At 40.3% G+C, this 59,798-nt stretch overlaps 4 protein-coding genes across 7 annotated transcripts; 2 read left to right on the top strand and 2 right to left on the bottom strand.

Annotated features, from left to right (window-relative positions):
• Window positions 1–926: 926 nt before the first annotated feature.
• Window positions 927–3,047, bottom strand: mipa (major intrinsic protein of lens fiber a). The gene is given in 4 exon segments (NM_001310008.1): window positions 927–1,144; window positions 1,236–1,316; window positions 2,264–2,428; window positions 2,627–3,047. Coding segments are annotated over 4 exon segments (792 nt in total). The 5' UTR covers window positions 2,987–3,047; the 3' UTR covers window positions 927–958.
• Window positions 3,048–10,171: 7,124 nt separating this feature from the next.
• ptges3a (prostaglandin E synthase 3a (cytosolic)) lies at window positions 10,172–14,961 on the bottom strand. The gene is made up of 8 exons (XM_012866514.3): window positions 14,786–14,961; window positions 13,903–14,016; window positions 13,664–13,733; window positions 13,466–13,564; window positions 12,494–12,583; window positions 12,354–12,407; window positions 12,169–12,196; window positions 10,172–10,797 (listed from the first exon to the last, which is right to left on the bottom strand). Coding segments are annotated over exons 1-8 (477 nt in total). The 5' UTR covers window positions 14,788–14,961; the 3' UTR covers window positions 10,172–10,777.
• A 7,792-nt stretch (window positions 14,962–22,753) lies between these two features.
• Window positions 22,754–35,085, top strand: dtx3 (deltex E3 ubiquitin ligase 3). Of its 4 annotated transcripts, none has more exons than XM_036137374.1 (6): window positions 22,788–22,828; window positions 23,223–23,290; window positions 23,479–23,519; window positions 24,822–25,624; window positions 32,799–33,016; window positions 33,179–35,085. In XM_036137374.1, the coding sequence occupies exons 3-6, from the start codon at window positions 23,507–23,509 to the stop codon at window positions 33,252–33,254; spliced, it is 1,110 nt and encodes a 369-aa protein (XP_035993267.1). In that variant the 5' UTR covers window positions 22,788–22,828; window positions 23,223–23,290; window positions 23,479–23,506; the 3' UTR covers window positions 33,255–35,085. The 4 variants fall into 4 exon arrangements, with proteins under 4 accessions (XP_012722027.1, XP_035993267.1, XP_035993270.1 ...); XM_036137377.1 differs by having other exon boundaries at window positions 22,791–22,828; window positions 23,223–23,295; XM_012866573.3 differs by having other exon boundaries at window positions 22,754–23,290.
• Window positions 35,086–35,390: 305 nt separating this feature from the next.
• On the top strand, window positions 35,391–39,499 carry LOC105928998 (probable E3 ubiquitin-protein ligase DTX3). The gene is made up of 3 exons (XM_012866592.3): window positions 35,391–35,774; window positions 36,497–36,714; window positions 38,280–39,499. Exons 1-3 carry the CDS (start codon window positions 35,475–35,477, stop codon window positions 38,356–38,358), a joined length of 597 nt encoding a protein of 198 aa, XP_012722046.1. The 5' UTR covers window positions 35,391–35,474; the 3' UTR covers window positions 38,359–39,499.
• Window positions 39,500–59,798: the final 20,299 nt, after the last annotated feature.

Genomic DNA, 59,798 nt, shown 5'->3' with positions numbered 1-59,798 from the left:
AATACTGTGCTACAATTTTAAACAGGCATTTAAAAACCTATCTAAAAGAAAAAAAACATTTTATTTTATTTGTGGATTTTTATTTTAAAACATAACTTATATGGGTCTCACCTACACGAGACACAGATTCCCAAGTGCTTAAAAGAGGCTTTCAGCCGTGATTGAGATCCAAATTAATCCCTCAGTTGGAAAGATACAATTACCCTAAACATAAAATTTCTTGGACTTGGGAAGTGAGTTTTACCTTTTCATTTAGGGCAAGAAAATTGGAGACACATCTCTAAATCAACGTGGCATTGTAAGTCACAATACAAACAGTTTTGGCAATGAAAATTCAGAAAAAAAAATCACTTAAAACAAGCATACACATGCAAACAGACATGCAGGCACACTCAGTCCGTCTTTCTCATCATCACTCTATCACACACGCGTATACACACACACACACACACACACACACACACACACACACACATACAGCTAAAAGAAAGTAAATAAGGCAAAAACAATACCAATACATATTTTAGCCAAAGTTCATGAAACAAAACAAAGAGCGAGATCACGCTGGATCAAAATGAAAATGCAGGCAGAGGTCCATTGTTCTACTTTAGCTTCACTCCTAGCAAAATAAAAGGCAGGGGAAAATAAAGTTTGTGGCAAGTCCTCCGCCAAACCCTCCACCTTTAGGAAGAGAAAGAAAGCTGGGTGGAGGTGAGATCAGGTAAGATAATCAGGGCTATGGGCCCCCTCTTTGTAGGTCCAGTAAGGAGCAGAACAAGGATATCGAAAGGGGGCTTTGGATCACTCCTAGCAAGTGTTGAGGAAGAGGGGGGAGGTATGTGTGCAAAAACGGTGTGTGGGCTGCGGATGGACCAGGAACCAAGGGTGCAGAGGGTGGCATGACCGGCGGAAGGTGTGTATGGAGGGGGTTGGAGGTCAGAAAGCAAATTCTCCAGATTTATAGGGCCTGCGTCTTCAGCTCAATGGACTCTCCCCTGGTCTCCTGCTGGGCCTCAGCCTCCGGGGTCCGGGTGCCCTTCAGTGTAGCAAGCCTCTCAGAGAGACCACGCATGCGGGGGAACAGCAGGAAGTCATAAAGCAGAGCACCTATGGCCCCGCCGATCATGGGTCCCACCCAGTACACCTGGAAACGATTGAAAATCAGCACAACCGCGCATAATAATTTAGAAATGGTTTGGACTTCTTTGTAGAGCTAATAGGCTTAAACATCTTACCCAGTGGTTAACAAAGTTCCTGACAAGGACAGCAGGGGCAAAGGACCTTGCTGGATTCATTCCTGCTCCTGTGTAGTACATCTGAGCAACAAACAGATGAAAGGGTTCAGGATCGGGCCTGCTTATCCGCCGCTTTAACACAGGGTGGTAATTACAGTGGACAGGAATTCAAATGCTGTTTTCTGACATATATAGGGGGTTCTGGTGATATACTTGCATACAATTTACTTTATTGGACTTGAATGGAAACTCTTTTCAATGCCACCTATTGGTCAAGACCTACATGTAAGTGGTCAGAAAACATGTCCGGACCAATTAGCTTAAGATATTAGCCAAATGGAGATTTTTTTTTTTTTTTAGCTAGTCCTACTGTGGGCCGTCTTTGTGTGAATTTATTTCTACCTTTATCTTAAAAATAATAAAACATTAGTGTTTATGCAATCACTCAGGTGTTAAATTAAGCTAAAACAATGTTAATTCAGCACACACAACATATTTAAAATTAGGTATTTAGTGTGCTAATTAGCTAAATCATTCACTAGTCGTTATAACATTGACACCTAACCGGCAGGGTGCCTGCAATGCATTCCTTTGTATGTCTTGAACATGCACCGACGGGTACAAGTGGGGATACCTGACTTGCCGCATGAAAACTGGCAGCAATTTAAAGCAAATTTGAAAGAAAAGTCTACAAGTAGACAACAGGAGACCCTTTTTGAATAAGAAAAAACAAATGTTGGTAACATCAATTAGCAAATGCTGGACAATATAAATGTTAAAATTTTGAGGTGTTGATTTTATGTTGGAAGGAAAAAGCAATCAGTAATCTGCCCTTTAAAGCGGACGTCATGCATCCCTGGGTATTTTTCTACCGAATTTTCTTTTCACGACCATATTACTCAACACAATTCACACTACAAAGGCTTAAAAATTGCGTAATTCATGCATCAAGAGGTAAGACTTTGGGAATCTCTTTGATTAACCTCAAAAGAAGTTTAAAATTTCAACAACCTGAGCTGGCTTCTTACCCCGAGAAGATGTCCCATGAGCACAGAAAAGCCGATAGCCAGGGCAGCCGAGCCCAGGCGTCCGTTGCGCCTCTCATCCGTCACAGCAAAGACGCAGACGACAAGCTGGAGGGTGAGGAAGATCTCGATGGTGGTGGCCATGCCAAGGCTGATGCCTGGCTGCAGCTGTGACAGTTTGGGAAAAATAAAAATGAGTGAGTTCATGTAGAAAGAAATTGGAAATAAAATTTTAGCACGCATGTCAGGTTTCAGCCAGCGAATACTGTAATTACGTAATTCTACAGTACAATGGAGATAATGGCGCACAAGCAGTACAAGCTAGCATTCTCACTTGAGCAATCTGGGACTTTATGGCGACTTTACCGTATTCAGGGCCAGGTTCCCCCTCATGTTGTTAGGCGTGACTCCATACAGCACAGCGGCACCAGCCAGCGCTCCAAGACACTGGGCCACGATGTAGAAGAATGCCCGGAACAGGGACATCTGGGATCCGATCAGGTAGGCGAAGGTGACAGCAGGGTTGATGTGTCCTCCGCTGATGTGGCCGATGGACTGGATGAAGGTGGCAGCAGCCAGCCCAAAGCAAAAGGCAACATGAAGAACGTTATGGGGCCCTGTGGTCCAGCGGAGGGCCGCACCCAGCCCAAAGAATACAAAGAACATGGTGCCATAGAACTCGGCGAAGACCGCCCGCCAAAAAGACATGGACCTGAACTCCCACATGATTGGACAGAGTCAAAAAGCAGCTTCTACACAGGCGAGTACCAACTAATCAACCAAAGGGAGAAAATGTCCGAAAGGTACAGAGCAAATAGCACTCAAACACAAGCTGTCTCTCTAAAGCTAAATGCAACAACACATAAAAGCCTTAACATGTAACTGTGAGTAACCTGCAGCTCTTCTTTCTTAAATCGGATTTTTGTCATAGAGAGCTCCTGAGTGGAGCAGAAAGCCAGTCTCTGTGCATCTATGTGCCAACCCTCGCTGGTGGTTAGAAGAGGAACATGGGTGGACAAACGTTAAGCATATCCTGCAGACATTAAGCCCCCTTATCAGAGCGGGGGGACCTCAGAGGCCTTTTTATAACCCGCCAATGCCAGAGCAGTGTCACCGAGCCAAGGGGAGGGGTCAGCGGACAATATCACAAATCAAAACAATGTCACTTAACCCCTCTCTTGCTAGTTGGTCATTTAGACGTACGGCTTGCAAGCTTGAGCCAGGAACAGCCCCGGGTTTAGTTGTTATTAGAGATGCTTTTAAAAAATGTATTGGTGATAAAAGTCACCCTCAGAAATAAAGCTTTTTTCGGCAGAACAAAAAGGATTTTTATTATTTTAAACAAATGTTTCTGGATCTTTTTAGGTTAGCTAGATTTCTATTTTTATTGGGTGTGGAGATGTTTAAGGTAAACAAAAAAAAATGTCCAACAGACTGGTGCACCCATAAATGAAACAATTGTGATGAAAAATCACCAATCCCATGAAAAAATATATTTCTTTCCAGATTCGACTCACAAGTTAAATGACTTGATACCCTTCTGGATCAAATCACTTAAAATTCAGGACTCTACTCAGACTTCAACACCAATGACTTGTGATTTCACTTGGACTTGAGACTTTTTACCTGAAAATACCAGACATCTTTGGCTTTATGCATTTGAATCCTCTTACACACACAGGGCTTAATTCAACCCAACAAGCATTACTAGCTTACAACAGTTTATATTCTGAATCCCTAAACCTTATGTAACATCCAGTGAGGAGAATAGTGTTAAAAATAAAGCGATGTTCCTGAGTGCCATTCAGAGGGAAAAAAATACAAGCAATTAAAACATCTGGGTCAAAACTACAAAGAGGTAACAACCTCCAGCTTCCTTTGATTTTCGAAATTACGCATATAACAAGGGATTTAGGAACCAATCTGTAGTTAATGTTACCTCAATGGCTACATTTAGTTGTTTTTTTTGGTTAAAATATAGAGACTGAAAAGTGGTCTTACACACATTCCTGGAAGTGTCGTATGTTCTGATTTGAAACCACACTTGTTTCAGCACATTTCAGTCTTTGCTGGATGTACTGGCATGTATGTGGACATGTTTTGGGTCACTGTCACAGGGTCCAATATTCTGCTTCACCGTTCATAATGTCACACGTGGTCTCGCATTTTCCTCAAGCCCCCTCTGATGCACAGTAGAATCCATGGTGGACCCTATAACTGCGAGCTGACCAGATCCTGCTGCAGCAAAGCATTATAAAACATGACATTTCTATCTCTACACTTCACAGCAGGCGTTATATATTTTCCTTGCAAGGCTGCATTGGATTTTTGCCAAACACATTCTCCTTTTCTCACCCCTCATGAAAGTTAAGCAGGTACAGCCTCATTCCTATCTATCCATCCATCCATCTGGAAAATCAACAATTTGCCATATGTGTGACAGGTAAGAATGAAAGAGCACGGCTAAATCTTTCTCATCAGGTGTTGAAGTTCTTGCACACAGGTCAAACGTCGAGCATGAAAACATGGCTACTTCTAGTGATTAAAGAAAGTTTAATCTGTTGAAAAACTGAAGAAGAATTTCTTTCAGAGCATGTTAAATGTGTAAGAATGCTACTGATGATTACATGAAAAAAATGGCAGCTTTTCCTTGTGCTTTTGGCCTTGTTTTTAATGCAGAGCTCTGCTGAACTCTAATCAGTGCCATGATCCATAAGGCTCCAGTAATTTCCTAACCTCGTACTCTAAATAAAAAATAAAAAAGCAGCTCTGTGGCAGAACTGATTAGGCAGAGTTTTGCATTGTGTGCAGTGGATTGGTTGGGAGGCTCAGGTCGGATAAAGCGGTGGAAAATCCACAGCCAAAGGAAGAGGGGAGAGCAGGCCTGGCATTGAGCTTCTGCACTGGAGCGTCATGCTGACCAGAGCAGCGACAGGGACGGCCGCAGCTCTCTGAAAGGTTTCTGCTGAGCTTACTGCTTTTGGTCCCATTCAAACATGGAATCAAAACGCTAGCGGCAACAGTTTTTGCTGGTTTCTATGGTCTGTTTTTTTTATTCTTGTTGTCCCAGATGAATCTGCCAGTTCCCTTTCCTGCAGACGACGGTGGCTAAATAGCTAAATGTAATTTCACTTTGGCTCTGTACATGCTCCAGAGTTTCACCAGTGCAGTCAAACATTTATACAAATTCAAACAGCTAAACAACAGGAAAAAAATGTGGACAGCTGTATTGATTTTAGAATATCAAGTTTAAAAAAAATACGCTGACAATTTGTAATAACTTATTAGTTAACACCCCCCACTACCACCACCACCCGTACAACCCCACCCCTACAACCCCACCCCCCAACCCACCCACACACACGTCCCTAAGCCACCCTTTGTACATTTATGCCCACAGTTTTGTTTGCAGGGTGTAGAAAAGATGCTTGCATTGTGTTTTTCTGTTCTCTTGGTCCAGACTGCTGACACATACAGAACCTGCAGCCACTAAATGTCTCGCACCAGGGCAGACAAAACTCTATAAAACTGTACAGTAGTAAACAACTGCAGAAGAAAGAAGAAAATTAGACTGCACGACGATGCAATGCATGGCTTCTGCTTTGAGAACATCTCTACAATCATAGTTGTGGTTTGTGAAAAATATGCATGCAAAGTTCTGCATTTGGCTTGATACTGGATTTGATGAGCATCCAACATTGTGTGAAAGCTAACTTCTTGCTGCGTTGAGGGAAGTCTAAAATGAAAGCGCACAGTTAGAAAAATCTGAACTACAACTAATTCACACTTGACACGGCATACAGAGGGGAGGAATAAAGGCTTGCGTTTCCCTTTTTCAGCCCATGTGAAAGTAAGGATGGGAAGTCCCTGCTGGTAAGTCCCAGTAGAAATATGCAAAACAGGGCAGAGGTCTTTATAGACAGCACAGTGGAGACACTGAAACAATTCATGTTCTAGTATTTAGAAGGTGGATTTTATCTGATAAACGGGGCAGTCCCTGTTCAGAACCAGGCTGAATGGTTCACACTTTTATTACCTCACATCCAGACTATTTCAAGGCTCTCAATTTCGGTGTCAGACAGGCTGCTCTTAGCCACCTTCAGCTTGTCCAAAATGCAACAGCGCGTCTTTTCACACAGTCTCACAGGCATGAGCACATCTCTCCTGTTCTGGCTGCTCATCACAGGCTCCCTGTGAGCTACAGAATTGATTATAAAATAAATTCATATACTTGTTTTTAAATGCTCAAACGACCTTGCTCCACACTATCTCCCAGACTTGCTTCAACCGTATCAGACCTTTACGGTCTCTGAGGTCAGCTGGTCAGCTGCTCCTCGCTCCAAGGCGGAGGCTGAATCTCAGAGGTGATAGGGTTTTTGCAGTTGCAGCTCCTATGTAGTGGAACAGGTTACCACTGCATGTTAGGCGGGCACCTTTACTGTCTCCTTTTAAAGAATTTTAAAGACTTACCTTTTTTCCTTGGCCGTCAACATGGCTTGAATTGTTTGTTTTTCCCTCATGAGTCAGCTGTGTACCTTGTTTTTATGTCTGTTTTATTTATTATTATTATTTGTGTTATTTCCACTTTGGTTAACAATCAGTTTGTTTTTTTAAAGTGTGCTTTATACATAAATTGGATTTGGCAAAATGGTGGTGCTGATTCAGTATATTTACATAGACCTGTGTTTTACATGAAGTTTGAATAGTTCTGAGGTTACAGCCGTCCAATTTAATTTTGGCCTGCTTCATCCATTCCAAAATCTGCTTTGTATCTTTGTGATCACTGTCCTGTGTGAACAGCCAATTATGTCCAAGGTTAAACAATCTAGTGGTTCATTTGAGCTGAATTCGAGGAATGTGGAGGTAGTCCAGCACCACAATGCACCTGTGCAACTGGGAACAGAACAGCACCATTCTTCTGGCCACTGTATAAAAAAATAGCTCAATCTTTGTCATCTATGACCATTAAACTTTTGTCCAGGTGTTTGGCTCATCTATGTGGGGCAGATGCAAATTCCATCATGCTTGAAGATATCAATTAAGTAGCAGCAATTTCTTTCATGGTCAGCACAGCCCCAGTCCATGGTGTCCATGTGACGTTGAATGTTTATTCTTGTTGGGTGTCCAAACAGAAGAATTATCCAAATTAATGGATAAAGCTAGCCAATTAATCTTCTGAAATTGCCTCAATCAACTTTCATTTTCATTGGTTTTTAATTTCATTCATAAAAAAACAAAAACAAACAACAATCCTTGAAAAAAGCTAAATAAAAAAGCAATTAGGAATGAAAAAGAGCAAAAGGAAGTATACATTTATATTGTTTGCTCCTTCTTACTAATAAAAATAGAAATCACCAACTCAGAGGTGCATTGGTAAAAACAGAGAAAACTAAAAACACCAAGACACATAACAAAACATCATCTCATTATAAAATTTCATCATAATAATTTTTTAATTTCTGAACTGAAATGTTTTGTACACTTAACATTCCTCTGCCTGTAATCACAAATAATCCCAAGACTAAAAGTTGCTCTTAGTGACGTAATTTTAGGAAAAATCTTATAATTTCCCGACTTCCACGATTTTTTTAAAAGAAATTTTAAAAGCTATTCACAAAGCATCTTAGGCCTTAAGAGAGCTCCTAAATTGACAAAGTTTAGGAGTAGTGAGGAGGACTTTTAGCAAGCCTAGAAGTGTCTTAACCAGGAAAGATGGTGGAAACAGAGAGAGCTGATTGGATGATCCACCATATAAACAGTGGAGGAAATGAACACATAAACTTCTTTAATACAACTATTAATATCTAGATAACATAAACGTAAAAGGGGGAGATTAATTAGTTTTGACAGCCCGACGGGTTAAACGCATGACTAACGTAATTTTATTGAAGATAAATAAATAACAGGAGAAGTATTGAATAATCATAAATAGAAATTGGAAAAATTTACAAAGAACATAGTATAGAGGGATTTTTATAATATTTACAGAAATGCTCTTAATAATAAACATTTTAGAAGGAATGAAAAAAGTCGCAGAAAAAATTAAAAAAAAAAAAAACATATATATATATATATATATATATATATTCTACTCTAGACAGGATAAAGGAGGTGATACAGTATTTTCTGTATTGTACATGATGTCAGTAGCCTAAATGGTCATCCAAAAGTTTGCTTGTGTGATGCCTTTTGCTCTCTGGGTTCTGATTGCTGCACAGCGCTCTTCTCACTTTCCAGGCAGGTGCATTGATCTGTGCTTCAAAGAAAGTAACTCTCATTCACACTCTAAAATATTTGATTGTGTATTGTAAAAGGTAGCCCAGGGAGAAGGCCATGAGTCAGGACAGAGACCATGCTGGAACACTGAAAGGGAGAGCCTGCAGACAGCGACAGAGCAGGGGATCGATTCTTTGGTTGATTTATTTATTAAATATTTATTTTCAGATATTATTTGACTTTTGCATTATTTGCATACTTAAACGAAGCAGGGATACATCATGCCATTTTTCTTTATCCTAATTAATTTTGCACATCTATTACATTTGACAAATTGTTTAATGTTGTGTCACTTTCTATGTTCATGCCAATAAATTAAACTGTGAGGCATACAACCCTGTTTCGTCACTCCCGTTCTGGATCGCCTGATGATCAATAATTTGCTTACGGGATTTTTTTTTTAACAAAACATAAATGTTCAGTTTTCCTTTGGTACCTTATGATCTGGCTACTTGTCCTGTAGATGTCAAAGGTTCATTGTGTCAAATCAACCAAAGATTGGGTGCTAAAACTTTAGATTTTAATTTAAAGAACTAAAGTTGGTCACGTGGTGCTACACTGTTGCTGATTATGTGGTTCCTTAGCCACTGGAGAGGTGGGAGTGGATGATCAATCACTCAATAGGCTTCTGAAAAATGTCCACCTCACTTCTGAGAGGATGGTTACACCCTTGCTGCAGAGTATTTTGTGTTGAAAACACCACAGCGTGTTCGGAAAGACCTGAACGTGTGCTGTGATGTGGAATACACATCATTTAGCCTGCGGCATGGCGGGACCTTGTGCGTTGAACAAGAGCCGTCGGACCCACCCTCTCTGAGGGGCCTCTGAGGATGCTTGTGAATACAGGCACTGGTCTCTTCTATCTTGTCTCTACATGTGATTCTTTGTCTCAATTATCCATTTCTCTGTTCACCCACAAAACCAATAAACAGAAATGGATTCTCGTTATTATTTCAGAGTGGTCCAATATCCAGAAGCTTCTTAATGGCCAAAAGCTTTTGGTCGAGATGCACTTTTAGCAAATGCTAGGGTGTGCGTACACATTCTTGAACCAGTGAGTAAAGGACAAAATTGATGGTAAATTAAAAAATAAAACACCTATTTATTTAGTAAAATAAATTTAAGTGTTAGGGCGTATCCTTATTCCAGCTTGCAAAAAGAAAATTTGACACTGTGAAAGCTCGTGTGAAAGAGACCCAATATTTTTGGCTGTGGAGTGTATATTGGCTCCAAATTAATCCATTATTACCTTAGAGTAATAAATGATTTGTCCCTTGTTAATAAATCAGCATTAAACAAAACATTGCTCACTGCTATACTCAGAACAATTACAGAAAACTGAATGTTTTTGCAGTTTATTAAAAATGTTTTCTCAAAGTCCCACTGCCTATAATACAGCCGTTTGAATCAAATATAAGCATTGAAAGCCTGTTGTGATATTTATACCCAATGAAGTTTAGTAGACTGAATGTGATTTAGCTTACCTCATAAGACATATGTAAACTACCTTTAGCATGTGTTTTGTTTGAAACAACGCAAGATCTCTTTCGTGGATGACAAAGAAAACAATGCCTTTCCAAGATGTGAACATGTGAGAAGAATCAAGAACTTCACAACCATATTCTCAACACAAACCTGTAGTTGTACAAGCATGTTTATTTAAAATGCTGCAACATATTTAAAAAAAAGTAATTACTGTTAAATAGTTGCAGATGTTTGAAGACACTGAAACCAATTTAAAGCAGAACTCTTGCCTCTTAAATTAAACATAAGTGCATTTTACAAAACAAACAGAGGGGAAGTTTGCCATTTAAAAAAACCATCTTGGAAAATAGGCATTTTGAGTTTTTCTTCTTGTGTTATTATAAATCACGTTTTTTTGTTTTTTTTTTACATAAACTGACATCAGCAAAACAAAAACAGAGAGTCAGAGAGGGAAACAGGTTGTAAGACATCAGCACATCCCATTACAGTCATTTAAGTCAGGGAACAACAACATTTTCATTTGATCAGAATTGTCCATGCAGAACAGAACAGCAAAGCACAGCACTGGATGTTGTTATGGATGTCTGTGCATGTCTGTATCCAACAGTCACATCCCGTCACTCTCTGCAGGGATTTCACGTTGGAAACTGGGTGGAGAGAGAGGTTCTTCAACGTGGCTGCCAACTCATTGCCTAGTTTCGTTCTTTCAGACTCACAGCTTGCTTTGATCACTAGTGAGGTGGCAACCATGTTTGCCTACTCCAGGTCTGGCATCTCTGCAAGAGACAAAAAAAAAAAAAAAATCCCAATCATTACAATAAGTGAAATAGAAAAAGTGAAACTTGTATAGATTCAGGACACCGAGTGAAATATTTCATGCATTTAATGTGATTGTGGCAAACAGCTAATAATAAACCCAAACTTTGTTTCTCATATTATGTAGGACCAGTAAATAAAAAGAATTGGAAGTAAGATGGTCAACTGGACAGCTGTCCGACACAAAAGTCATCCACACCCTCCCAAAGTGTTTAAGCCACAAAAGGTGAAGAAGCTTGCTGTATCCATGCATAAAAATGGAAAGTTCAGTGGAAGGAAAAACTGTGGTGGAAATAGGTGCACACGCACCAGGGATAGCTGCAGCCTTAAGAAAACAGTCAAGCTTGTTTTAACAGTTTGGGGGAAATTCACTAAGTGTGGACTGCAGCTGGAGACATTGATTCAAGAACCTCCAAACACAACCATCACATTCCTTATGTTAAGCCACTTCTGGCTTACCAGACTCCTACCAGACTCCTATTCAAGCTAAGGAGAAACGGCACTCGATTGCTGCTCAGTGGTGCAAACCTGTTTTTAAATGAAAACAGGTTTTTTCCCATTTCATCTTTAAATCAAGGTTTCAAAAGTCTATAGTCAGAGTGGAGAGGAACAAATCCAAGCTGTTTGAGGTCCAGTGTGAAGTTTCCAGTCAGTGACAGTTAGGGGACCCAAGCCAGTAGATGACAAGGTTCCTCAGTGTTTTATCAAATCCAAAATCAGTTTAGCTGTTTATCAACAAGCTTTATAGACATACTGATTTCATTTTACAGCAGGACTTGGCACTAGGGCGGGGCAATATATCAAAGTTTTAAAAAAAGAGACATAACACTATATAGTGACTATTCTCTGTGTTTTTCGCAATTTAGCAGCTTCACTTGAAAGCAGCAGTCTACTGTTACTTTCTCAAGACAGCAGCTCCAGCGGCGTGAGGAATCCCTATTCCCTCAGCACACAGTCTCACAAACAGCTGCTGTGGGTTTCTCTACTACCTGAAAGCCCTGCATACAGTCAGAGAGAAGACCTGCTCTGTTTTCACATTGCAAATTATAATGCAGAGCTGCTGCTGATGATTCCACCCTGGATTACAAAGATGAATATAAATATAATAAACATAGATTACTATGTTTTTGGTAATATTAGATGTACATAGTCTGGATTCAAGCAATGTATAAATTTTTATTTAGCTGCACTTACAGTTATTTAAACCTGCGTTTCGTACGTTGGGTCAAAATTGGGCTGTTTACATGGTTATAATATGACAAAATAAATTTCAAACACTTAATATTAAAATGTACAGACTACAGCATGATTTTTTATGAAGTCGTACTTACTTTCATCATCGCTGTCTGCAGACTCATGCTGAAACACAGAACAAACAAGAATGATTATGAAAACGTGGCTGTACCTGGTATACTTCACCTAAATCCTCACAAAATATGTTAAACCAGCTCTGCAGTTTAGTAAACAGCAGTGTAAAAGCAAAATCACAAGTCACTATAAGGAACAAAAAGCATACCTCTTCTGCACCATCTAAATCGGGTAAATCATCTCCACCCATGCTGTTCATCATCTGGAGAAAAAGAACAGGAGAGTGAACATGCAAGTTTACCTGAACACTTTAGCACTTTAAGATGTGAGGATCTTCAACCTAATTACCTCTGAGAATTTGTCAAAACTTGACAAGTCCTCCTCTGAGTCATCTTCCCAGTCTTTCCAGTTATTGAAATCCACACTCAGCCAGTTGCACTAGGAGATAGGGCAGAATTTTAACCAGAAACTATATGACATGAAAATTAGCTTTGCCTGCAGTTTTCTTTTAATGATGACCACTTGTTATTGTTAAATAGCATTTTGTATAGTCAGTTTCGCATAAGAAAGATTTTTTTTGACCAAAACAGGTTGTATAAAGTCTAGGTCTTCCATAAGACTTAGACTGACTAAATAGATCAATGAATGAATGACTGGCTTAGTCAGTGCAGGGTAAACATACAAAACGATTAATATCCTTAAAACTCAATCACATATAAAGGCACAATAAAACTTGGTGATATAAGGATGAAATAAAAAAAAAATACAGAAAATAAATGAAAAACCTAAGAGAAATGCTTAAGTTTAAGTCTATGTAGCAACATTTAAAAAGCAATGAAACTGCATATCTAACTGTCCCCATTTTACCGTCAGAGCGATTTAGCTCGGCAGCATTAGATTTCTTGCACTTTTTAACCAACGTTAAGCGCTAAACCCCTGAAGACAGAACAATATATTACCAAGGGATAATCCCTTTTTTTCTTATAAGTTGGTTCATGAAAAGTAGATGTTAGTGCTCCAATATAGAGCTGATTGAAGATTTAAGGTACAAGTTGAAAACAACAAATCTACGCAACTTAATATTTGAAAATGTGATTTCCGTCACTGGTCTGCATTTTTACATTTCATAACATTTGCATTGGACAACTACAAACACTGAAAACCATCACTGATACATTGCAACACCCCTGACCCTAGATGTGTTACATGAACCAATACATGTACCTGTTTAAGAGAAAAAAGGGATTCTAATAGAGCTTATTTGACAATGAACAACTTTACTTCAAGAAAAAAAAATAACTACTTCTAAGTTATGATTACCTTTGCTTTGTCTTTGGTAAGTCGTGGCCATGATTTCCCAGGCTCTGCTTTTCGTAAACAACACAGGACAGATCTGTCAGTGCGTCTGTGTTTGGATTCCTGTAAGTTACATAGATGGGTAATTTATCACCAGCTCCTAAGAAGTAAAACTCATCCTAAAAAAAAAAACTTTAACTGGGTCTGCAGATGTAAACTTACTTTGGGGTCAATATCCCCAAAAAGCTCGACTTCATTGTGGTATTTGGTATTCTCTGTTCCACTGCTGCAGCTGTAAAATGAGAGCACAAGAGGTCACCATGCATGCCAGTGGACATGGTTTCCCTTCCTTTTGGACCACTCATGATGACTGGATTTCACAAAAAATAATCACATTTTCACACAGATTCAAATGTTGTTGTTTTTTTTTAACCACACATCACGCTCTAAGCACAACTTACCTAAACTCAAATTTTGACTTGTCGAATTTCACTTTTACTTCGCTGCTGTCTTCCACACAGAAGTCTACAAAAACAGAGTCTCGTCTGTCATACCATTTTGCTGTGGCAGCATGCCTGTTGACAAAGGGAAAGATGGAATTAATGACAGAAGATTTACTTTTATATTAGCTTAACGTAAACCCGCCTGTTTCCTACCATGGTTATTCTGATCTGACGGGCCACATGCATAGGGTCATTAGATCATGTTGACAGTTCATATTACAGAAAGGAAACCTATCCTTATCATGTGATCATATATTTAGAACCCTAACCAGGACAAGACTGTCATCAGTATTATACAGAGATTGTACCCACGAAAGATAATTCAGCAACCACATAATAAGGAGGCAAAGTAGGTGTTATTTTACATGAAATTGGTGTAATGTAGTTTTTGAATGAAAACTGAAAGCACACACATTGACAAATATCTGTTCTGACTTACAGTGATCCGTGAATGGGGACTGGTGTTACCAAAGCGAAACCCTCAGCCCATGACACCATGCCTCCTCGGAGCTAACTTTAACCTAGTCATGTTAGTTGACTTTAGCCTGACAGCTAACGTTAACCGAACTAGAATATGGGGCACAGACAACGTAAGCTATCGTTAAAAGTTACGGAGGAGTTCTAAAATGTTATGTTAAACAACCACTTCTCTGTAGGTAGCTTTAATAATACGTGCTGTTTTTCAGTCCTCCAGCAATGAATGTAACTGCACAGCTGATGCTAACTCGTGTGCTAGCTAAGTGAGCTAATGTTAGCTAGTTGATCCGCATTACAGCACTTCCAAGACTTGGCGCTTATTAGCAGCAAGCGACTGCCGATACACATTTAAAACGAGACTTACATCTTTACAGTATAGCAGGTAAACTTCTTCTTCGGAGCACGGGATATTAAACAGTGTTATGTGGCAAAAAGCCGGGCAAATGTGATGACTGACAACTAAACAGTTAACTCTGAGGTTTACAACCGTAGCGCTAAGCTCCCTTCAAGCATCGCGTGTTTTCAGTGCTATCTCGAGAGGTCGTTACCCGCCCGCTTGGAGCGTGGGCACGCTGAGATAATTCTAGAAGCAGTGTGACGCAGCAGCGCAACAGCGCCGTCTGCTGCGTGGCCCAATAAATGTACCTCATGAGAAAGTCAAACGACTTTCTGAAAAGTGACGAAAAACAAAGACATTTTGTTTTATTTATTTATTTATTTATGACACAACACGCATATAAAATAGACACTGAAAGGGACAACAATCATAGAGCTTATGTATGTAGCGTCCACCGAAATACCAAAACAGGCAAATAAATAAATGCATTAATTGTCAAACAAAATGTCCAGTATCTAGTATGAACATAATAGGAATCCAAAATAATTAAAAATGAACAACAAATAGTGATATTCAACAAATTAGAATATGCGTTTCGATTATGGAGGATTGTACCTTTAAAAAACAAACAAACAAACAAACAAACAAACCAAAAAACAAAAAAAAAAAAAAAAAAAAAAACAAGCTTTACACATGTATTAAAATACTTTAGTAAGCCCACATTTCTGTATTAAAAATTATTTTTTAAATCGGCTGATGAAATATTTAAATGTTAAATGTCATACCTGTAAATAGAAAATAGCTAATTATGTAATTAACAGAAATAAAAGCTTAACAAACATTGTGTAGTTTTAAGTAAGTGAATTGAGTTAGTGAAATAATATATCTATATGTATCTATCTATCTATCTATCTATCTATCTATCTATCTATCTATCTATCTATCTATCTATCTATCTATCTATCTATCTATCTATCTATCTATCTATCTATCTATCTATCTATCTATCTATCTATATATATATATATATATATATATATATAAAGCGGACTATGCACACCATTTTTCTGTAGTCCCTTGCAGGAAATGGTTTAAAATCTGAAGAATAAATTACAAAACATATATCAAAAAACATCATAAAACTTCATGGTCCTAGTTAACCAAATCATCTAAATGCTAAAATTAAAACTTTTATCCAGCCACTGTCATACAGTTTGTCTACAACTTAGATTAGTTAATAAGCTCAATTTCATATATTTAGTGAGACATAATGTTCCACATTTGTAAAAGACAACTGGTTTAACCGTCTCTAACCATGACTTACTCTTTTGTAAAAGCCCTGCATACATATTTACAAAAAATATACTTATACTTAGATAACATTGGCTATATATGTGTGTATATATATATATATGTATATATATATATATATATATATATATATATATATATATATATATATATATTTATATATATATATATATAATTATTATTTTTATTATTCCTATTATTTTTTTATGGGCTTTACTGAGTGATTTTACTCAATAAAGCCCATTCAGAACATAAAATAATGTTCAACTCAACAGCTCCACATTTTGTCACATTTTGTCAGGCTATATAATTACATTTAGTAAAAAATCATACAAGGATAATATTAATTATATGTCATAAATTTGTTGCCATTACTTATCTCGCAATTTTATATCCAAAATAATAAAACCAGAAATTCTGACTTGGTGAGAAACTCCAATAAAATACTAAACATTACTGTAGCCATTTCAAATTTCTTCATACCTTTTCTATGTTTCATCTAGTTTTGCCCTCTCTTTCTCCTGCAACTGTCAAATTCTCTTGCATCCGTCCAGTATTGATAAAGCAACACAGAGTTTATTCGTCTCAATTTGGGACAAACTACACACATGTGTTTCAAGATGGAGAAAGCAGAGCATTTAATGTTATTAATAATTTACTTGAGTTTCACTGGGTGCTTGCTTCCTGTTCCCTCCTAGCACTACCATGTCTTCAGAAAGAAAAGAAAAAAAACTAATACCGCCAGTTTGTGAATAAGGATTGGAACTGGAAAATCCATATTCACATGTCTCCTTGGTGAATTGGACCAACACAGAGTCGCAGATGGCAAAGTCCAACCATTTTTCCTGGAGGAAATCCATTCACAATCCGTTTGGGAGGCAGCTGAAATGATCTTTGCCTTTAATTTCAGTTAATGTCCCCATAATCTTCTTAACCCCTGCTTCCATTAGAGCACCTCAAAGCTGTTCTGCATCAGGAGATTATGAGAAATAAATGATGCATTTTTTTTTCATTGTTTGAAAACAGCATAAAAATACCTTAGTGGAGTTCAAAACATTAGTCTTGCATAGTGCTTCTAAACTTGCTTTGTAATCCAAGGGTTACTGTTAGCTGTAAAATCCAAATAAATCTCATAAAGGAGAGGGTAAGTCCAGCCCCCAAGAAGCTGTAAAATTAAATAAAATAAAGAAATGGCTATGGTGTAGAAAGCATTGTTTGCATGTCAGTTTGATGTTATAACGAACAGCTGGACAAGACTCATTAGTTTCAGTGCGAGGTTTGACCGAAGTAAAAATAATAAAAAATCTTGAAAGCACACATTGTAAACCCCCAGCAGCATAGTAAATGGCATTTAGTGCTGACAGAACCACAAATAATCATGAAACATTATAATTAGGAAAGCCCCACAATTATTGCACACCTGGAACTGGAGGTGTAAAAATACTGAAAAGGAATACTGAAACTGTGGTGCAAACCAGACAGGAAGTCAGTGAATAAGTGACCAATAAATCTTCTTTATTTTCATTAAATTTATTTATATAGCACCAACTAACAACACATGGACAATAACTGGGGTATTAGTTTTGCTGAACTTGAAATGTTGCATGTCTGCCGTTTTCCTCAAGTCCTGCAGTGATCAAACCTCTTTTATAAAACCCTAATTAGGTGCCTCAGTAATAAGTAACTACAGGCTCTTATCTGACTGTAATGGGGAGTTCTATTACTTCAGGAAATGTGATTATTGATGCGTGATGTATGCTTAAGCTATAGAACAAATAGTTGAGTTGTTTGAGTTTTATTGTTATTCGGTTTAGACATTTTTATATACCTTCTTGAGAGGCAGGGGGACTGGCCATTCATTCTGTATAAAGAAAGTGCAGACATAAATGTCAGTTTGTATTTCCTTAAACTTCTATCTGTTGAGCCTACTGGTTTAACGACATACTTGTTTAGTTGGAAAGTGGGTCCTGGTTTGACTCTTCAACAGAACGTGGCAAGAAATGCTGAAAGGTGTTGCTAAAAAAGCTCTTGGAGCAAACCAATGGGTTAAGGAGGGTAGTTCTTGAAGGATTTAAGTTTAATTTAAACTATTCCTTTAATTGATGTTAGATTTGTTTAGTTGAAATAATTAGTGTTTCTGTAAATATTTTTTGGGTACACATTATTGTTTTGGCTGTTTATTTTGTGTTAATATTGTTTATTTCTTATTTTCTAATGCCCTTTCCTGATTTCTTCCAAAAAACAATTTTGGGTAGACTGTTATAAAATTCAGTTAGTTGCTTTCAGTGTAAGATGGTGTTGGTGTGCACATAAACTGCGGTTCATAAATACAGCCACCTCATACTTTATTTTATCGTCATGCCTCTTCATTAAACTTTGAGTCCCACCAGCCAAAGCTGACAATAACAAAGCATTTTTGTCAAAGGCCATTGAAAGGGGACTTTATTGGCAAACTTACTCCTTTTAGATAAAAAGGATCTCTGTTGATTTCCAGTATGCTCTTTGAAACGCACCACGGAGACTGCATTGGCAGCACTTTAAAATGATTTCTTGACAGTGATGCACATGAACCCCTGTCTTGTATTTACCAGACCTCAGCGTGGTGTTTGCCACAGTTCATCATAGTGTCTTGTTTCATAAACTGACAGACCGGGACTAACTTGTGTCATCTGGAAACCATCAATCTTAGTTAACATATATCAACACTGGGGTCCCTCAAGGCTCAAATCCTGGGCCCTTCTTGTTTAACATCTACCTGCTCCTCCCTGCTCAGTATTACAGTCAATAAGTCCATCTGTCCATAAAATCGATGAGTGGATGGTTTAGAAATCTTTGTATTTTGGTCCAATGAAATGTAGGGCTATAGACATAAGAACCCAACTAGACTCAATGAGGCTAAAAACCACTGCTACTGTCATTGTTTTCTCCAATTTGTATATAAAGCCAGAAGAAAGTATTTGTAACTTCTGTACTAAGAAAAAATATGACATCTGCTCGTATGACATCTTTATTGCAGAATTGATCTTGGGTCATGGGGAAGGCACAATGTTTCAGACTGTCTTTGACCTTCTGTCTGTCAGTATGAAACAGTCTGGTGAAGGACTTTTTGCATCAAGAGAAGCTATTTCTCGAAAGCAACCTGGTCCAAATTGTGTGAACTCAGTTATGCAAAGCAGTTTCATACTCTGTATCTGACTGTTATCAGTTGCTGCAAGTTTATTAAGATGTTTAGAGTGTTCTCATCTCTTATAATGATCTTCGTTCGGATTTCTGTTTTTCCTGCCACACCACATAAAATAAAATAAAACAAAGTGCTGTTATGGATTATATAGGTATTGTCTGTTGATAAATGAGCCTACTTCCATCTTAAAAAAACATTCTAAGAATAAGGAGCTCATTTAAGAAATAGTACACAGAAACAGGTTTACTTTTGCTTTCTGTCTGTTTTGAGTTCGCTCAAGTTGAGCAAAAGAAATTGATGCAGCTGGAATTTTCTTTTAATGGCTCCCAATAAAAAAACATTAAAATGACTTTTTCTCCTCAAAAAGCACACACAGTGTTTCAGCTATACAGTAAAAGCATTGGGCTCTCTACTTTTACAATGAACTAATCTTATAAATTAGCCATTACTGAAGAAAAGAAATGCACCAGTTAAATCTAAATTACCTCTAGGAGCTTTCTGCAGCAGCTCTGTAATTAGAAAGGGGGAATTAACTAATGCTCGCTGTGCTGCTAAGTCGTTTCTACCAGTCTCGTTGCGTGGCAGTAAGCCATGATTTGGCTGTATTGTTGTGTTCTTGACACCTAATTACCTTTTCTTTTGTGTGGTCCAGATGAGTGAACTTTACCTACCACTCTGACTGTAATTATATCATTTGTAGAATTTGAAAAGTACATTGTTGCAAATCCGGATTTGGCTCCGGTGCCATGAATACAAACAAACAAAAATGGATTAATCTGACATTGCACATTCTGACAAGGCACTTGATGTCAGCAGAAATATTTGTACAATGCAAAGAGGGTGAGAGGGGCTTAGGTCGTTTTTCATTAGAAACTGCTCTTTTAGCCAATTGAAGAGTTCCACGTTGCAAAAAGATTCACAAAAAATGTTTTTGCTGGCACATATTCTCTCTCAGTCAGTCTTCCAAAAGGAACATGTAATTTTTCTGCCTAAAAACTCTTTACAGGATCTTCTGTCCAGCAGAGAGGAAAGACTGCAATGATGCTGGGCACAAATCCAATAGCTGCTCCATTTCCAGTGAATAATGGAACAATTTAGCAGACAATGCGTGCAGCCATGGGGGCTTTATGACAATAAGTGATCATATTTCATACATTTAAATCTTATTTGACAAAATATTCTCACTGAAGACAAAGTGAACCATTGAATTGGTTTCCATAAGAAGATTTAACACAGCAGACAATTGGTCATGTTCTGGTAATCTATTTTAGTGCTGAAACCGTTTTACAGAAATAGCTGGAAATAACTACAAATAGAAGAGAACCATTTGACAAAGAAAACATAAATTTTAATGCAAAATCAAATAGTTAATAGTTACATCAAAGGCCAATTGACTTTAGCAAATCAGGTAAAAATAAATGCATTTACACTGTTGCAAATGTCGTTTCCCAGTGAACCCAAGAAAAGACAGAGTTAGCATTGGTATTAACATTTTTGTGAATGTGATTAGGGTGAATGTAATGGGATTAGAGTAAAGACAAGGTGGGCTTCCTGCCTCAAAGATTTATTACAAAAGACAAATCATCATAATACCAATGGATGCATGAAATAAACTGATCAGCAGTTATACAAAAGTGTATAACTCCTGACCACACTGAGCCTGGTTCTGCTGGAGGTTCCCGTTAAAGGGGAGTTTTCCTCTCCACTGTCGTGTTATGCTTGCTCAGTATGAGAGATTGCTGCAAAGCCATGGACAACGCAGACGACTCTCCCTGTGGCTCTATGCTCTTTCATGAGGAGTGAATGTTGCTTGTCAAGACTTGATGCAATCTACTAGGTTTCCTTAGATAGGAAATATTTTTTATCAATCTGTATGATTTGATTGAATTTGACTTTCTAAAGTGCCTTGAGATGACATGCATCATGAATTGACACTATATAAATATAATTTAAATTGAATCGAATCATGATTGCTTTGCTTGTCTGCCTTCACACACATATGACCATGAAGGACAACCGGTGGAGTTAATATAATGTTGCCCTATGCTGTGTAGTTTCAGTTCCTGTGTTGGGAGTTTTTAAAAAATAATTCTTCCACAAGCATATGCATGAAGTCAGATATTTAGGGACGAAAAGTCCGAGCTTGTAGTCTCTGCTGTAATTCATGCCCCATTAGTCTGTGCAGGCAGGTCAGGTTCTTTCACATTAAACTCTCATCCCTGTCTGGACCTTGCTTTGTGCACTGGTGCAGTCATGTTTGAACAGAAAGGGGCCAACCCCAAAATGTTCCCACCATGTTGCAAGACTAAAATGATCAAAAATCCCAAGCTGTTCTAAAGCATTGGGAGTTCATTTTACTGGAACTAAGGATCTGAGCCCAACACCAGAAAATAGCTTAATCCAGTCTGGCAATTGGCAAACCCAGACTCACCCATTGGATTATCAGACCGATAGGCAGGATTTTGCACTTCAGAGAACATGTCTGCTCTAGATTCCAGTGGCTGCATGCTTTACATGACTGCATCCGATGCTTAGCATCACACTTGGTGATATAAGACTTGGATGCAGCTGCTCGGCCACTGAAACTCATTTCATGAAGCTTTCAAGGCACAGCTCTTGAACTAATCTGAAGGCAACATGAAATTTCCAGATCTGTATCAATTCCACAGAAAGCTGATGACCTCTCCAAACAATGCGCCTCAGCATCCACTGACCGACTCTTTCATTCTAAGAGGCCTTGTTGCTGTCTTCCACTTTGTTGTGACACCACTAACAGTTGAGTGTTGAATATTTATCAGGTAGTGTGGATAGATTATTGCACAGGTGGCATCCTAGCACAGCACCACGCTGGAATTCATGAATCTCCTGAGAGAGACCCATGCTTTCACAAATGCCCGCAGAAGCAGTCTCCATGTCTTAGCTGCTGGCTTTTATATACACCCGTGACCATCAAAGTAAACAGAGCACACACATACACACACACACACACACACACACACACACACACACACACACACACACACACACACACATATATATATATATATATATATATATATATATATATATATATATATATATATATATATATATATATATATATATATATATATATATATATATATACATATGGAAAAATACACCCACACAATGTAATTAACATTCTGTTGTGGTATTAAATCACATTTTTTTTTTTTTATATTTGTCGCCACATAAAGTGGATCCAGGCCAACAGTGGAGTGGGTATTCCCTCGATGGCTCGTGGGCTCGTGTTTTTTGTGTACTTTTTATGATCTGCATCATCATTAAGGGTGGTAACCAGGACAGAATAGCGTCATGAGTCACTGCAAGATATGGATGCCACACAAACTCTGTAAACCACCGTTTAGTGAGCAGTCATGTCATCGCAGTGACGAACTTCCTGGGTACATTTTCATCATGTAGGTCCCTGTCCTCCCCCTCCTCCTCCTCCTCTTCCTCCTCCTCCTCCTCCTCCTCCTCCTCTAAAAGTAATGTGGAGCCTATTTGCGACGCGCAGGCTGACAGAAATGACGCGAACACGAATGGAGGAAAAACAGGTTTGAGAAACAGGGGGGGGAAAAAGGAGGGGATTAGTAAATTATTATCTGAGAGCACGGCGCAGTCTCGCTGCTCAACGTGGCTGAGGCTGATAAACGACGAGCGTCTATGAATGTTTTTTTTTTACTTTGTGTTAACGCCTACAAGGACACAGGAGCGCAGGCGAGACCGAGCAGGTTGGGGAGGTAGAAGAGGGGGGAGGTTGAGGATTTAAACAGTTTTTCTTTTTTAAACTGAATCCAAGCGACGTAATCCAGGGAAACATTTGGATATCATGGCTTGACCAGAGGAGACTCGTCACCAGCCTCCGCCGACAAGCTGCAGTGAGAAATAAAGGCCTCCTCTCTCTCTCTCTCTTGCTCTCTCTCTCTCTCTGTCCGTCTCCTTCCGCAGATGGAGCTCGGAGCTCTTTAATCCAGCCACAGAGCTCTCTGACAGGCAGCGGAGAGCCACACAGACGGGTGAGGTGTGGAAATGTGCACAGAAGGAAGCGCTTTTAGTCATGCATGTTGTTGCTAGAAACGAGACGCTCATGTTGCCTCATTGCTGAATTCCCCCCTCGCCGCTTCGCTGCTGGCTGCTTACGTTTTATAGATATACATAGATAGATGCTCCAGCCCTTCAGTTTGTCTTTACTTCTGTTCAACAGGACGCTTTATTCGCACTTGGAGGAATTTATGGGATCACAAGGTAAGCTTCTCGGATTATTCACGGGTCTCTGTCCTGCTAGGATGTTGGCTGTCAGTGCTTTCAGGATGTATTTACTTTCATTTTATATATATATATTTTTTTTTGGTTCTGCTCATCACAGGCTTTTAGTTTCCTTTGTTTACAGCCTGAACATGCCAACAGCTGATGTGTTGTCATCAGACTGTATGTTTCCTAAGCAAATAGCTGTCCTTTAAACATGTGCTGCAGGCAAATTACCTAGATTTGGTGCTATTTCTGTCTGATTTGCAGTAAACCGAGCACATATATGAATGCAACAAAGCCACAAGACCCTTGGAGCAATTTCTGAGCTAAAGCTAAAGTAGTCCCCTAATGGCTATCAAAAGCTTCTACCTTGCTTTATGTTTCAATCAGTTTAAAGAGTAAATGATTGCGAGCAGGGCCGGCCCAAAGTTTAATTGTGCTCTAAATAGAATTCAGTTTTGGTGCCCATTCGCAGATAAAGTTATACTCAATAAATTTGAAAATGGGTTATGATGAGGCTCTTTCATCATATTATAGGTACCTTTTGAAAATAACCTTTAAAGTATTGCAATTTTTTTTCCTAATGGTCTTACGTAATTACCTGTTGACAGAAAAATCCTCATAATTGGCCAAAATAAATGCTTTCAAATATCAGCCTGCAATTATTTAATCCATAAAATCTGTTTCACTTATTGAATTTAAAAGATGAACTTTTCAATAATATTTTGGTTTATTAAACATGACACATTTTGATTTCCATTAGTACTTCTAAAAGACTTTGGCCAACGTCTCAGAATTGTGCCTCTTTTGTTTGACATCAAACGTGCAGAAGTAGGCTGAAGTGAGCTGCCTCAAGTAGTTTTCTTTCACTAACTATTTATATGGTGGTGGACATATTTCAGGAACTTACACACACAAAATACATTTTCAATGATCTAAAGTAGTAGTTTTAGAATTTAAAACCATTTTGCCCTAATAAAAGATGAAATTCTTGGGTATCTTCCACAATTTCACTTGAAACTGGTGAACGCTTGTGACCCAAACATTCAAAAATGCTCAAATTTAATCTATCTTCTAGGCATTGCCCCGAGACATTTAACAAATGATTTGGAATTAATGTTTTGTCAGGAATAACTAACGGTTAATCAACTTGTAATAGCCCCTTGTTCTAGCCGCCCTCATTATTGTAGAATGTGCAACCCTAAGCAGTAACTTACTTCACTTATGCCCTGAGCTACCTCTGACCATGTGAATAAGTTATTACTAGCAGTAACGACTTTTATTTGCTCCTCTGTGCAGTTTCCTCTGATGAGATGAGTGTGCGTGCTGGCCAGGGCAGTGATGAGGTGCTGGTTTCTCAGGCAGTCTGGGATTACCTGGCTGCAACTGGGCGGCCCTGGCTCATTGACTTCCAGCGCAAGCAGGGGATGAGCGCCCGCATCATTAGGCGAGGAGAGAGGGGGGGCTGCTGTGCTGTGAAGCTACAGCCGGTGGAAAGCTCGAGGAGCGGCAGACCCGGGGTGACGGATGGACCCATCTCTAGCGAGACCCGTAAAGCCTTCATTGACTTATGCCGATGTGCCCGCAAAGAAATGAGCAAACAGGAAGGAGGACCCAAGCGGAAGAGGGCCCTGCTGCCTTGTGTGGGAGCCATGGAGCAGAACGGCGAGGGGAGCCTGCTTCAGGCTCCACCTTCTCAGCCCCGGCGCTCTCAAAGACAGCAGCAGAGGTTCAGGAAGCCTGCTGATGAGGAGGTGTGCGCCATGCTCCATGAGGCCTCCCTAAGGAAAGACATGGACTCCAGCATGGGTTCCCACAGTGACGCAGAGGATAGTAACACTTGCTCAATTTGCATGGGCGACATAGTGGAGAGGACCACCCTGGAGAAATGCGGCCATTCATTCTGCCGCTCATGTCTGGAACAAGCCTTTAAGGTGAAGAAAGCTTGCCCCGTGTGCAGACTGGTGTACGGCCAGCTGGTTGGGAACCAGCCCACCAACGGATCAATGATCGTGGAGCGGGAGCCAGATCTGGAGCTTTCTGGCCATGAAGGCTATGGGTGTATCTGCATCATCTACAGCTTCCCTCCTGGAATACAGACAGTAAGTAGAGGCGGGTACAGATGGAAACTGCCAAATACAAAATATACAAAAGTCTAAAACACAACCTACCTCTCTTGTCCAAACAATGATTCAAACCTCCTTTTTCCGCATTTTGTCATGCTCAGTCAGATTAGACTGAATACAAATGCACATCACACTTTTCAGATTTTTATTTGAAAAAAAACAACAACAACAAACAAAGCCTAAGACCATGCATCCTTTTTTTTTTCTTTTTTTTTACAACTTCATAATTATGCTCTGGGTTGTTTTGGTCTATCACATAAAGTCCCAATAAAATACACATGGTCGGAACGTGACGAAATGTGAAAAAGCGTAACTTGGCAACTTGAACCCTTTTGCAAGACACTGTGCATTAATCTTCTCTAGAGTTGCATCTAAAGGTTAACTCCTCCAACAGTAGGGAGGAAACCGTTGATTCAAAGATGCAGTCCTCAGTTCTATTGTACACCCACAGGGATAGAAAGAGCCTAGCGTAGCACCCCAGGAATGTGGCCAACACAAAACATCTGCGTTTCTAACTTTAACAACCTATTCAATAGTGTAGATTTATCTGCCATGCATGTTTTTTCTGTTTCTGTTTTAAGCAAAACAAAGTTTTGTTTGTGAACTAACAATTTTATTTTTTCTGACATGATCACGAAACAGAATCCTCCAACGCTGTCCGAAACAAAACACTGTCTCATATGCCCCCCCCCCCAAACCTTTGATGCCAGTTTCTTTTTAGACTTTTGATTCAAAGCCAAACAACATCCAATAAGTGAGAGAGATTATTGTGTCAACACTGGGAAATTTGCTTTTCTTTTATGGAAAGTTGAAAAGGGTTTTTACTGTTTCGGACTTCCCCATTCAAGAGAATGTCTCCAGGGTTACAAAGCTGTAAATGTGATCAATGTTTACCGGGATCCTTGCCCTGGAAATCACCTCTGAGGAACTGTAAAGTCCCCATGCATGGTGTCCTGTAAAATTTCTATCTTTATATAATGTATAAAAGAGAAGTTAAAAAATGATATATAAACATATGTGGATGCAGAAGTGTTTGCTAAGGTTTCTGCCAGATACAGTTCAAATTAGAAAACAGTGACAGAACTGTCAGCCACTTGCAGATTCTAAGTTTGTTATGATCCCTCTAACCATGAGATCTACATTATGGAGCACTTTGTTATTCACGGCATAAAAGTCCATCTGGTGACATGATGGAGCTGTGTGTATATGCAACTGAGATTGCGAAACCAAAGTGCTGTGGTTTATGAATCTGCAGCGTTGACATGAGCTCATGTATAAAAGAAGATTTGGGCATTTCCCCTATAGCCAATAATATCTGGCTGTTGCTCAGCGCCGTAGCCCTCATGCTGCGTATTTGAATGTGTTTAGTAACAGAAGTACAAGCAATGTTGTTGCGGGTCATCTTGAACATGCTATTATCTTCATCTTATTCTAACCTGCCTGCATTGCAGCCTGCTTGCAGCCTGAGCTTTAGTGTTGCAGCTTCAGTTTTCACTTAGTTTTGTAGCACTACTTCACACTTGTTTCTTTAATGCATCCTGATCTTTTCCTCATAGATGTTGGCTCTCAAAATTATGTTTCATTTTGAAAATGTAACTTTAAAGCAAACGTTAAATTATCTTTTTATTTTATTTCATATAAACCAACAAAGTGGTGCATAATTGGGAGTAAGGGATACATGGTTTCGGAATGTAAACGTAGTAATAGCTAAGTGCAGTGTGTATCCCCCCCCCCTTCCTGTTCTGACGCCTCTAAATGACATCCTGTGCAACCACCTGCCACCATAAGATAGGAGCCACCTATTTAGTACAATGAGTCAACCTATGTAATTTAATCTCAGTATCAGCACGGCTGCTCTGTGAAGTCAGCCTCAAGGCTCACTGGTAACTATGGAGGAGTTGCAGAGATCTGCAGGTCAGGTGGGAGAATCTATCATTAAAAACTGGCCTTTATTGATGAGTGTTTAAAAATGAGGCCATTTTTAAAACTAATCCAAAAGAAGTCTGGTTTTCAGTTTGTCACAAGCAATGCAGGGGACACAGCAAACTGAAAATATGGTGCTCTGGTCATATAAGACAAAAGTTAAACTTTTTGAAACTTCATCAAATATACAATGTATGGCAATATGTTAACATCCCTTATCGCCCTCAGAATGGGATGCTCTTGGTTTAACGTGGTGGCAGCAAGATGCTGTGGGGATGCTTTTCTTCAGCAGGGACAAGCAAGCTGGTCAGAGTTATGGGAAAGTGGATGGAGTTAAATTTGTGGCAATCCTGGAAGAATATCTGCTAGAGATAGCAGGAGACTTGAGACAGAAAATTTGAGACTGAAAGTTCACCATCTAGCAGAAAAACAACCCTAAACATACAGCCAGAGCTACTATAGGATGTTTACTGAATATTAAGGTGTTTAATTGGCTCAGTCAAAGTCTACAACTCAATCAAAGTAATAATTTCTTACAGGACTTGAAAATGGATGTTCTCAGATCTTTCAGAGAAGGGGCAAAAGCCTCCGTCCCTACGTGTGTAAAGCTGGACGAGACGTAAATCTCATGGATAGTTTGCTTTACCTTAGTCTAAGAGATATACAGGAACAAAGTTAATGTCCACAACAACTCCAGTGTCTAAAAGAAAATACCTGTTTTTTTAATCATGCTTAAGGGTTACTAGTGTAACGATATTTATATACTTGCACATCCATGTTATGTTGGTGGTTCACAGAGCCTCAAAAATCTTACAAATACTAGTTATTTCATGTCAGTGGCGTATTTAGGCCATTTTTAGGGGTGCTCAGCACACCCGAAAAATTACTGATTCAGAGTATTCCTGCGTGTCGGTTCGGCTCTGCCAGACGTGTGTACATGCACAGGTTCGCCTAGAGCACCTCCGTTTGAAGCGCTCGGCGTTCCGACAGTGTTATGCTCACATATTCTCATTTCCAAGAAATCTCAGAAAGAGATACTAAATGGACAGTGAAAGAGGGCAAATCAGATGCAAAGAGCCTGAAAAAAAAAACATCCTAGAGAACAACAACAAAGAACAAGAAAGAATGCACATCTGCAAAAACACCACAATGGAGACACAGCACAAGCACAAATGACACAGCAGTGTGGCTTGTGGTCGTTTTGAGCTTCTTCAAGTCGAGAGTTTCTGAGGAGTTTGATGGCATCGTTGCATGGGCATAGTTTTGCATAGGGACCATAGGTACATGTCCCTACCAAAATTTTGAACCGACCAAATTGACCCTTCCAATAATTTGATGTGAATAACGTTGTAATATTTATTGTAATTTACAATACAACGTTGCTGCTGCCTCACTTATTTTCCTCTTGTGGCTTTGTCTTTCCTGTCCCTTTAAATGTGCAGCACACGTGACTGTGCTGTGTGCTGTTTAAAGGCATACTATGCAACATTTTTCAGTTAATTAATGTGTTCCATACCGTTTTGGATGATTAAATGAGTCATTTCAGGTCGAACTAAGGTTTTCTCGGCCGCCCTGGTGGTCTGTGGGGGAAATACCGCACTTGCAATTGCAAGAGCCCTCGACCCGCACACACAGAAGTCTCGCTTTACGGCGAGAACTCCATGTGTTTTCGCCCTGCCATTCACTATATGCATGCGCGAAAGCAACAACAAAGAACCGCGTGTTAACGTCAAATAAACATGCCAGCATTTCGAGTTTTATTATTACTTTTATTATTATTAATTTTTTTTTTTTTTTTTATGTTGGCGAGACGCTACCGCGACGGCCGCGGCGAGGCGGCCGCAGCGGCCGCGGCTTGGCGAGGCGGTGGCGGTAGCGTCTCGCCAACATAAAAAAAATAAAAAAATAAATAATAATAATAATAAAACTGGCGAGGCGGCGGCCGCGGCTGTGGCTTGGCGAAGGCGGCCGCCTCGCCAAGATTGTGCTGCGGGAAGCTTGATGTTCATACCTTCGCTGTGTTAGTCATTGTTTGTACTGCCGTTTTTTCCACTTTTCGTTTTGCACTTTTGCGTTCGCCTGTCTGCTAAGCTCAAAACAACCGCGCCTGGCTTGATGGAGAAACCAGAACAGCTGAGCATATTTACGACAATGCACTTTTACTTTCACCCTCTAGGGGGAGCCTCGCTGGAAAATCAACCCCGGTTGCATAGTATACCTTTAACTCCACTCTCATTGGTTGTGCTGCCTTAAATTCCGCCTTCCCTCTTCCTCATTTGCTGTTTTCTATTGCGTTTGTGTGTATGTGCATGTGCGTGGGTGCTTGGAGCCCGAGATTTAAGCTGTGATTCATACTGGTATACTGCCGTTACCACAATTAATACTAGGCTACGAAACTAGTCCCAGTTAAGAAATTAAATATTATCTGCACTAAAATAGGTGAAAACTGCTGAGTGCAGTTCTGAACAGAAGCAGCAGAGAGAGTTTTTAATTGTTGAACTGGAGAAATTTAAGTAACCAACGTTAATATCTTTTTTATAAAACTAAATATTCTGTGCTAGGCAGGACAGGAGTTCTGAAGACTGCTGGAAAGATGAAAAAGCAAAGACTGAAGGCTATTCAAAATTCAGATTCTTAGCCACAGCTGTCTGAAAAAGAAAAGGTAAGAGTGTCGTCCCTTTTACCAATATTTCGTTACTATTATTGCTTTCATTTATTGTCGACCATTTGAGGCAGTTCAGGCATAAATAGCACATGTAATTTCTTTTACACAATATACAGTATATATTCTACAGTATATATTCTAAACAACTGCTATTTTTTGTTTAGACTTTTGCTTAGTTATAATAGCATGATTAGGGTTCCACAAAATAATAGTGCTATTTATTTGACTATTTCTACTTCTAGAATTAGGATTAAGACAAATAAAACAGAGGAACACCATTTACATTGGTTTTATTGTACATAGATTTCCACACTGTCCATTAGTAAATTAGTACAAACCAGAGGCGGAGCTAGACATTCTCATCGTCAGGGGCTTAGACCATAAAATATTACATTATTACAAGAGTAATTTGGTACACCTAAAAGTAAGCAATTATTTAATATGTTGTTGTAGATACTGATGGCTGTAGGCTAACCGTGGTATTTGTGCGTTCACAAACACACGAGAATCCGTCTTGTCACACTCCCGTTTCAATCGTTCGAGAAGCAACCAAACATGAGTTGACCAACCACGTTGTAGTATTATCGTTTGAGGTGGGACATACAGCTGTGAGGAAAACAATAGGTGCCGAGCCCACAGCTGAACCAAAGTAAACATGGCCGTGCAGGAGTCATAATCCACAATTTCATCTTCGAAAGAAGAACAGTAAGAAGCACTTTATGCATTTTTGATGGAAAATATGTTTTTACCTACCGTGATTGGACAAGGGTGTTGCGTTGTTCAATCAGCTCGGAAAGTTCTGCTGCATGTCCCTCTTTTCGCTGAATGGATTCTATGGAAGGAGGCCTTGACTGATAATATATAGAACTAAACTGAGAGTGCTACGCATTATCCTTCTAGCTTGCCAGGCTAGCTGTAGGCAGGAAGGCTCTCCTAGCGGTCTGTCTTACAGCTAATTCGAAGAAGCCTCTGATTGCAGACACTCTGTTGTTGTACGACAGTCTGATGAAGAGGATGCTGAGGGTTGTCCTTAATGTTCATCATTTTATGAAGAATCCTTCTTTGCTGATCATACCCTGAGGTTCAAGATGAATCCCCAGAACAGAGCCAACCTTCTTTATTAGCTCCAGAGATTTTTCAAGTCGCTGGCTCTGATGCTGCTACCCCAAGAGATGATGGCAGTACAGATCAAACTCTCCACAACAGACTTATATGCAACATTTTCCTGCAAACACCGAAGGACTTCTTCAAGAAGTACAGTCTGCTCTGTGTTTCCTTGTAGACGAGTTCACAGTTGCATTTTCAGGCCACTCTGCCGTTCCAGGCGAACACCGAGGTATTTATACTTCTCCATCATCTTCACTGCTTCTCCCATGATGGAACTAGTGTTTGACCTATTCCTTTTTTTCCTGGTATGTACAATCCTCTCCATTCAAGATTATTATTTCCACAATGTGTCAAAAAGCAGTCCCTGTTCTCAGCTTCTTGTCTATCTCTGATGCACTCAATAAATGCAGAGTCATCTGCGTATTTGTGTATATGGCAGGAGTGTGTCTTGTACTGAGAGTCTGAGGTACACTGAGTGAAAAGGGCTGGTAAGAGTCCTGTCCCCTGTGGTGCTCAAAGAACATGACCTTCACAGTGCTGTCTGCCTTGTCTAAATGACAGTGGGTTTGTTGAAGCAGGTGTATGATGTCATCTTCAACTCCAAGGTGATAAAAACACTGCGTGGGGTCTTGATAGTTGTTTGCTGCCTCAGGAAGGCCAACAAGAGTCTCTTTAGGAACGTATGATGTGGGATGTCAGGGAAACGGGTCTCTAGTCATTGAGGACTAGAATCTGGAGCTCTTCCATAACAGTGAGACCACATTTTTGCTCACATTTTAATATCATTATGAATAGGACAGCAATCATCATGCTTCATTCAAAGTACACCCTGAGTGCACCCATTTATAAATGTGACCCATATCCCAGTCGGTTGATGAAATTTTACAAAAAGAAATTTAGAGGCCAAAACATAAACAATTGACCCTAATATGGTAAGATGTTGTATGTCTTTCTTGCAAAAGTGCAAGACCTCTTTGTGTTACCCCTTATAAAGACCCCTTATAAAACAAGTTTAGATACTTTTTTATGAAGAAAAGGTCCAGTTTCTGCATTTTGATGTGTTCGGGCGGTGTGGGAAAAGGTTTGGACACCACTGACTGACGTATCAAAACACAAGTCAGGCATTTATGAGCCACCACAGATTTGGTTTCAAACATTTTGTTCTAGCACCTGTTTCTTTAAGTCCATGCCCTTTGAAAAGTTAATTCGTGAATTATTGATAAAATTTGCCGTTTTTATGATGGATGTTTATTCTTTGTTTGATTCTTGTTACGTAGTTGACATTTTTTAAGCGATGCCTCAGGAAGAAAATCGGAACTCATAATGCACAGTTGCTGATCAGCCTTGTGACTTCGGAGACCTTCATACACACAAAGGCGACAGTAGTTATGCATGTATGTATGAAATACAAGGTTCGGGAATACCTAACTACTTCAAAATTTATTTTACCCACAGCTTGATCACCCAAACCCTGGTGTTCGATACCCAGGAACAGACCGTGTGGCCTACCTCCCTGACAGCCCTGAAGGGAACCGTGTGCTGGGCCTGCTGCGTCGGGCCTTCGAACAGCGCCTTATCTTCACCATTGGTACCTCCATGACCTCGGGCCTGCAAAATGTCATCACCTGGAACGACATTCACCACAAGACATCTATATTTGGCGGCCCGCGCTGGTATGTACTGGCTTTCAGGTATTTGGAAAATCACGAAGAAATCTTAGAGGTTTGGTATTTGAAGAACGACTCATGAAAATGGAAGTATTTAGTTACTTTACACTTTTTGTTGCTAATTAAGCTCATAAAGTAGCATTATCCACTTTCTTCTTCTTTTTACAGTTTTGGTTACCCAGACCCCACATACTTGGTGCGAGTGACGGAGGAGCTCAGAGAAAAAGGCATCACCGCGGACTGATCACATGAGACTTCCAGGACTTTGGACTTTTCCTTGGACATGTTCCTCACTGTGGATATGACCAAGCTGCAGGTTTTGCTCTGTGACTGCCCGTCACCTATAAGATTGCTGAAGATAAAAACAAAAAACCCACCTCATCAGACAGGCGTCTATTGCTGCAGAATCCATATTTCCTCCACTGGCTGTTCTACTTTGATATTTTTTCCTGAGAGTGCGGTTTATTCAGTGCTACATGTGGAAGAAAATGCCGTAAATGTCACTGCTGGCACCAAGCCTCACTTCTAATGCACTTATTTAGGAGCGTGTCAGAGTTGATGGTATAACATATGATTTAGATCACTTATGTTTTGTGATTTATAGACAATTTACGTTTCATCAAAGTTTATTTTCCCCCCATGTGGGAGTACTTTTGTCCTATAAGCACATGTTTGGTTGTATCTCCCTGAAATGTATGTTGAACAAGTTTGATTGTTATTAATTACTTGTAATGATTGTACTTGGTTCATATAGCAGAAAAGCACTGCTTCAAGCAACAGATTTAAATTTCTGATGTTATTGCAATCTTAAGCACTCACAGGCACTTTGGTCTTTTTTTTTTTTTGGTGTGTGTGTGAAGTCGAAGTAATGGAGATGTGCTGTCTCTAAATGAAGGACGCTTAAGACAAACAGGTTTATGCAGCCGTCAGCTATTAGCTGGCAATACGTTCACATCAGTTGCTTCAAAAAGATGGTGGGTGACCTTTATCTCGGGACATACTTTGTATTTAAAATAAGAGGAATGTTAAATGATGTCTCATTGCAGCACCTTTTAGCATGCATTGGAACTTCCCGCTGTTTTTTTTTTTTTTTCCCCCGTCTTCACTCATGTTCTTTCCAAGATGTCTCCCAGGCCAGGCGTTCAGCCCGTTACCTCACTTCGTTAGGAACACACTCTTCTGAATTAGCAGATTTATTAAGATGTCAAATTTGAAGGGCATACAGATCACTTGAACCAAATCAAAGGCACAAAAGCTCTTTAAATATCTATGCTTCAGTCCCTTTTAAACTAGTAGATTTGCCTATTCAATAGTTTTATTCAAAATTAGCTGTTGTAAATCTATCAATGTGTAACCAACAATGACTTTAGTGATTGATTTGACTGGAGGCGAGTCACAGATCTCATTTTGTTGTGCCTTCCTCTGATTCCTTTTTTAATTAAAAAAAATAATCAGCAGTGATGTCTTTTGGCGAATGTTGAACAGTTTGAGTGCATTTTAAGTGCTGTTTAAATGTAAAGAAGCTTCTGGCTTAAGCTTTTAGGCAAAAACACCACAGTCCATCAAAATGTAAATGCTAATCTGGTCCAAAAAAATCCCCCTCTTCTCTCCAAAACTTTTGCCTAAACTAAACACAGAAATAGACCCTAGCCTTTAAGTGTGAATGTGCTTCGTGAAGTCCAGCAGCCTTTTATGGCCGAAACTGATGGTTTAAATTGTCGTTTCCACACGTCAAATGCTTTTATTATGTTTTTGCCATCTTTGTATTTTAGTTAAGGGACCAATCGAGAAATTTTTGGGACACAGGATTGAATTTTATCAAAGCTACTGTGCAAACCTTTCTATGCATAATGTAACTGAAGAAGGGGACAAGGGAAGAGGTAGATGGCTGGATTCCACGTCGCAAATCGAATGTTAAAGAAAAAAAAAATCAGTTCTGCTTTTCTAATTGTGTTAATTTGTACTTTAATATTCAGAATTATGTGCGCCACATTTTAATACTTGAATAAAAAGTTTTGTTTGGGTTTGTCCAGGATGTTCAGTGTGGGTCCTAAATAAACAGTATGTTGTGTGCTGCAGTGTCCCAAGGAAATGCTGATTCACTAGTAATTACTGTAACTGAGGTTGTTGTTTTTTTCTTCTCTTTTTTTATTTATTTCAACATCAACGTTACAGGGTTTGTAACACGTTTTCATTGGACTTAACAGCAGGTCTCATATGTCATAAATTAATAGCTCCTCGTGGACTGTCGCACACAGATATGAGAAAAAGAGATAACAAAAAAATACAGCCAATCAGAGATGAGCTTTGCACCACTTCCTAACACATGGCCTGAGAATCATCCAATGAGGACGAACTGGACGCCCGTTTCCTGCTCGTACGTCACAGGTCTGAAGTGTCCAACCCCCGAGGAGTCAAGAGAGGAAACACAAGGCTGATAAATGTGTAACATTCCGGGGAAACGATGGAAAACCCGGCCAACAACACCAAGCGCGCTGAAAGCACGGGAGACTGCGCCATATGCTTGGAGAAGATCCAGAGGAAGAAAACGCTCAAGTGTCAGCACTCTTTCTGCTCGGAGTGCATCGACTCGGTTTTCAGACTGAAGCCCGCATGTCCGATATGCAACACCTTCCACGGAGTGTACACGGGAACTATGCCGCAGGGGACGATGACGGTGACCCCCAGCTCGATGAAGCTGCCGGGCTTCGAGAACTGCCCTTCCCTCGTCATCCATTACAATTTCCCAGCGGGGATACAAGGGGTGAGACTGGCAGCTTCGTCACACTGCAGCTGTTCGCATGTCGCTGGTTGTTTGGGGGGCTCATACCTATCCACTAGGGGGCAGCGTTTCCTTCCCTTATCACAGGTGGGAAGTGCCTTAAGGCCTCTGAGGAAACGACTCCGTTTGACGTCACGGCATTGTTGAAAACAGGGTGTAGGCTTGGTTTAAAAAATGCCTTAATATTGTTGTATAATAAAGTCCCTTTTAACCTTCTGGCACATTACAATCACAAACATTAATGCTTAACGGGATTAAATGTGATCGGATGAAGTCTGCCATAATGTGCCTCAGTCGACTTTTTTTTCTTCAAAAGAGCAGACACAAAAAACCCAGAATTATTGGTCAAGCAGTCCTGAGTTAAAGAGAAAGTAAAGAGTTAGTTGCAGTGGTAGCTCATTTAGTGCCTTCTTGTAGGAGAGAAACACAGCTAAACATAGAAGCTCTTAGCCAGTAGTAAAATCTATGTCATAAAATATGAATAGTTAGTTGTTGCAATAAGTTCAGTTTCTTAATCTTGGAGAAAGACCGGGTTAAATGCAAAAAGCCAGACGCAAGTGTACAATCTAAAGAAGTAGAACATGAAGTTATTGGCAGTGATAGTTCAGCCAATTTTCCTTCTCCAATGGAGAAATGAATCAAAGGAGGAAAAAATAGGATGACAGTCTTGGTGCTTAGCTGAGATTATGTTGTCTTTATTCCAGCCTGAGCACCCAAACCCTGGGGTGAGGTACAGCAGCACGTCTCGTGTTGCCTACCTGCCAGACTGCGCAGAGGGACAGAAAGTCCTGAGGCTGCTGAGGAAAGCATTCGACAGAAGACTCACGTTTACCATCGGCCGATCGGCCACCACGGGCCTCAACAACGTCATCACCTGGAACGACATTCACCACAAGACCACCATAGATGGCGGCCCAGAGTGGTAGGAGCTCCTTCTTTTCTCTGCAGATTGATATTGGAAAACGATCATACTGGAATGTTATTGAATATGCTGGTGAAGATTCTCAGTCATCCAGGTCATGGTCATTCCAAAAAAGAAAAAAAACAAAACAACTGGACTTTATTCCGAAGTTTGAAGACGTTTCGCTTCCTATCCCGGAAGCTTTCTCTTTCCGAAACAGGTCCACCCCCATAGTAATGGGGAGTTTAACGACTCCCCATTACTATGGGGGTGGACCTGTTTAGGTTCAATTTGCATGTTATCTAAGCCATTACAAGGCCTTTGTTGGGCAGTAGTATAAAGCTTGCAACTCCACATTACTCCAGACTTTTTGAATTGAGAAAGTTTGTTATGACCGTAACACACTCATATTACATCAGCAAAGCTTGGTTTCCAGAATACTAGCAGAGCTAGCGTGTTAGCTCAGTCAAGCTTTAAAAATAAAGTGAAAACACATTAGGTAAACCATTCTAAACTTTCCCTGTTTATTTCTCTGCCAAACCTCTCCTGTTGTCTCTGGTTGTGGTGACGGGCGTCCGGTTGCAGTGAATTACTCCAAGGGAAAGCTGGTTATCTCAGCAGCGAGCAAGCAGCTAGCTCGAAAGGGGAAGATAGCTGTCATTTGGGAAAGCCAGGCCTGTCTGGGGTGAGCTGTACAAGGCTCTGGGGAGGCTCTGGGGAGGCTCGCCCTGTGAAGGGGGGTCGCAGCATTGGGTCTCTGCGCGGCCTTTCCAGCATCGGGGACCTCCGAGCAGCCTTTCCTGGCGTGGCTGTGTTCGTTCTCTGGAGGCTGCGGCGTGCTTAGCTTCCCTGTATCATCTGAAAAAAATTACAAGGCTGGTTTTGGTATCGATGGATTCTCTACACCAGCGTCTATTTACACAGAAAATAGGCTGCAGACTTAGCTTTGATCCAGTCTGCGGTTCTCCCAACTTCAGTTGAATCCTCCGCTCCACAGAGGAAGATGAGAGTGTTCTCCTCAATGCTGCTATTAGGGCAGCGGGTGAAAGAGGGCGATAAACGTGGGCAGCAAGTCTTTATACAGTGACCCCTGCTGTGAGAGGCAGTCCCTGGGTGCCTGTAAAAGTCTCATGTTTCATGTGGCTTTCAACGCAGTCTGATTTATCCCACATGGCTTGATTGCACAACAGTGATGAACACTGCTTCGAAGTGATTCATCAAAAAGCAAAACTTCTTTAGGGTTTTAAACATTTAAATCTTGGGTACATAGCTCAGAAACTCTCCTCATCTTCCTTCGAATCAAAACCAACACTTGATGCAAAGCAGAAGGTTGTTGGAAAATTAACAATTCTGTCAGTCTCAGCTTTTGACCAATACTGTATAAGAATCAGTCAGTTTTTCCTGGTACCTCATTGGTGGGCAACTATGGCTGTCCAGAGGAAAATAATTTAACAATTTCTTAAGTTCAGACAAGGTAAATTATTGCAGCATTGCATTGACTGTTAGATGGATTTCCTGCTGCCCTAGAACTCACAAAACCAACGAGGTCTTGTTTCGTCATCTCTGGTCGTCTCTTTCTTTTTCAGTTTTGGATATCCAGATCCAGCGTACCTGTTCAGGGTTCAAGAGGAGCTTCGTCTCAAGGGCGTAACAGAAGATGACTGATGTTCTAAGACATCCTTCAGACAGACTCAGTACTGCTCATAATAATGCTCATAAAAATAACAATAACGTTTCCAGTTGCAAGTCCGCACTTTTCCACAGCAATCTTCACCCACATATATTTGAAGATGAGCTTTTTATAAGAGCTGGTAAAACTGAAGGAGAAGTTTAGCTTTTCCAAAAAAATTTTTTTTCCTGTTTTCTGTTTTAGTAGCTCATCTACTTTAAGCCAATATAGAACAAGGGGGGTTAGTATTGATTAGATTTTAGTAATGTTACTTTGGCATGTTCTATAAAACACATTTATTGGCACCCTTGGTAAAGACGTGTACAAATCCAGAAAATTATAATTGTGTGTTCCCCAGAAAACAAGAAGTAATGGATTATAAATAAATCTAAATCCTAAAAAGGAAAGTATCCATTAAATATAAACAAAACTGGTGTTTACACTTAGCAGTTGGAAAAAAATAAGTTTTCAGGTTAGGGTTGATTGTTGTTGTGAGTGAGAGTGTGTGAAATTATGCTTCTGGAATTTCAGATCAGTTTATTAGAAGGACTTCTACATATTTTTTTTTCAAGGATGCCAATAAAAGTAGGGGGAGCTGTGTTTATCACAGTTTATTTCAAGCTTTCCTTTGCACTGGGTGAAAACATTATAGGAATGGCAGTGTGATAAACAATCTGCTGATGATACTGTATGTGATATAGTTTTGGTTGACAATCAGTCCTGTGTATCAAAAGCCCTGATGATATGTTGTGATTTTTTTCCCCCCCAACTCCGTCATTGTTTTAAAGAACACGTGAACACTTTTTTTTTAATGGAAATACATTTTGAACTATCATTTCCCATAAAATATGCTTATCTAAATTCAAAATGTATCTTTAAATGAGCTACCGTTACAAACCAATAGCATGTTCTTTGAAAAGAATTTAAAGAATGACAATGAATGGCTTAGGGCTGGAAAAAAATGTAAATTCTGTGTTTTTTGTTTTTTTTACAATAACAGTTATGTGTAATATCTTTAGTTATCTTTTGCTATAATGCACATTAATTGATTTTGTGCTATATGCAATATCAGAAGTCTGTGCCTTAAGAAATATGTAACAAAACAATGGGTAATTTGATTTGAAATCACCATCTGTTTATGTCACTGTACGAAAAACTCGTAGTGTTGAATGTGCAGTTTAGAAATGTGCTTTTTATGCCCTGCCGTTACCACGCTGGGGCACTAGGTGGCGGCGTTTTGTTAATATAAGGGCTATTAGATGGCACTTTCATTTGAGAGAGCCCTATTGTTTAATATGTTTGGATCAGTTTTATCAGCAGCAGTTACACGACAGAGAAAGAGGAGGTAGGTTTGTGAAATATGTTATATGTACCACCACAGTGAGGTGATGGTTAAATGCTGAATGTGATTCTTTTATTCCTCACTCTGTGAAGACTGGTCAAAATCATTGCTGAACCAAATTTATCTTGTTTAAGACCTGCTCTGAATGCTTTTTTCTTCTAGCAGCTGAAGGCGTATGTGGTACAGTGCTGAGCAAATAATTCAAACACCTTGAACTTTTTCACACATTGTCTCATTAAAGATACAAACTTTAAAGTATTGTATCTGGATGCTATGGAATAGACCAATGCAAAGTAGGACATAAGTGTGAAGTGACGGACAGTTAAAAACTGCAAAAAGAAATATATGTATATGTGTATCTGGTTGTCTTGCTGAAAGGTGAACCATGAACCCATGTGTCAGGATTTTACAGTCTCTAGGAGGTTTCTTCCAGGCTTGCCCTGCAATTTTGCCCATCCGTCTTTCCATGCATGGTCGTGCATGAAGCCTGATCAGCTACCCTGTCCCTGTCGTAGAGAATATTCCCACAGCAAGATGGTGCCATCATCATGTTTCACAGTGGGGATAGTGTGTTTCAGGCCATGTGCATTGTTAGTTTTCCTCCTCACATTGCATTTTTATTGTTGGGTGATATTTTCCTTGTCTGATCATGTTTGTTGGTAGCCTCGTGAGACCATCCTGATCTCGCGAGTTTTCAAGGTTTCACTCGCAGATCAGTCTGGATACTCTCCGTTGAAGAAAATTTGGAGCCGTTCACCAAACGAACGTCCAATCAGCGTTGGCTTTGAGGCGGGTTGAGGTGTGACGCAACGGGAAGCGCGACAGTTCAGTCTAAAGAACAAGGCGGCTTCAGCCGATGAAACTAGCGTTAGCGTGGCTATCGAGCAAGTTTTATCGGAATTACAGAGTATTTCTTTGCTGAGCTAACGAGCCTTTACCTGCAGCAGCAAGAGTAGCTTGGCTTGTGGTTGTGTTTTCGTCGTCGCTCTGTTACGAGCGACGACGAATCTGATTGGTTCATTTGGCCCGTCTATCACCAACATAGGCCAATCAGCTAACCAGTATTTTCGCCCCTTCCCAAAATTACTTCAACGGAAGGTTTCCAGATGGATATGCGGAGCAAATCTATCTGGCGGAGTCAGGTAAGTTTGTTGGCTCCCCTACCTGATTCAGGACAACCTTTAAATCAGACCTCATGTTTCAACAGGTTTTTTTCCTCTGGCAACTGTTCTATTAAGGCCAGATTTGTGTAGTGCAATAACAATTGCTGTGGAATTGACAGATTCTCCCTCCAGAGCTGTGGATCTTTGCAGGTTCTCCAGACTTACAATGGGCCTCTGATGTTTCTTTGTCAGTTCAGGTGGACTGTTTTGTCTGTAAAGATTTGTCATTTTTTCTTTAATTTTTTTGACGTAGGGTTGAACAGTGCTTTGTGAGATGTCCAAAGTCTGTGTGGACATCTCATTTGGTTATGCTAGATTTTCCTTAGGGACATCAGAGTAAAGGCGGATGAATGCAAATGCATGCCACACTTTTCAGATTTTTAATTGTTAAATTATCTGGTTTACCATGCATGATTTTTCTTCCTGTCACATAAAATGCCCCCCCCCCTCCAAAAAATACTAATTAGACTTGTTTCTGTGATGTGAAAATGTTATAAGGCGGATAAATACTTATTCAAAACACTGTACATTTGGTAGTTCCAAAACATCCATCCATTGTCTTCCACTTATCCAAGACCGCTGTCCGATCTTGGATAAGGTCTAAGAGGGAAATCCAGATGTCCCTCTTCCCAGTGACATCCTCCAGCTCATTCTGGAGGATTGTGAGGTGTTCCCAGGCCAGCCAGGATATCTAGTCCCTCCAGATCGTTTCAGGTCTTCCTCCAAGTGGGACACACCAAGAAAACCTCCAAGGTGAGGCGCCCAAGTGACGTCCTGATCAGATGTCCGAACCACCTCAACTGATACCTTTAGACTTTGAGATCTTCCTGGATGATGGAGCTCCTCCCCATCTCTAATGTTAGGTCCAGCTACCCACTGCAGGACGCTCTTTTCGGCCACTTGTATCCGAAATCAGACCAGAGCAACGCCTGCATTACTGCAGATGAAGCCCCAATCCGTCTGTCCGCCTCCCGTTCCATCCTGCAATCACAGACACAAAGATATTTAAACAAATTTTCTTGAAGTTGAGACTGACACTCCACCCAGAATGGAAAACCACATTTTTCCAGACCTAGAGGTCGAAGCCATGGTTGATTTTATAAAGAGTGCACATCTGATGTAGCTGGGTTAGCTAGTGGCCCGTTTTCCACTCTGGCGACAGTATCTGGGGGCATTTCTGTGGCCTGTAGGATCTCAAGCATCTGCTAACCTATGATCAGAGTTGGACCCATCTGCCAGCCATCCTATATCAACCCTGTTGTGCCATATTTCATCAGTAAAATCGTGTCATCTATCCATCTTGGAACAGTTTATTTGAATTGTTTGTGTTTAAAAGATCACAGTAACACTGAAACATTACCTGAGAATGGATCTTAATTTTAGAAATAATCACGTTTTCAAAATGTATTTCAACCCTAAAAGCTCCACACAGTGAGGCAGCTTGTGTGTTTGATGAAAAGCAGAATCTACAGAAAGTAGCACAGAGTGCAAGTGAAACATGTCGGAAATTACTTTCGCGTCATTGGACATAACCTACATTTGAGCATAAAATACTTTATGTAAATTTGTCTGGTTTGTTTCTGTTTGAGGGCATCTCCCCGACATGATATTCTCGGGATTAAAGCACAAATGCACATTTTTTTCTTGGTTAAATTTCCAAATGACAAAGGTAGACTTGTTGAGAGCTTTTAATTTTTATTACCTACAGAGAAAACAGAATTCAGACACATTTTCAGGGTATCCTTTATATTTTCTCCACACAGCGGTCTACATGTAGGCCCAAATGAGGGAATTGGGGATACAAATTCAACCCACAGAAAACCTAATAAAAGATAAGATGAACTTATATTGAAGGAAAATCTTCTTTCGGCTTTTCTTTTCAGGGGTCACTGCAGCGAGTCATCCGTTTCCATCTAATCCTATTTTCTGCATCTCCTTCACTCACACCAACTGCCTTAATGTCCTCTTTCACTCCATCCATAAATCTTGTCTTCCTCTAGACCAGGGATTCCTACATTTTCAGCCTGAGACCCCCAAAATAACAGTACCAGGAACCGGTGACCCCCTTTTAGTTGGTGGGATTTATTTTATTTTTTGGGGGGAAATTATAAGATAAAGTCATAAAATTATGAGAATAAAGTGATATTTTATAAGAACTTTTACAAAAAAAGTGCAGCCATTCCACTGCATTAAAATGAAGGATGATGAGCATTTCTTAAAGTTACACTTCAAGAAGTTTAGCAAATAAGAAAATACTAAATGTTTCTAGGACATGAGCGTCAAATCATCTTGGGACCCCCCAAGAGATGTCTTTGGGAACCCCTGCTCAAGACCTCCTGCCTAGCAGTTCCAGCTTCAACATTCGTCTACCGATATACTCACTATCCCTCCTCTCTTAAAACAACTCACTGTGGCCTCCATGCCTTTATTTCCAAAGCATCTAATATGATTTGTACCTCTGATGTATTCATTCCAGATCATATCCCAAAGAGATCCTCAGCATCTTCATTTCTGCTGCCTCCAGCTCTGCCTCCTGTCTCTTCCTCAGTGCTACTGTCTCTAAATCATACATGGCTGGTTTCACCACCATCTTGTACATCTTTCTTTTCATTCTTGCTGGGGCTCTTTCATCACACAACATGCCTAACACTTTTCTCAATCCGTTCCAACCTGTTTTTTCCCTTTTCAGCACTCACCCTTGCGCTGAACTTAACATCCAATACATAATGTCCAAAATCCAAATTAATTAGAACCCTTGTAGTGAACTTATGAGTCCACTTACACTCTTTTATTGTACAAACTAACAAAAATCTGTATACACAAACAAACACACAAAGGTGCTTGGATTCAGATCCTTACATATTCACTTCGATACAGAAAACCCCTAATATTATCTTTAGCTGTCACTTTATACATTTTATATTAAATAATACTGAATATTCTTCAGTGATGGTATCAAGGCTTTGCTTGTTTGTAACTGTAATACTTTTTTCTGTTGGTTTTGCTGTTCTTTTTATATCTCTCTTTGCAGGTGTAGAAGCAGACTCAGAGGATGTTATATTGCTCTCTACCTTTCCTCCTCTTTTTCGTTCACCTTTTCTCCCTTTTAGCATTTTTCTCATCTGTTTCTATTCTTTTTTTCTCTTCTATCTTCCCATTTCTGTGTCCATTGAGCATGAAATAGTCCCAGCATAAAGTCTAAGAAAGCTTTTTGCATGTATAAATCAAGCGGAGCACTGTGGCGAAAGCAGTAACGCTCCACTTGTGAAAGTAAAATCTGTTGGGCTCTTTTTGGCATTAAGACAACAAGTCTAAATGCTACACTGCCCAACAGGACAGAAAAAAAAGTAATTCTATACACAGCCATCCTGTGTTGTCTGGCTACACTCTCACCAACAACTACCTTACATGTGTGCTTCCATCAACACTTTTCTGAGTTACACTCTGTTCTTGCCTCTTCTGGAAGAGATTTCCACCCTCTTTGCAAAGTCAACCACCGTCTGTCCTTCAGCTTTCTGGCAGCCACCAGGCCCTCTGACCACCCCCAGCAGGCAATAGGGTGTTTTCAGCTGACGTCACGCTCACGTGACTACTCAGCGCGTCCGCCATATTGGGTGGCAGTCGTTTCGCACCGTTGACCTGCATTGTATGACGCCTTAGGCAGTATTGGAAGTGAACAATGGGGAAAACGTGTTTAATGGTTGGTTGCACGGCCCGTGGAGGTGGAGATCAACGCTCTTTCTATCGCCTACCAGCCGTAATAGTGAATCAGTGGTGAAAAAAAAAAAAAACAGCTGTCTGAACAACGCCGTCACCTATGGCTGACACGGATATCCAGGTCCGATTTGGACGGTGTTAAGCTGGAATACGCCAGAGTCTGCGATGCTCACTTTGTCACAGGTAATTAACTGTTAAGTATTTAAAACATATAAGAAGAAATATTAATAATAGGGCTTGGGCGTTATGACTTATTACTTTCCGCGGCTGTCATGTTGACTGCCTCCCTGCCGCTCTACTGCCTATTACAACCGCGTACTGTACTCCCTCTCTCAGCCGTGTTTTAATTTGATTAATTTCACCTTAACTGATTTCAACCATGGTAACCGTTGCTGTATTGTGGGCTGTAACAGCGCAACACATGATCTGCCATGGGAAAAACATAGAAACAGATTAATTTTCCACCGCTTTCCTGCCTGGAGGCGCAACACGGAGAACAACTGTTAGCGATAACAAAGAGTCGTCGGCTCGCTTGGATCGCGGCTGTAAGTCGACCGAACATAACTTTCCACAGTATCCCGATGTCAATGAGAGTGTGTTCTAAACGTTTTGAAACACATAGCAGCTAGTTAAAAGTACCTTACATTCGCGAGTGGTTGTTAGCGCTACCGGTTAGCATGTGCACTAACCCGTCTGAGCGCAGCTTACCTTTGAACGAGTACAGAGATACAAAGAGATCGTCGGCTCGCTTGGATAGCGGCTGCAAGGTCTGACCGAACATAACTTTTCCACAGTATCCCTATGTCAATGAGAGTGTGTTCTAAACGTTTGAAACACATAGCAGCAAGTTAAAAGTACATTACATTCGCGAGTGGTTGTTAGCACTGACGGTTAGCAGCTACTAAACTAGCATGGGCCAGAGCCCGTCCGAGCGCAGCTTCCTTTGAACGAGTTGCTGTGTTTCCCACGTTTGCTGGCTTTATGATCTGCAGCTCCTACCGGTGCCAATACGGTAAATGCAACTTAATTTTGCAACTGGTCATTGTTCTGCTTAATAATTAAAGCCGCGAGCGGCGTCGAGTCGGCCTTGCAGCCAAGCGCCTTCGCGCACTGCCCGCCGCCGGCCGCCAGCCACCGCAGAAGCATGCGTCACATTTGCGTCGGATTGTTTACATTTTTACCATCTTATTAAAACTCACCCGTCCACGTATGATGGCGATTTCCTTGATGTAACATACCAGATGTGAACTGGTTGTGAGCCTCTAGACCCATTGTAAGCTCTCATTTCCTCAAGAGTGTGGCAAGGGTTTTCACCGAACACCAGGTAATGCGATCTGGATTACTGCTAAACAAGGCACCGTGGAGGGCATACCGGGTCCATATGGTCGATCACGGAACAATTTCCTCAGATATACGTCCTTATCTGGTCGCTCTAGCGTGCTGGCGTACTATCCATTCGCGATACGATAATACGTGTAAGACAACTAGAGATAAGGAACTGTGCCACCCAATATGGCGGACCGGAAGTTGGCCAGTGACGTCAGTGAAAACACCCTATTCAGGTAACGTGACTTGCCCAAGGACACAATGACTGAGACAGTCAGAGTGGGGGATTGAACCAGCAACCCACCAATTGGGGGATGAACTCCCTAACTCCTGCGCCACTCTCACCTGTTCTTAATACATTCCTCGTCATCTCTGTTCCCAGCTCCAACATGTCCGCTGAAATCTGCACCAGTGACCACTCATTCTCATCTCTGCGAACAATTATGATTTTCTCATTTTCTGGGGGGCTTAAGACTTTGAAAATAAAGATAAATTCATCACTTTGACACACACTTGCTTTTTCATAGCACCAGTAGATTACTGTAATTTATGGTAAAAAATAGGCACATCACATTGCATATTCAGTATGAAGTCTATAAACCATGTAATATAACATATTATACAAAGCCAACACAACAAAATGTGTGTGTTAATGGAGCATAATAATACTGTACTTAGATATTAAGACTATTACACACACACACACACACACACACACACACACACACACACACACACACACACACACACACACACACACACACACACTGATGATGTGCCAAAAGTGCTAAATTTATTTAAATTCACATATCATTTCAAGATTTTACGTCAAGAATGAATTACAAGTACATGTCTGTTAATGCTGTAATATTTTTCTATTTGCAAATTCTACATGCATGATGCCATATACTTTTATGCTGTGTCTGTGCATTTGCCTTTAAATCTGACATAGATTTACAACAGAGCTAAATTAATGAACCAATTGAAAGCTTCAGTTTGCACACTAGCAAAATCACACAAATGAGAAAATAACAGGCAACATCAAATTCATATTTTGCTTTCTGCTCTTACTAACAACAAGAAATGCACTATTAAACTTCAATGTCCATAAATTCACATGGAAACTCCCAATAATAAGAGCGCACTCATGGTTAATATATGTTCTCATTGTAGAAAATGCAAATTACTATTACAAGATTCATGTACTGCTATACACACTCAAGTGTACATGTATATCTATACATTACATACACAGCATGTGTATGCATGCACACACATTTCTGCCTTTAATAATATTGCAAGTAATTATACACGTCGGCATGTTTATGGTGTGACTCCGTGAGAATAAGGAGTACCAAGATGGTGGCAAGTGACTTCAGGTTTTCGGCCAACCAGACATCCAGTGAATAAATAGAGATCAGTGATCGCACCTTCAATTTCTCACTTTAGACTCATCACCCTATCTGCCACTCTTTTTTACCTCCAGAACATTTCTGACAGTTTCCTCTGTCAAGGTTAACCCTAAGCCGTTTCTCCTCCTATCCACACCATGGTAGAGCAGCTTGAACCCTGCTACCTTTTCAATTGGTCTCCTGAACACAGTGTGTTCACATTCCTCCTCTGCTAACTCATGTCAGCCAACTCTCTAGCTTTTCTTGTCTTTTCCTGTGATAGTTCCAACATTCAAAAATCTCTGCTCTCAGTCCTAGACTCTTATCTTTGATCTTCTCTCTCTGCCTATGGAGACATCTTCCTTCTCCTCTTTCTCTTCTTCTCTGCAGATCAACAGTAGCCCAATTTCAACCGGTATCCTGTTGGTCACCAGCATCCCTGGCGGTCATTGTTAACCTGGGGCCCCGATCAACCGGTATTGAGATTTTAGGCTGGGTGCCCTTTCTGACCCTTTGCATTTATTGAACTTTCGACCAACCCAAATAGGAGACAGGACAATATGTCCCGTTTGAGGCTGCACTTAGTTATTAAAAGATAATACTGAGGATGAATCCTAAGAATATTTAAAAATAAAATGGTACCCCTCTCCGCAGGTATTTTCCCTCACCATCAGGCCATCTGGTCCATCTGGATAAGGGGGCACATAATGACAGAAATGCAGGCAGAGCCATAAACATGCACATAATTTAGATTATGCAGAGCAGTAATGTTTCAAACATGCAGCAATGTAAATGTTCTGTGAGAGACCTCCCCTTCAAAGTGAATAATCACCCGAGCTCTAGTGCATGTTTTAAAATGGGCAGCAGCCACATCCCCTCTTGCTTTTAGTTCCTTTTCATCGACTGTTGCTGTCTGCTGTTTTTTTAACATCCTGCTGCTGCAACGCGGTAATAAACTGCACTGAGACTGTTACTTCCATGCTTCTGGGTGCGACTAGACGTCTCCTCCAGAGACGTTCCCTGGAAGCACACAGATGCGCGCATACATCCATCAGATGAGAGGCGCGCAGCGTTTTCTCTGCTGCAGTTGATAAGAAAATCATTATGTGACAATGCAGAGCTGTTGTTCTTGCACTCTCTCCCCACTGTGCTCCTTAATTAGAGTGTTTTTGGCTGTTGGGGGGAGAGCATTGGCACATTGCCTTCCTCCCTCCCTCCTTCTCTCCCTGCCTGCCTACTCATCATGCTAAAGCCGCCCAACTACAGATAAAGTACCTGTGAATCGTACAGCAATTTTATTTCCTCTTCTCTGTAACGAGCATCAGCTCCAGCCAACGTAACCTACTTCTGCATTCCTTTGAAGGTATTTTACATCGTCACCTAGTTTTTATCCTCCACGTAACATGAAAGATGACAGAAGAAGAACGCTTTGAGGATTCCCAAAATTTCTATCTGTGCACCTTGAAAGAGAAGCAATGTGACGCGTGGCTTTGCTGGTATGTAAGCTGAAATGTACAGGAGGATGCTGAAGAGGCATGTGTCTCCATCGCCTCTGTTTGTGTGACAGAATGTCAGCCCACACCACTGACATGCTCATCCTCTGAGCCTCAGGCTGTTTGCTTAAGAACAGCAAAGTGAAGGTGGGTGTGTGGGTGCCTGTGCTTCTGCTGCTTTTGTCTGTGCGGCCTTCCCTGCCTCTGTGCATACACTGTGTGCGGATGCGGACGAGTAATTACATGAATATGCGGGTCTGTGTTTGTGTGCGGCGGTCAAGGATGAGTCTAGCATTCTGCTCTCTGATTCATAGCCGGGGTTACAAGGCTTTTTGCCCGCCTGATTTAGCCGAACAGACCCTCAGCTTTTCTTAGTAACGCTGACAGATTTACTGGCTTGCTACCCTGACAGGACACAGCAGCAGAGACACTATGCATCAAAATCCTGGGCCGGGCTGTTGCAGATTGAAGGCTGCGCTCAAGCTGTTGCTCATTAGCAACACCCGAATTTCTGCATGACGTCAGAACAACAGCTCCGGTTCTTTCCGTCATTTAAAAAAAAAAAAAAAAGACACGATCAGGAACAGTTTGCTTCTCTTTCAGCACATAATCACTGTTTTCCTCTTTAACGTGCAACAACACTCACAGTATAAAGCAAAGCTGCAGATGCAGGCTGGGTAACACTTGTTGTCTTTCCTGTCTGAGGGCTCATCCATGGTCGTCCATTCTCAGACATCCTCGTGTTAGAGCAATTAGCTCTGGCTGCCATGACAACTAGCATGACCTTTTATGCTGCTTTACAGACAGGAATCTTTACCAAGGCCTCCCTTGCTTTTCAACAGGCACAACAACAGCTGTCTGTAGCACATCAGGGACAACAAATGGGCTTTGTTGATGACAGAAGCTGCTACAAGCTTGTTCAAATATACCACTGGAAAGAGACTGCATGCATCAGATTTCCCCTGCTAAAAAAGACCGTTAGCTTAGCAATAGTTTGTATGTAACTGAGCAGCAATGGATCCTTGGAGCATTACTTTTAAATATGTCACACTGAGCAAGTGTTATTGTTTACATGGCGTTGGACATTTAATCTGTTCTATTTCTGGGTTTCTATTTTTTGGACATGCATAATGAACAGTTTAAATTTACTATTATGTTTTGTGAAATTATCAGGGAACAAACCCTTCATATACAATGTCATTGGATCTAATATTTCTTAGGATATTGTGTAGCAACTAAAAAAGAAAGATAAGACACTTTGTTATCCAAAGGAATAAAACAAGCTTTTGACAGAATTCTGGTGAATATTTCAAGCTTCTTGAGTTTAATTGATTTTGCTTTTCCGGCACAGGAGTCAGAATTTCTTTTAATACAAAGAGCCACATTCTCCCCCTCTGCGAAGAAATAAGATTTGTCAGATATTCTTTCAGCTGTCTAACAGACATTTGAGATTGCTGAATATTGTGATGTCCTGCTGTGTGCAAAAATGCCATTTCAAATCACAGCAGAACAGTCCCAGACCATGATACTATTACCACAGTGCTTTATATTTAGTCCAGAGAGTGATCCATTTTACTCCAAATAAACGTCTCCAAAAGATTTGAGTTTGACGTTATGTTAGATTGCAAAGCCGTTTTAGTCACAGATTATTTTAATTGACTAAACATTTAATACATTAGGTCGACTTAATTTATAATGTATATGGCCAAATGAAATATGAAGTCATACTTTTTCAGAGTACCTCTTGCATCTTTTTTTTTTTTACATATAGGTGATATTTTTATGCAATGTACAGGAGTTGTGGAAGCAATCTTTTTGCAATAAACAGTATTTACTTTGGTTATTTAAAGCAGTTCTATCAGGAGTTCCTTTTTTAACATTTTGAAACACTTTCTCTGCTGGGACCATGTTGCTGCCAACATTTTTACCAACTCTTCCCGCCTTTGCACAAAGTGTAAATGAGATCTACCGCAAGTGGATTTCATCTCTCTCCAACATTTTTGACTAATTTTCTTCTTTTTCATTTTATCAGAGAAATTGTTTCATTGATAAATTCACAACATCGCTTGAATGAGCTCTTACTTGTAGCAAACTTCAGGTGAGATGAAATGTTTGTCCTCAGCCTGTAGTTCAGGCAGGGTTGGTTTCTTCCTCCTTGTCTCTGAGCTAATTTCCTCTCAGAATAAACTTGTTGCAACTTGGGTGATCTGCTACACCTTCATTTATGCCTGATATAGGAATCTTTATCCACTTTACAAATATTTCCATGATCCATGATCCATGACCAAACTCTGGAAATAAATAGGTCTGTGATTCTATGAATAGTAAATGGCTCACTCTTTGTAAAGATCCAAATTAAAAAGTAGACAATTCTAGTATGTCACAAATGTTGTGAAAGTACTTAAAAATGTGTGTCGCTCATTCATACGGATGCCTGGTTAGTTTATCAGCATCTCAAATGAATGGATTGCACAGTCAATTGAAACAAACCCTAAATATGGATGGAAACGGCGTCTGAGCAAGGATTTCATCACATTTGTGGGTTGGTGTTGAAGGATTAAGAGAATTAGTGTTAACCTGTTTGTTTTTTTTAATTGAGCTGCCAGATTGTAACATCATGATGTAGGCTTAAGCACGATCCTGCGCACAAGCTGTTCGGGATCCACAAATTGAACATAGACGCTAAATATAGACCTGCTCAAGGAATGCTTTGTGTTTGCACAACTGCTTATTTTGTGTTGAGATGCCAAAGTGTGGGCTGCTGCTGCTACTCCGGTTTTCAGCCAAATAACCATGGGCCACGCAATGGGTTTATCTAACAGTACAGGATAGACTGTAACTTTTTCTACAATCAAACGGGATGTGCATCTTTGCAGATAACTCATATGCACAATCAAGCAGCGATCAGTGAATTAGGAAATACTGTATCTCTACGTTAAGGATGCAGAGATGAGAAAAGTATTACAGTTAAAAAAAAAGACACCTTACCAGTGTTGTGCTTTGCAGATGTGTGTACGTCACATTTGCAGAGGGTCTCAGTGGGGGCTCTGACTATTAGGAAACACAAACAGCTGTACCTTATAGCAACAAACAGCTTACGCAGCAGTGCAGACGCTGAATCATGAGCACAAACAGAAGGCTTAATCACATCAGATAAATATAGAAAGAGTTGTGACTGTTGCCGGCTTTGCCATACAGTATGTGCCGCAGCATAAATCAAAATGAGTCATAAAATACATTTTGAGACATGCATCTTTTTTAGTGGAGCACAGGAGAGGGTGGAGAGTAAAATTAGCAATGTTCCTAGCAAATATAGGACACCGCACACAAGCCACTCACAAGAAGAGTATAAGAGGGGAGAAGGTGATTAAATACTTAATTTAACCTAAATATAGCTGGTGAAATGAAAACACAAAGTGCAGCATATTCAAATTAATATATTGTCTCTTCCTAGATGCTCCCTCTGACACCGCAGAGCATGTTGGTAATTAGAAAGATGCTGAGAGAGTCAGTGTTTAAAGAGAGCGACACTGATTCCTGCCACAAAGCTGCATCTAAGCCTTTTACAGTCGACATATCAAGGCAGAAGAGATGACAAACAAGGAGAGAAAGCATATTTACCTTCCACCCCCCCCACCCCCCCACCAAAAAAAAAAAATAGACAGCTCAGAATTAAAAGCTTAGGAATATGTGATCTGAACAGAGGAGCAAAAAGATGGAAAGCAGAACAGACACACAGCTTTTCAGTGTGTGTGTGTGTGTGTGTATGTGTGTGTGTGTGTGTGTGTGGGGGGGGCAGAGTTTATAGTAACACAGTTCTTTCTACTATTACAGAAAACACGTTCATTGAATTGTGTTCCCTTCATTTTTTTAGCCTTTCTGATCACGAACGGAGAGGAGAGAAGGTTAAAATAAGGTAGCAGAGAAGGATCCGTGCTGTGCAAGGCCACTGAAATATTTAATCCACCTCCATCTCTCACAACAAGAGATCCTTATACAGTCTGACCTGCGATGCTGAGCATCCTACATACAGAGTTACATTTATTAATGCATGCTTGCTCAGGACCTCTGTACTATAACTAGGATTGTAAATAAATGGAGCGTATGTCATTTAATTTGAATCTGACATTTGTTGTTAATTGGCACTATATAACTAAACCAAATTAAACTTTATTTATTTAATGATAAATGTATGATCAAATTTTTGGCCTGAAATTGGAAGAGAAGTACTTTCTTTTTCTTTTTTGATGCCTTAATCTGTTATCAAATTGTCTGTTTATGGACGTAAATCCCAGTTCAAAGTACAGAAGAATGGCTGAAAAATGAAACAGCTGTGTTACTTGAAATTATGGCTTGGAGACATGGCAGAAATATCAATTATTTCTCTTCTTTAAAGTTTTCCTGATTTTGAACTTATAATACTGCAGCCTGCCGAGAGGCTATAGGCTCCCACATACTTGCATAGACAAGAATCTGTGGACGTCCATGTATACTCAAGGCAGACTCTGGGCAGACAGGTATGCACAGAGCTCGACCGCATACACGGATTCACAATATAAACTGCTCTGTGGCAAGAAGTTTTCACACCGAACTGTTATGTGTGATACCAATCTTGATACACTGAGCTGTTCCAAGCAGGTGGTCGCAAAATGTTTGGTTGTTCATGTGCTGGTAAATGAACGAGGAATTCAGACCAAAAGCATTGCAGTTCCACTTTATGTAAACCACAACTGAATGATTTCCATTTAAAAGAGAAAGAACTGACAAGCACAATATGTTCCCTTTAACAATTTATTCCCAAACAAATTGTTGGACTTCAGTGTTCATTTGTAATTGGGATGTACTTGTTTAAATTGAGAGAAAGGCTGAAGTCATGGTGAAGCAAATAGAGTAACTGTCCTGTGTGTTAACTATTAGTTAAGCAAATCATGTATGCTGCATGTACAGTAAGAACATTTTGGATTGCGTTTTGACATTCAGGGATCATTATGTACACCCAACACTTCTTTTATGATAAAACAGGACAATACATCTGTCTTGATATGAAGTTCTTTTGTCGCTTTGTTTTTTAGTTCTGTAATTTTTGGGTTTATTTTGTTCTAATGGGCTCTTGTGTTTAATTCAGTCATAATGTTTCCCTTTGTATTTAATTTCTTGTACATTTATCAAATATTTTGGCAATGTTTAGTTATTGCTTTAATGTTTCCCTTTTGTTGTTCCATTTCATTTCCTCTGCCTCCCTCTGTAGTTCTTAGCCTTTCTCCTCACAGCTGCAACCTTTAAGTTAAACACATTAACCTATTTTTCATACCAGCATTTCACTCTTCTGAACAACCTCGATTTTTTTCACTGTCTGACATTAAATCAGACCAAACTGTTTTAGTTCAGTTAGGATTGCCAAATTTATTTTCTGTTTGCTAAATACCAAAAAAACAAGAGAAATATTTCATTAGATAAAAAAGAAGTTAGAAATAGCACTTCTTAAGTACACAGTATGACAGGATTTCCTTTAAACTGATGGATTTGGGTCACAATTTCCAGGTCTCCTTCCACATCCTTCTGACATTAGTGCTTTGGACTTTGGTCCATACCACATTTTCAGCTGCGCCAACAAATATTTCTAAACTTTGTGATGGTGGGTGGCTTTGTCCTTTGGTCACTTTGTAAGTAATTTGGCAGTTTACTCAGGGTCATTTTCTCGTTAATAGCTCAATTTGTACCCAAGCTTTAACTTCTGGGCTGATATTTTGAGGTGTTGCTTTAATATTTCCGCTAATGTTCATGACACCATCTGTTTGGTGAAGTGCACCTTTCCTCCCTGCAGCAAAAAACAGGCAATTATGGTGTGTTTGTTCCATATGTTTAGTGTAAAATTGGAAAAGCTGATGTTATGACGATGAGAAATGTAACTGTTTTTCTAGTGCTTTTTCAAATAAAGTCACAAATTAAAAAAAACACACGTAATTATGGTCAAGCAATTCAATTTCAGTTTCTTCAGGCCAGAAGACATGTCTCCAGAAATTAACGTATTTGTCCCTGAGTCCATTTCAACACTTGAATTTGTCTTTTTTATGTTACTTCTGGAGAATTGGCTTTGCCCTGACTAATCGAACCACACTTGCAGTAAACCTCTGGTTTCAGCTGTAGTTCTGACTGTGGTCCTACCTGCCCATTGTCTTCATTTGAGTCCTCCGTTCATGACAATGTCTTTGAAAATAAATTGTGATGCGCTGATCTGTCCATAAGACTCATATCATAAATACGCTCTTGATGACCAATCTAAGACTTAAAATTGCAAATATTTACCTCATCAAAAGGCTTTAAAGGACAGATATTTTCCCCATAAATCCTTTGATCATCTTATCTTTACTGCATCTGACATAATTCCAACATCCTGCGGATGTTGCCAGACAGCAAATACTTTTCCCCAGTGTTCGACTTACGCAATCTGCACTCACACGCTTCATTCTCCCCTTTCAGCCTTCAGATGTTAGAGCATCCTATTTACGCTAGTATTCTTGGCAATTTTACAGCTCACTGGTCATTAAGGATCAATGTCATTACTCTGGCCTGCATTATACCTCAGATTCAACCTGCTTCTTTCATATCGCAGTGACCATAACGGTGCAGAAGGAAACAAACACAGCAGTTCTCACTTCAAAATGCTAGAAAGCTGTAAGTACATTTCAGAGGAGATACATATCTAGTGAGGACGTTTTCACATTTATGCACTCACTGTCTCTGTTAGTCCCATCCTATGTCTTGATCTGCTTTTTTGCCAAACCATCATCCATGGCACCCTTTCAAGTAAGAGCAGGAGAATTAAAGCTAAGTGGGAGGCCTCTTTAGACCCAGAATAAGCTGCACACAACCCTAAGTCTCTCTTGGACTGCTAAAAGCACATACTTTCGCCTGTAGCCATGGATGTTCTCTTAAGAGAAGTGGCATAGACAAAAATGAGCAGAGTGCAGCTTGCAGTAAAGGCTCGCCCTCCTTTTGTCTGCCTACCATCTTTCACGTGCATGGATACTTCTCTGATAGCTGCGGGGAACCTCAGAACACTTGGACACTTACACACAATGCATGCACACCAATCTCTGAAGGAAATGCTATATTTTTTTGTGCCGTGCTGGTCGCTATTAATGGCTGCTTTATTCTGAGTCATGCTATAAAACTTGCTGCCAAATTTGTGCAGCCTAAAGTTCTACTTTTTGCAGCTGACCACTGAGCAAAAATTAGACGTATAGTGGTGAAACACAGCAGAGACACGTTGTGATACAATTACGGAGTAGTTATTACTGCTGTGCGCTCAGTCTGCTACAGCTGACCTAATCTGGCATTTTAATCAGCATGAAGGACAAAGAGTTGAACCAAGCCTTTTTCTCCACTGGTGCCGCTGAAGGGATGGTGCTCCCAGCCACTGCATGGGATCGCTCATGTTATTTTGGCTTGTGCAGACACATGGTGGACGTGGCCTCTAGCCAAACCCACAATGTGTGCGTCTGTGTGTGTTAAGGGTACAGCTCGGTCCTCCTCCCCAACCCACTCATGCACAAAACAGTGTCACATTGGGTGCAGCAGAGCAAGCACGGCGTACCTTGGCTATTGTGTGTGGTTGCCCCAGTGATCGCAAAGAGGGACATAAAACATGCTCCCGGTGGATGTGTGAGGATGCGTGTCTTTGTTTGTCTACATGAGTTGATTGAAAAGGATCTATTATCAGAAATGTTATTTGAACATATTTCCACAGAATTTAATGGATAGTTTTCTTTTATCTTTTGCCCCTCACTGATAAGTTACAAATGAAAACGTTGGTGCAATCTTAAAAACATGACACATTATCGGTTGCTTTGTTTTGGTCAATTCTCATAACCTCTTTGTTTACTTGATTCAGGTTCTTGATATAGGAACAGGGGTCAACAACCTTTTAGAAGTAGAGAGCTATTTCATGTCTACCGTGTCACACGAAGGTCTACCTGTACTGACCTTTGAACAATAAGAGTCAGAACTCACCTTAACTTTATGTAATATAAACATGTTTTTAATGCATTTATCATTTTAAATCTATGTAAATACAAGCATGGTTAAAAAGGAAGAGCAACTAAATTAAATAACATTTTAGATGCAGCTCACTGGAGGGTTTTGCTATTTTTTGAATAGCCTGGAGGGCACCACATATGGACCTCGAGGGCTACCGGGTGCCTGTGGGAACCATGTTGGTGACTCCTGGTATAGAATATCAGCATAATAAGTAGGTGATATTACCATGCTTGTCTTTACCGAGTCCACCTAGTCCTCTAGTAGTCTGGTGCACTTTCTTCAAGCTAATTTGCAGCTTTTTCTCAATCTTGCTGTTGTTTTGGGTACTTTTCACTTTTTGGTACTTTTGGCATTTTTCAATGAGCTTATTTTTTCTGTGATTACAGCATTCTTCTTTGTAAGTGTTTTGGAGTTTGCATCATTCACGTGTCTGCAGCGGGTTTGGTCTTTTGTGGCGCATTCAGCCATTTGCTGTGCATTTGCTCCTGTCGGCCCAACTTACTATTGAAAAATAAGCTATGCTGCTTCTATTTGGAGGAAAGGCTCTTGAATCTGGCAACCCTTTTCAAAGTAAGCAACACTTTTCCGATTGCTCTGTCATAAGCCTTTGCATATTTAACATGCTAACCAAGGCTTGTAGAGTTTAAAATGTACAGAACTAAGCATTGCTCCGTTTAATCTTGGAGTCAGGTTTGAGGATGGTTGTTGGGGAACTGGACCGGTGCAGATGATCGGCGGAGCAACTGAACATAGGGACCACGGTGTGTATAAGAGTGGAATGCAGCAAATCCAATGACAGAAAACTTGAGGTTTAAATTCAGAGAAAAAGTGTTGCAGGCATCAAGGATTAAGTCAGTGCAATAAGCAGAATAATCAGACTAACAGCAACTCAGTGATCCGATGACACGACTGACCACAGTGATAGGAGAACCTTGCCAGGATTAGGGAGAAAGTAGCACTTCCTCTGTCTGGGGGTAGGGGCTAGCCAGCAGGGGCCTGGCAGCTTGAGCTTTGCCTCCAGGGGCTCAGTCTTGCTCAGCCTGAAGAAATTACAGGATGCCCCCTCTATGTGGGCCCACCACCTGCTGAGAAGAACATTGGGATTGGGTGCAATACAAATTGGGTAGCAGGCGAGGGTTGGGCCCTTGGCATACTAAACCCTGGTGGCATGGTCTGGCTTTAGGGATGTGAAATGTCACCTCACTGATGGGAAGAGAGCCAGAACTGTTATGTGAATTTGAGCAGTACCAGCTAGTAAACGACTCATTTCAATGCACCGCTCAAACCCAGTTCCTGGAGAGGGCCTTGACTACGGAGCTGCTCAGGTAGAGAGACATCCAGTGGGAGTCACAAGAGTACCTTGTTTTTGGAGTTTTCCTCGTTGAGCAAGAGAGTAGCATCTCTGAGACTTCAGGTTGCAAGAGGGAACCTTCTGACTGTTGCCTGGGCTTCTGCACCGAACAGCAGGTCAGAATATCGGCCCTTCCTCGCAGCTGCTGTGGTGAAGAAAGCCAAAAAAGCAACGGTCTCGATTTACCAGTCCGTCTACGTTGCAACTCCCACTTGTGGTTATGAGGTATGGATCATGACCAAAAGAGTGAGGTGCTGGATACTAGCAGATGAAATGAGCTTCTGCCGGAGGATGGCCAGGCTTAGATTAAGAGATAGGCTGAGGATCTCTGTTATCCGGGGAGCTCAAAGTAGAGCTGCTGCTTCTCCACACCGAAAGTAGTCAGTTTAGGTGGTTTGGGCATCTGATCAGGATGACCCTGGGCGCCTCCCCTTGGAGGGTTTTTGGGCATGTTCCACTGGGAGGAGACCACAGGGAAGACCCAAAACTTATTGGAAGGACAATATATTCTGTCAGGCATGGAATCATCTTTTGATCCCTCAGAATGAGCTGAAGGATGTTTCTGGCAAGAGGGATGTCTGTGTTTCCATCCTGGACTTGTCGGATAAGCAGAAGAAAATAGATGGATGGATGATTGAAATCTGAAAATCCAACTCTCGATTTGGGTTTTCACAGTTTATTCAACAAATGCATAAAAGCTGGTGCCACAATTATTGACACATCTAACATCCATCCTTTGTCTGTAACCGCCGATCTGTGCAGGGTCACTGGAGCTTATCTCCTGTGGGCATTGGTCTAGAAGCCCGGTACACACTGAACAGGTTGGTCAGAATATCACACGACTACATGGAGACACACAGGACAAACAACCACCCACACTCCTACCCAAGTGGTGAGACCAGTTAACTTAATTGACTTGTTTAGGTACAAAATTATTACCAGAAAGTAACCATTTGCCCAAGCCTGGTCATATATATAGTCAGATGAATATTTATAAAGTTTAAAACAGCAATGTGTGAAAAACCAGACTGGAAAAGGACTCCTGCTATCATGCACATTGAGCAGGGAAGTAAAAAATCTCCAAAGATCATAATGAGAGTAGTTGAACAAACATCGGCATCTTGGCGTCACCAAGTCTCCATAACGTTAATGAGATGCAAACAGCATGAAAGCAGGTTGTTTGGGAGATTGGCCAGGGAAAATACTTTGATTTCCTTCCATCATTAACAAAAATATTGTATTTAGTCTTTAGTCAGAGGAGACCAGGAATGAGATATTCACCAACAACCAACCCAGGTGGGATTGGTTGTTTAAAAAAAAGGATGAATGAGACCAGCAATCTCATTCTCACTTCTAGAGGATCTGAGCATCCCATCAGACTGTTTCTCTTTCAACTACATTTGAGTTAAAAATCTGGAGCCCTGTGCCAGAACTGAATGTGGGTCATGACTGGGTTCTTTTGCAGAATGATAAAACATGTTCTACCAAATAAATTTAAATATTGTAATATTCAATAGATATAAAAAAATATTTCTGGCCATCTCAGTCATTATACCTAAATCCTATAGAACACCTGGGGGTGAGCTGATGAAAATATAAGATGGTGCAAAGAT

Source organism: Fundulus heteroclitus, chromosome 1, assembly GCF_011125445.2.
Source record: "Fundulus heteroclitus isolate FHET01 chromosome 1, MU-UCD_Fhet_4.1, whole genome shotgun sequence".
Classification (NCBI taxonomy): Eukaryota; Metazoa; Chordata; class Actinopteri; order Cyprinodontiformes; family Fundulidae; genus Fundulus; species Fundulus heteroclitus.
This window is presented reverse-complemented; position numbering and strand designations above follow the sequence as displayed.

Coding starts and splice junctions, on each gene's coding strand:
- LOC105928998 (XM_012866592.3), top strand. CDS start 35,475: ATGGAAAACCCGGCCAACAACACCAAGCGCGCTGAAAGCACGGGAGAC. Junction 35,775..36,496: donor TCCCAGCGGGGATACAAGGG/GTGAGACTGGCA, acceptor TCTTTATTCCAG/CCTGAGCACCCAAACCCTGG. Junction 36,715..38,279: donor ATAGATGGCGGCCCAGAGTG/GTAGGAGCTCCT, acceptor TTTCTTTTTCAG/TTTTGGATATCCAGATCCAG.
- dtx3 (XM_036137367.1), top strand. CDS start 23,438: ATGCTCCAGCCCTTCAGTTTGTCTTTACTTCTGTTCAACAGGACGCTT. Junction 23,520..24,821: donor GGAATTTATGGGATCACAAG/GTAAGCTTCTCG, acceptor TCCTCTGTGCAG/TTTCCTCTGATGAGATGAGT. Junction 25,625..32,798: donor TCCCTCCTGGAATACAGACA/GTAAGTAGAGGC, acceptor TTTTACCCACAG/CTTGATCACCCAAACCCTGG.
- ptges3a (XM_012866514.3), bottom strand. Junction 12,584..13,465: donor TTACCAAAGACAAAGCAAAG/GTAATCATAACT, acceptor CCTATCTCCTAG/TGCAACTGGCTGAGTGTGGA. Junction 10,798..12,168: donor TGCAGACAGCGATGATGAAA/GTAAGTACGACT, acceptor TGTCTCTTGCAG/AGATGCCAGACCTGGAGTAG.